The 72,089-nt window shown below is 31.3% G+C and overlaps 7 protein-coding genes across 10 annotated transcripts; 5 read left to right on the forward strand and 2 right to left on the reverse strand.

Moving 5' to 3' along the window:
- Window positions 1–5,644: 5,644 nt before the first annotated feature.
- Window positions 5,645–10,266, forward strand: LOC114378630 (chaperone protein dnaJ C76, chloroplastic-like). The gene is made up of 9 exons (XM_028337277.1): window positions 5,645–5,878; window positions 6,127–6,255; window positions 6,355–6,484; window positions 6,944–7,064; window positions 7,704–7,785; window positions 8,297–8,350; window positions 8,707–8,745; window positions 9,495–9,594; window positions 9,884–10,266. The coding sequence occupies exons 1-9, from the start codon at window positions 5,645–5,647 to the stop codon at window positions 10,012–10,014; spliced, it is 1,020 nt and encodes a 339-aa protein (XP_028193078.1). The 3' UTR covers window positions 10,015–10,266.
- Window positions 10,267–11,756: 1,490 nt separating this feature from the next.
- LOC114379248 lies at window positions 11,757–12,960 on the reverse strand. Its single transcript, XM_028337874.1, has one exon. It carries the CDS (start codon window positions 12,818–12,820, stop codon window positions 12,074–12,076), a length of 747 nt encoding a protein of 248 aa, XP_028193675.1. The 5' UTR covers window positions 12,821–12,960; the 3' UTR covers window positions 11,757–12,073.
- A 9,084-nt stretch (window positions 12,961–22,044) lies between these two features.
- On the forward strand, window positions 22,045–24,820 carry LOC114379712 (probable WRKY transcription factor 69). Its single transcript, XM_028338398.1, has 3 exons — window positions 22,045–22,440; window positions 22,534–22,677; window positions 24,086–24,820. The coding sequence occupies exons 1-3, from the start codon at window positions 22,295–22,297 to the stop codon at window positions 24,585–24,587; spliced, it is 792 nt and encodes a 263-aa protein (XP_028194199.1). The 5' UTR covers window positions 22,045–22,294; the 3' UTR covers window positions 24,588–24,820.
- Window positions 24,821–26,168: 1,348 nt separating this feature from the next.
- LOC114379713 (ras-related protein Rab11D-like) lies at window positions 26,169–30,858 on the reverse strand. The gene is made up of 2 exons (XM_028338399.1): window positions 30,236–30,858; window positions 26,169–27,008 (listed from the first exon to the last, which is right to left on the reverse strand). The coding sequence occupies exons 1-2, from the start codon at window positions 30,454–30,456 to the stop codon at window positions 26,573–26,575; spliced, it is 657 nt and encodes a 218-aa protein (XP_028194200.1). The 5' UTR covers window positions 30,457–30,858; the 3' UTR covers window positions 26,169–26,572.
- Window positions 30,859–41,460: 10,602 nt separating this feature from the next.
- On the forward strand, window positions 41,461–49,612 carry LOC114379710 (TMV resistance protein N-like). 4 transcript variants are annotated; one of them, XR_003659569.1, is made up of 8 exons: window positions 41,461–42,159; window positions 43,280–44,378; window positions 44,748–45,023; window positions 45,376–46,260; window positions 46,831–47,510; window positions 47,999–48,063; window positions 48,142–48,271; window positions 48,515–49,612. XR_003659569.1 is itself a non-coding variant. In XM_028338397.1 (7 exons), the coding sequence occupies exons 1-6, from the start codon at window positions 41,585–41,587 to the stop codon at window positions 48,054–48,056; spliced, it is 3,573 nt and encodes a 1,190-aa protein (XP_028194198.1). In that variant the 5' UTR covers window positions 41,461–41,584; the 3' UTR covers window positions 48,057–48,063; window positions 48,142–49,612. The 4 variants fall into 4 exon arrangements, 1 of the variants encoding a protein (XP_028194198.1); XR_003659570.1 differs by having other exon boundaries at window positions 48,887–49,612; XR_003659571.1 differs by having other exon boundaries at window positions 49,011–49,612.
- A 4,133-nt stretch (window positions 49,613–53,745) lies between these two features.
- LOC114379147 (UDP-glycosyltransferase 79B30-like) lies at window positions 53,746–55,496 on the forward strand. The gene has a single exon (XM_028337744.1). The coding sequence runs from the start codon at window positions 53,881–53,883 to the stop codon at window positions 55,315–55,317; it is 1,437 nt and encodes a 478-aa protein (XP_028193545.1). The 5' UTR covers window positions 53,746–53,880; the 3' UTR covers window positions 55,318–55,496.
- A 2,805-nt stretch (window positions 55,497–58,301) lies between these two features.
- Window positions 58,302–60,090, forward strand: LOC114378420 (UDP-glycosyltransferase 79B30-like). Its single transcript, XM_028337009.1, has one exon. The coding sequence runs from the start codon at window positions 58,488–58,490 to the stop codon at window positions 59,865–59,867; it is 1,380 nt and encodes a 459-aa protein (XP_028192810.1). The 5' UTR covers window positions 58,302–58,487; the 3' UTR covers window positions 59,868–60,090.
- The last annotated feature ends 11,999 nt before the right edge of the window (window positions 60,091–72,089 follow it).

Here is a 72,089-nt window from a genome sequence, read left to right on the forward strand (position 1 = left end):
GACTAATTAAACAAACTGGACAATACATTGTTAAACACAATTGGACACTCCACTAGACAGAAGACATATTCGAGCATAGGGGACTATATTGGACAATATAGATAGTGTCGTCTAGTCACCTCTTTCTTCCAACAATCTCCATATTGGTTCAATAACAATTATGAATCAGATATACAAAGCAATTTCCAGCAATCTACATTGAGTAGATCCAGACAATGCATAAATTTGCTTCTAGGAACAGGCTTGTGAACATATCAACTGAGTTTTCTCTTATATCAACTTTCTGGACTTCAACCCTCTTCTCAATACGAATGAAGTGATATTGGACATCAATATGCTTAGTCCTTTCATGATAGAATTGATCCTTGGCTAAGTAGATAACACTCAGTTTATCACAAAAATGATAGCTTTATCCTATGGAAATCCAAGATTATTGATAAGACCCTTTAACCAGATTCCTTCCTTTACTGCTTTTGCTAGAGCCATATATTCTACCTCTATTGTTAACAAAGCAACTGTAGGCTGAAGTGTAGCTTTCAAACTAACAAGGAAATTTCCAATTATGAAAACATAACTTATCACATATTGCCTTGCATCCAAATCTCCAGTGTAGTCATAATCTGAATAACTAACAAGTGCACAAAATGTGTCACCTTAGTAGATGATTTCGATATCAATTGTACCCTTAAGGTACCTAAATATTTGTTTAATTGCTTGCCAATGTTCCTTCCCAAGTTTACCCATATACCTACTCACTACACTGACAGATTGTGATTGATGTGGCCTTGTGCATACCATGACATACATTATGTCAAAGGAGTACATATTGGTTTCATTGTTGTCGTCCTAAAGTGATTCAATACTTTTTGAATATATTGCTTCTAACATAAGAAAAACTCATTCTGAGCATGATTCCTCTTGATTTCCATTCCCAAAATCTTTCCATTTGCTCTTATATCTTTCATCTTAAATTCATTACTAAGTAGTGACTTTAGTATCTAAATTTCAAACTTGTCTCGGGATGCTATGAGCATGTTGTCCACATAGAGAAGTAGATAAATGTTTGCATGATCCTTCACCTTACTATGATAAACACATGAATCATATGGACTTCTGTTGTACCTATGAGAGACGATGAACTGATCGAACCTCTTGTACCACTATCTTGGAGATTGCTTCAGTCCTTAGAGAAACATTTTCAACCTATAGACAAAATCTTCCTTTCTTTGCACCTCAAAACCTTCTGGTTGTTTCATCAGAATTTCTTCCTCCAACTTTCCATGTAGAAAAGTTGTTTTCACATTAACTTGCTTTAGCTCCATGTCCATAGTTGCAACAAGAGCTTGTAAAACATGAATGTACGCGTGTCTGAATACTGAAGAGAAAATCTCATAGTTCACACCTTTCTTCTGACTGTAGCCTTTAGCTTCAAGACGTATTTTATTCTTGATGAATTTAGTGCTTGAAAACGCATATTTCTTCTTGAAGATCCATTTGCATCTAACAACTCTTCTGCCTTTAGGTAACTCAACCAAATCCCAAGTCTGATTTTTTTGAAGGGATTCCATTTCTTTATTCATAACCATCGTTCACTTATCAGCTTCAGAACAAGTAATTGCTTCATGATAGGTAGTTGGTTCGAATAAGTCAACTTCTTCTGCTACCTGGAGTGCATACAAGACAATATCATCAAAGCCATATATTTCAAGTGCTTTGATTTATCTTTGAGATTTCCTAAAAGCATTAGTCTTAGGCTTCCGTGTAAGGTTCTGACTCATTTGGTTAGACTCATCCACTTGTTTAGATTGATGTTGTTGGGGTTGCATTTGATGATTTTGTTCAGTATCATCAGGTGCTTCATAGTGCTCCTGATAACTAAAATATCTAATTGTAGGATTCTTAAACTCTACCTGCTTAGTGATATCAATTGTCTTGTTTGAATTTTCCACAAACTTAGAATGTAGTATAGAGAGCTCATCAAAAGTGACATTTATACTCAGAATGAGCTTTCCTTTTGACAAAGATCAGATTTTAAATCCTTTAACTCCATTTCCAAAGCCTATAAAGACACCATTCTTAACTCTGGGCACTAGCTTACCTTCATTTACGTGATAGTTTGCTGAACATCCAAACACTTTCAACATTGAGTAATTAGCTGGTTTGTTAGACCATATCTCAATAGGGGTCTTGAAATCTATGGTAATGGACTGGGATTGATTAACCAAGTAGCATGCTATGCTGATTACCTTAGTCCAAAAACTTCTATTCAACCTTGAATTTGATAACATGCATCTGGCCCTTTCCAATAAGGTTCTATTCATTCTTTCAACTACTCCACTTTGCTAAGGAGTATGTCAAACTATATGTTATCTAGCAATGCCTTCTTCCTTAAAGAATTCATTGAATTCTTCAAAATAGAATTTCAAGTCATCGTCAGTCCTCAAACATTTAGCTTTCTTTCATATTTGATTTTGCATAAGTGGCATCCAATGCTTAAAACATTTAAAGGCTTCAAATTTCTGCTTCATCGTGAATACCCATGCCATCCTTTAGTAATCATCAATGATAGAGAGGAATTACCTTGCTCCTCCCAGGGATGAAACTCTCAAAGGCCCCTGACAATTAGAATGGATGTAGTCCAATATGGCCTTTGTGGTGTGCACTGCCTTTGAGAATTTTGTCTTGTGTTGCTTTGAGTGCTCACAAAACTGAAGAGGTTCCACCTTATGGTTTCTATGTAGCCCTTGCTTACTCAGAATTTCTTGTCCCTTTTTCATTCATGTGACTAAAGCACATGTGCCACAGAGAAATATCATTGGACGTAGGACTTCCAACTTGTGAAACAATTGAGATTGAGCCTGTCAGAGTGGAACCTTGTAGGATATATAGATTTCCTTGCTCGGTTCCCTGTATTACAAAAGACTTGCTTTTCCCTTTGATTTGCATCACTTCATCTTCAACACAGCAGGTAAAACCTTTGGAATTTATGGCTTCCAAAGAGATTAAATTTTTCTTAAAATTTGGAACATGGCAAACATTGTTTAAGGTTCTAACAATTTCATCATGCATTATGATTTGTATAGAACCTGTCCAAACTGTCTTGCAAAGGGCATTATTCCCTATCAAAATATTATCACCAAATTTCTTTTCATAGTTCATGAACCAGTTTCTGTGTGGACACATATGATAAGAACAACCTAAATCTAATACCCATTAATTGTTCATAATGATGTTGTTGTTGATCAACAACTGAGAGTACCAAATCATCTTCTAATGAGAAATCACTTTGAACAATGGCTACAACAAATTCTTTCTTGAATTTCTTGGGGCAATCTTTTTTCCAACGGCAAGATTCCTTGCAGTAATTATAGATATCCTTAGGATCAACTTTGCCCTTATTGAATCCTTTGCCTTTCTTCTTTTTTTGGCTTTTATAGTATTGGTTACTTCTAATCCGAAGGTATAGGCTTCATCACCTTTTTCAAAAGCTTTGTGTCGAAGCTTTCTTGAATAGAGATTGGACTTGACTTCCTCATGTGTAATGCAATAATTTCCAACAGTTAGAGAATTCACAAAATTCTTATATGAGAAGGGGGGAAGACTAACATAATCATTGCAAGATCTACATCTTCAAATTTAACATTAATGTCATGGAGCTCCAATAAGATAGAGTTTAACTCACTCATGATATTTTAGAGTTGTACCTTTCTTCATACAGAGGTCAAACAAATTTCGTTTCAGCAACAATTTGTTGCATATTGATTTTGTCATGAAGAGTTTCTCCAACTTGAGCCATAATGCAACAATTTTCTCTTCAAAAACTTCATATAGAACTTCACTAGACAATGACAAAAGAATTAATGAATGCACATTTTCTTCTTGTTGCTCAAGAATGGACTTATCAATCTTCGTCAGTTCGTTAGAGAAAGGTTAGAGAAAGGTGCTCAAATCCCTTGATCTTTCAACAAGGCACGCATCTCGATGCGTTAGAGGTTGAAGTTGTTCTTCATTGTGAATTTTTGAATCTTGCAATCCATGTAAACAATCATGCATCGTGATGTATGAATACTCTAAAAAAAATTCTGAAACTTAAATTAAATTATTATTCTAAATTTTGTCCTAAAACTTTTGAATAATATATAATAAATATAAATTAAAATAACAACATCAAATTTTAGAACATAATAACATGTCATGTATTGGGCACGGTTATTACACTAGTTTATAGTATCACATTGGTTCAAGGATTATATTTCCCCATATTAAAATAAGGATAAATATTTATTTTGATCTCTAGAAGTATGAAATAATAACAAATTGATTACTAAAAGATGAAAAAAAAAAATTAGTCTCAAATGTTTAAAAAGTGTGACAGATTAGTCCTATGAATAATTTAATAACAAATTGATTCTTAAACTTTACAACTTAATGTCAAATTAGTCTTAAAAAATATAACTTATTGTTAAATTGATATTTGAATATTATAATTTAATGATAAAATTGTTTCACAAATTTAACATAAAAGATAAATTTGTCACATTTTTAGTATATTCGATGACTAAATTTGAATTTTTATCTTTTAAAAATAATTTATCACTACCTCTTACTTTCAGGAACCAAAATGGATATTTTATCCATAAAATAATTATTTTCTTTCTTCCAAACAAGCTTAAGTTTAAATTAAGTATATCTTTTGTTTTCTTGCCTTAAATTCCAATAATCCAGTCAAATATCGTTTGTATGGTATCTTTTGTTTGAAGCAACAAAACATGTGCGTTAAAAATATAGGGACTTAGTATATCTATTCTCCTTTTCTAAGTAAATAGGGAAGTCTATATTTCGAAAAACAAATTGAAAAGGTAAATGGATAAGCAAAGAAGGAGAGTAAATATAACAACTGTCAAAATATATGGTGATCGAATTTAACATTTAATCGGGCTTCATTTGATCCAATTTGATACAGATTCATTTATAGTAAATATACAACTTTACGAATTTCATATTCATAATTATAATTTTTTTAAAAATATTTCATTTTATTCATTTGTTTTAGGTAACAATTAATTAATTAATATTTATTTATCAACTTAAACTATAATTAACCTATTACAAATTAAATTTGTAATTGATCGACCTGCAACGGATTATCCAAATGGACTGGCTTATCCAATCGGTTCAAATTAAAAGGCTCATTGCCTCTTTGTTTTTGTTTTTTTTTTTTTGGAACCATTGCCCAATTCCTCTTAGAATCATCTTAAGTTTGTTTTGTTCAGATTCTAAGGATGTCTTGTGGCTGTAAGAGTGACATGTCAGCAATTTTTTCTTTTCTCGATTCTCACTTCTCAGTCAAAATTTCTTCCTCCTTACAATTTTCCAATAAACTGTATAAATAACATTATATTATTTTTCTATTCAAATTTAGCATCCTTTTAGGTGCAGCATTTTGCATTCAATAGTCCTTGTTTAATTTTTACTTTATAATAATAATAATAATAATAATTATTATTATTATTATTATTATTATTATTATTATTATTGTAGCAATATTTATGGCCGAGATTGTGTCCAGTATTTTACAACTTTAGCAACCGAAGTTCACACTGTTTGGAACCATCTTTTTTACTGGAATTGAATTTTTAGAATTATGGCTCAGTTATTGTCTCCAGTGTGCATGGAGGCTCTGAAAATCCACAATCCATCACTGAATCTTTGTTCAAGAAGCTCATGGCGGATGCTGGTGAAGGGTGCAAGTCCTTGCACCTTTGTGACACACAGTGGTTGGAAGAGAAGAGGGTGTGGCAGGGTCAGAGTTACTGCTGAAGATTCAGTTTCTCCCTCTGAGACTATTGCAGATGATTATTATGAAGTTCTTGGACTGGTGATGCATCAAACTTTCACTTCCTTCCCTTTCCTTTTAAGAAGTCTCTGTGAGAAGAAAAAAAACTAAAAGTCTTGAGCTTATTGTAATCATTAGCCATGATCTGAATTTTTTTTTTCATAAAGGGAAGTATAGTTTTTTTTACCCTTTAGTAAAGTTGGATGAGTTTTGCTAAATCTTATGTATGATAATGAGATATATTATATAGTGTGCATAATAATTAATATTTAGTTGGTCTGATTTACTAGCTTCCAGATGCCACACCAGAGCAGATCAAGAAGGCATACTACAATTGCATGAAATCTTGCCACCCGGACTTGAGTGGAAACGATCCTGAGACCACAAATTTCTGCATTTTCATCAATGAAGTCTACACGGTTGGTTCCATTTTGAATTTCTTAAATTTTAAGCTTTGGGGAAAATGTTGTTGAAGTTTTGTCCTGTGCTTTTATTGGGAATTGACTATTGCAGTGCAGGTGCTCAGCGATCCCGTCCAACGCAGGATTTATGATGAAATTCATGGCTATTCTTTAACTTCAATTAATCCTTTCCTGGATGATTCAAGCCCAAGGGATCATGCCTTTGTCGATGAATTCAGCTGCATAGGTAATTGCTCACTCATTCATTGTTACCTTAATTATTTTTATGAGCACATGATGTCTCCATCTCTTCTAAGAAAGAAGAATTATGGTTCTCACCAGTACTTCTTTCATAGAGAAACAATTTTTCAACAAGAAATTCTATTTGTACTCATGTTTTCTACAATTAGGAGTAGGAAGAGAAGAGATAAAATTAGTGATGTGAAAAAATTTGAGGATAGAATAATCCTTTTTTCAATCTTCCAGGATTCAGTCAAATCATGGAATATAGACAAACACTGACATCTAAATTTCTGTGGGTTAAGCACTTATAAGGAAATTGTTTGATTGACACCTATTAATACTTGCTTTACTCTTTTGTGTCTTAAGTGATGCTTCATTGTGGACACCAATTATACATCTAGAAAGTTTTGCATTTAGAAATTACAAAGCATGTTATATAACTATGCTGCAAATCCTTCTGCAGGCTGCAAAAATTGTGCCAATGTAGCTCCTGGTGTGTTTGCAATTGAGGAAGACTTTGGAAGAGCCAGAGCATACAACCAATCTGGGAACCCTGAATTAGTTCAACAGGCAATTGACAGTTGGCATGTCTATGTTTATCACTCTACTTTTTTTTAAGCAGCGTTTATCACTCTACTTACCTTTATTTAACTGTTATATCTACCACCATAGTTAATCTGATTATAATAGAAGTAAAATAAAACTTTCTTCATCTCTGACCATTACCGGGCTTTGCTTCTGAGAATATATTTAAGTTTTGTATCAATTTAAGATGTATTTCTGATGGTGATCTTGGCTTTCATACTATTTAGGGTGAAAAGAACATTTCTAAATGATTATAAGAAATTATAAATTGTTGGATGGTGATTAACATAATTGGACATGCCATAAAACTGCCATTATTGTTTTAAAACAATAAATTCCGTACGATTCCCCCCTTTTATTATATAAATTAAGACTTTAAGATTAAAATTTTCTCCCTAATGTGCTACATTGTATCGTATAACTATACTAACAACAAAACTCCATTGAACTTTAATAAATCAAGCTTCTATGGTATATAGTTTTCATTTTTAATTTCTAATTGCTGTAGATACTTGAGGTTTAGAACCTTTGGTATCACAATGATATCGCCTCTGAAGATACAAGACTAATGAAGATTACTAGACTAATGAAGATTACTAGAACTAATTTAACATTTTTTGTTTTGTTTTGAATTTTAGCCCTGTTAGCTGCATTCATTGGACATCTTCTGCACAATTATCATTACTTGACGATGAGATGCGCCGTGTAGAAAGAGTCAATGTAAGGCCCTAGTTTAGTTATAGCATATAAATCTTCCAGATATTTTTTTCTGCACAATATCTACCTTCCTAAGATAATTTCATCACTTGTTCAAAACAAGAAAAATCATCACTTTTTTATTGGTACATGCTTTTGAAGTTTTCAAATGAGTTTTTAAACAGTTTTCTTGATAGTTTAGTTTATAATCGAGCATGGCCTCAATGTTCTTCCATATTTATAGCCTCTGGGGTTCTACTTTTCCTTTACTTCAGTACATGAAGCTTTACTTTCCTAGTTAAGTTTTTTTAAAATGGAAAATAGATACGCAACTTTCATTTGGAGTCAATAAACCAATTAGTGATTTGGAGGGGGAAATTGCTGCCATAGGTGTTCCCCCTAACAATAGTAATTTGTTTTGTTACATACTCTAAATGCTATGACATTATCCCCAAATTGACTCTGGACACAAATGCTTCTGATCCTTTTGAGTGTTTTGTACTATTTATATATCTACTGATTCTTGTACGAGCAGGTTGCCCTAATGCTATCAGGAATGGGAACAGCATCAATTGATGTTTTCAGAATGGTAAGAATAATGAAATAAATACAAGATTATTTAACTGTTTACAGGTTTTGTTCTAATTTTTATTTATTTTTATCTAAATTTGATGGATATTTGTGGATTGATGGGGATTTCTTGGGTTGCAAATTGCAATAATCAACGTATGACCTGATTGAAAGACCATGAATTGGATATTTGTTCTGACTTTCAAAACAATGATTAAAAGGTCAACATAAGATGGATTGAGAAAGTATTTTCTTTTCAGAATATTTTAACCCGTAATAACATTTCATGTTTAACCTTGTAATCATAGATTTGATGATTCTTAAGTTTCAAGCAGATTAAGTGCCTCTAACATGATCTGCATGTATTATTGACAGGCAAGTTCCAGATGGGAAAAAAGGCAGTCAAAAGTCTTGGTTAGAACTCTTATTATATTCAATGCCTTCATTTTTTGCTTAATGTGTGAAGTGTCACTTATTTATATGCAATTAATCTCGTGATTGTGTTTATTTTTCTCTCTTCATTTTATTATTTTATTGTGTTGGCTCTGGATCATATTATATTTTTTTTTTAAAAAAAAAAATCATGGTAATTGAGAGAGAGTGGATGAGTTCTTAAGCAATTTGAATTTATAAAGTTCAAAGACAGGGTGCACAAGTTTCCTTTTCTTAAATATTTGACAGTTCTGATTTCACTGGTCTTTATTGTGCTGATATGATTCACTTTCTAATAGGTCACTGACTAATTACTCCAAGCTTAAATGCTAGTGATCAATGAGTGGTTCAGAAAATGTTTATCTAAATAGACTTTTGTTAATGTTGAATATCAATAAAGAATAATTAAGCATTCGAAATTTCCAATGATGCAATCCATAGTGGTACACACAAGTAGAGCGGTTTACTTCTGACTTGTTATTGTTTAAGATAAATAGGATGACTATGCAGATTAAGATGATGCAATAATTGCAAAACAGTTCAGAACTTGTACAAAATTCGTGATATTATATGTTGGCCCAATCTCTTAAATCTTAATCACAGACTAAGGAACAACAAAATCTTAAATTTTCTCATGTGAAATTCCAGTCATGCTTCAGTGTTCTAAAACATTTGATGCACATGATTAATTTGGTTTCAAGCACAATCAAATATTCACGAGCTTCTTGCAGGCAAAAGCAAAATTGAGAATGATGAGGGAAGAAGGTGCTGATAAGAAAAATTCATACTGGGACAATCTTTGGGGCAAACAGAAAGACTACCAAAGTTCAGGTAAGGGGGATGTGAAAGTACTAAAATATAAACTTCAAATTATTATTGGAAATTATAAAACTTTGTTTCCAAAAGTCTCAGTTTAAGTATTTTTAAGTGTTGTTCTCTTCTTTTAAGTACTTCTTGGTTATATGGGATTTATATTTGTAATTTCTGAAAGTTGAAGTATCTATTGAGAAACATTGTCCCTAGCAGCCATGTTGACCATATGCTGTGACAATTACTGTAGTGCAAGAATTACATTGATTATCCTAATTAATTAGTCTTTCAAATGGTAATTATGTTGCAGATGAGGAAGTTGAAGAAAGAGCAAAAAGAGCTGCTTCAGCAGCACGAAGATGGAGAGAATACTCAAGGAGGGGTGTTGATAAGCCTCCAACATTTAAACTTCCAGAGGCTAGCCTTGGCAAGGACAAGTGAACAAACAGAAATTCATTCACCTTCTATTGCATTTAGTCCCATGTAATTAATTCATTTATAGCCTCTTAAGTTAAACCATGATTGTATATGCAGCAACTCCTATTAAGGTAAATTTTTAGAAAATAGATTAATCATAGTAATACTTTGGAAAATATAAGAAAGATTGTTTATAATTATGGTTGCAGTGTGCTCGATCTATATCGACGCTTAATTCTTGCGGAAATTTCAAAGAACGAATACTTTGTTGATAAATTTAAGCACATCATTTTTTTTTTAAATAATAGCTTGGTCTTGAATCCTGGTAGCAGAATATTCTCTCACGTGTATCTTCTTTACACAAATAATTTCAAACGATTTTTCTCTTAAATTCTCTTTGTAAATTCAATAATGCAACCCATTAGACAAACATGGAATGCAAGATGTACTAGCAAAACATCAAAAATATGTGAGATCATGTATGATAAATCTTTTCTACAGCATATGAACAAGCTATTGAACTGTTTAAGATTACTTTTGACTTGGTCTTAACGGAAAAGGAAGAACCACCTGAATTTGTGCATGAAAAATCAATCATAATGCTCTATCATCAGAGCACCCAATATTCTAGCCCATAGCAATGCTTGAGAAAATATACTTAGTTCTCACAAAAAGACATTTATACTTGACTTGTATGTATACTTTCAAGAATAATTTAAAACCAACTTGGTTCATTGTTCTAACTTCAACTTTAATTGGAGATACTCTATCAGAATAAGTTGGCCGTAGCAGTTACGGTATTCATCCTTTAGGACAAGTCTTCGGTCAAAGTTTCATACCACATTCAATATTTTTCATTAATATTTCTTACTTAATTGTATATGTACCAAAAATATCGTACTAGTTGATGAAATACAATTATAAGCAAATCTGCTTTCGTTGTCTAAACGACAAATACAGACACTGATCAAGATTTTCAAATTAAATATCATTAATATAAATTGTCTATCACTTCACTTCCATTGTTCCACTGTTAATCGGTGATTTTCTCAATAACACTGCATAAGAAAAATTAAATTAATAACTTAAGGATGAAAAATTAATCATTAAAAGTATAAATAAAGAGGCAATAAATTGTAATCATAAATTTTTCATCAATAATTATCCTGGTAAATTGTATCATATCATACTCTACATTTCAGAAGAATTGAATCCAAAGACGAAATGGAAAAGTGTGAATTAAAAAGCTTATCTATTTTATAATTTTAGAAATTTTGCAAAAAATAGAAAAAAGTCAATTTGATCTGAAAATTGAGAAACATAATCATTAAAAAATTTGAATTCAATCTCTAACTTCTTTAAAGAATGCTTTTTCAGTATTGTCTGATGCAATCATCAGACCCCATTTGCCAGTGGAGTTGCATGAGTGGATGGAAAGTGGAGATGACTTCCTTTTTGTTTATCTTATTTAAAGTGCGATGACAATGGATCTTAAAATTTGCTAATAGAACATTATACTAAAAGTGGCTGCATCCACTCAAGTGTAAATAATTACTAGTGGTCCTGCTTATCTTCTTGTTTCCATCACTAAGGCCCAGCCATTCTTGTTTTTCACTAAACAATACTATTATTTATGCAATTTGGGTCGGTATGAACCTGTGTCAACCACATCATTAAAAACCTAATGTTCAACCCATTGAGTTGTTCAATTATCTAGAAAAGAGAAAACAAATAATTGAAGGAACATTAAGAGTGTCTCAATGCAGTTGGAAAAAAAAATCAAAATTCTTTTAAGGAAAATTTCTGATCCAAACAAGATGGCAAAATGGACCAAACCAAAAAATATCAAGGCATATCCCTCTGTCCAGATGTACCTTCTCTTCATATCACATGCTTCATTTCCAAACAAATTGATAAAAGTGCACATGGGGAAAATAGAGGAAAAAAGGGTACAAAAAATAACTTGGGAAATGTACATCTATGATTGTAGATAGAGTCAAACACATATACAACTAAGGACTTTCAAAGCAAAGGAACAAGATTGCACTCAGAAAATCCACCAGAAAAGGAAGCTCATTCGTTGTTATCTTACAATGGATGCAACTGTATGAGCCCAGAACCTAAGATTGTCCTTCATGTCTATCTCATTGCCTACAACTGGTACCCTCCAATTCAACAATGGATTCACAACCTTCCTTTGGTCTAAAACACCCCAAGCTTCAGACAAATAAGGCCTGCAAACCACAGTTTCATCAATGTTTTGTTCTGAGTTCCCTCTTGATGCATCCTCTTTTCCTAGCCTTTGCAACCCTGGTATCAAAGAAACCAACCTTGAGTCCTTGTCTTCCTCAGAAAACACAAAACCCAAATCCATAAACCCTTTTAGCTCCTTAAACTCAAGGTCTGACAGACTCCTTGTTGCTTTTCCTTTTCTGAATCTTCTTCTTCTTCTATGAGCATGACTCAGCTTTTTCTTAGTGGCTACTTCTTCCTCTTCATTTTCATGGTTTCCATTACCTTTTGCCAGTGGAAAATCTTCCACTTCCTTCCCAGAAAGAATTGGCCTCAGCCTCTGTGGTGTGAGGACAGAATTTGGTGATGGAAAATCAGAGAAAACACCTACACTTGAGCTCAAGTTTTGGTCACTAAGAGACCTCACTTGAAGTGTTGGAGCTCTCAGGAGCTTTGAATCTAAAGGAAACACTTCCTTCACATGGGACTCTGAAGCTGAATCCACTGCTGAATGAAAAGGTGGAGAGGTTTTGTTGGTGAAAATTGTTGTCTCAAACCAGTTGGCATCCAACAATCTCAAAACTTGTTCTGCATCCATTGCTTTGCCTAAAAATGAATGATGATGGCCTGCATAAAATATAAATGTTTGGGGGACATGAAGAAGAGGATCCAATAATCAACAATTAATGCTGAGCGGCATTGCTTGATTGCCCCTTACTCTAGGCATTTATAGCTCCCATTTTATTGCAATGTGCACTGCTGGATCTGTCCCCTTTCTCAAAGATTTTATTGGTTTAAAAACTATTTTCTAAAGTAATTTTATGTTATTTAAAAGAGTTTAATGATAATGAATTCTCGATGTAACAAGTTTTTATTGTTCATCAATTAGAAATTATTATTGATATGAATATGAATTTTAAGATAATTATTGTAAAATAATTATAAATTTATTATAAGTGATTTATAATTTTAGGGATGAGAGATCACATGTGTCTTTAACTTATTGGATTAGAAATTAATTTCTCTTACTTGTGTGAGTATTGTTGGCTAGTGTATCTTGCATATTGTAGGAATGAAACACATATTCTTTTGTTAAATAGATTCTTTCTACCAATGTAGATGTAGGAAGACGTTACACCACTCTATTAATCTTTTGTGTTATACACGATTTATGATTAAATAATATAAAACTATTTTACACTTAAATAAAAAAAATTTTGAATAAGTCATTTTCTCATTTAATAATTAATTTAAAAACTAAAAACAAAATTTTATAGATAGCAATATTTGTTAAAAAAACAATTTGTTTTCTGATAATAAAATATTTTCACAGCCAAAAATCATAAAATTATCATCTTTGAAGAAGTAAAGTAACAATTAAGAGGCACTAGATAACAATAATTAACAAGTTCTAATGTTAACTTATAGTTTTTTTATAATTTTTACACATTTTGGTTTAAAGAAATTAAAAATTAAAAATATATTTTAATTGAATATTTAATTACATAAAAACTAATATTGATTTGAATTATTAATACTGATTTGAATTTTAACAATAATAACATACCACTCACGTCATGCAAATAAATCATTTTAGCAATTTTATCATTTGAGTTTTTATTCATTTTATTTTTAGTAAAAATTAAAATAATTTGTTAGCATTTTAAATTTATATAAAATACTAAAATAATTTATTTTTAAATGAAATATTCAAAAATAAATTAACCTAATTTATATTTAATTAGTAAATGTAAATTTAATAATCTAACTATTATGTACTAATTTAAATGCAATATATAATAATTAAATCGAAATTAGTTTTAATAATTTTTATAATATATAAAGCTATTTCAAAAATTAAATTATCTTTTAACATTGTTAAACATTTTGTTTATTAATTTTAAAACATTGATATTTTTTAGTCCAATAATGACAAACTATTTTAAAATTTAGAACTTAAAATAAATAAATAAAAATGGAATGATGAATTTTTAAAGATAAATTAATCTAAATGCCCCCGAATTATTTGATAAAATTTAATTAGTCCCAAAACTATTTTTAATTAAATCCTTTAACTTGTATTTGTTATTTAATTAGGTCTCTTCCATAAACTATTTGATAATTTTTAATTAAGATCCAGAACTATTTTTCTTTTAATTATGTCCCTTAACTTGTACTTATTTTTTAATTGGATCCCTCTCTTAGACTTAATTAAAAATAAATACAAGATAACCTCAAGCCTTGAAGAGGTCAACCTTGTAGAGGTGGCATGAGTGATTGTCCTTGGGAAAGTCGTTCCAAAGTGTATGAAGGTACAAAATTCTCCATTTTCAGGCCAAACATGCAAATGAGATTAAAATTTGAGTCATTATTGAGATGAAGTTATCCAAAATCTTCGAAGTGGTCGTCGACCTTGTAGGCCTACAATTCAAGACATATCTTTCTTAGTAAAAATTTAAATCTTACATCGTGACTTTTTATATCTTATTGCACTAGACAATCCTCATTCCTCAAGTGTGAATATGAACTAGAAGTGAAAAGCTTTCTTCAATAATTAAGAATACTCATCCACGAAGTTCACGTGTTGCCGATGCATTTTACAAAGAGACAAACGATTCAACAGTCATTGCAATAAATGAGATAACACATAACCAATTACTCTGTTATTTTTATATCACGTGCATAACGTCACTTTTGATTTTTTAGGGCAAGTTTCCTAATTTTCATTTTACGTTAACATTAGTTTATTTAAAAACAAAATGAAATATCATATAACTTTTAATAATTTCTCATCTTCTACAAACGTTTAATAACTCGCTAAAAAATGTCATTTCTTTCTTCAAACCCCCTCATCCAAAAATTAAGTTATATCATATAACTTAATTTTGGTCAAGCATGTGACAAAATGAGTTAGTTCAATTGATTTAAAATCTCCGAATTAGAATATGTGTTTTATATGTGCATGATTTTACATTCTTCATTTAACTAGTAATTTTGTTTAGTGATTATCATTTTTTATAAAACATTTTAATTATGTGATGTAGAGCGAATAGTTTAGTAGTCTCTAGTATACTTATAGGATTGACGTAATAGTTTAAGATTATATTGTGTTTATATGTGAAGAACGATTTATTTAGTAGAATAATTTTTTTGATTTTTTTTTCTGTGTAAAATTTTATTGGATCAACAACAGTCATATACTGCAAATAAAATTAGTTTATGATATAGTAGATTAAAAAACACCTATAATCTCTAATTCGGAAAAAAAAAACATCTTCAAGATATCATAAAATCTTTAAAAACAATCTTCCGAATTAGCCTTTATTCCTTTACACACTACTTTTAATAAATGTACTACTATCGCTTCTATATTCTAATATAAGTTATTTATGTCACCATCCAATAAGAATAAATATGTTCACTGTATTAAAAAAAAGGGTGGGGGATAAATGTTGCATTTCCATAAGCTTTCATCAATTAAATTAAATAATTGAATATAAATAATTAATGTGTTGAAATAGAATCTCTTTTTCCTAATGAATGGGTTAAGAAAAAAAATTGAAGAATCAATTTTTAGATTTTTAAAAAAGAAGTTGTTTAATATGATGGTTGTTAAAGAAGAAGCTGCCAGCCCACATATCATACTTAATAGAAATGGGCCTGACCTGACAACTAAACAAGCAGCGCCCCAAGCTATGGGCGAAGGACAAGTTTAAGAAAAATAATTAAAAAAAAAAAAACAATAAGGAATAAAAGGGTGATGCATTTAGGACAAAAAAAAACTAACGACGGATTTCATTACATATTGACAATTTGTTTTCTAAAAGTATCGTAAGTTATATTCGATGTATGCTAGAATAATTTGTTTATGAATATTATTTTCTGTGAAATTCAAATTAAATGATAATTATGAATTTAATTATGATTCGTGCAGAATTATTTGATTTTAAGTAAGCTTCGTTTTAGTGTGCTTAAGCTCAGCCTTAGCCGCCCAAAAGCTAGCGTTTGTGTTCTCTCTGTTGCGACAACACATAAATTTGTCATGAATCCTAACGATGCATTTTTTTTAACACTTTTATTTTTAGATAAAATTTATTAGATGTCACAATTTTTTTTTTTAAATTTCACACATAATTTTATAGTTTTTAATAAATTTTAATTAAGTGTGCTTAGAAGAAATATATTATAAAATGTGTTGCTAAGCTGCTAGCACCCCTTGTTTGTCATTGTCTCCAACTCTTGCGGTCATCCATCATTGAATTAAGTTTGATTATAATACTACTATTTGCCTCCATAAATTGTCTAAATATAAAAAAAAAAACCCTTAAAAGTAAAATCTTTTGACCAAGTAATAACTTATAACTGAATGAGATAATACAAAAAGAATTTAGATTGATAATTATTTAAAATACCTCACCAATAAGTTTATCATTTATATTGTAAATTAAAGATTGTTGTGTTACTTTTAATCATAGAATTAAGAAAAGTACAGCTTAACGGAAAAGAAAGGGCACTACGTGCAAAGACTTTATAATGCATGTATCTTTGTCCTCTCTTTACTTTACTTCATATATATATATATATATATATATATATATATATATATATATATATATATATATATATATATATATATGTATATATATAACAGCCAATGAAAACGTTCTATTAACAAAGAGGAGTACCAGCTATATATGCTGTTGAGATTATAGACACTGTTAGCTAAGGTCTCAAAGAAACGGTACAATATTTCAATACATGTATTTTAATGTGTGCTCATGATTTTCGATAGAGATTTGTTATTATTTTTGACGGAAATAATTTTCCAGTATTATGATCGGTGAAAAAAAATGGTACAATATAAATAATATATAAACAAATTATAATGAATAGCCAATTTCCTCCACACAGATATGACAAAATATTCATATGGAATATCAAGAAAACACAGATTAAATTATGAGATCATTCTACATGTTAATGGAGGTAATTAAAGTTTGCCTAAGGAATTGTTTGTTCAGACATATCTTAAGCCATGATTCTCACAAGGCCAAATATGGAGGTGAAGTTTGCCTAAGGAATTGTTGCACGTGAAAGTTAGCTAACCCGGCCACAACTGCAGAAAATAATTTATCTAATAAAAATTTCTATTTTGTTAGATGCCTAATAATGTGATACGTAAGCCTCTCTCTCTCTCTCACTCTTATCAGATCTGAAATGAGTCATACATAGTTTTAATTGCAACACTTTCTTTTCATCTTAATCTTCTTTTCCTCTCATAATTTGGTTTTAATCAGGGTTTAGAAAGTGTGTCAAGTGACGACATATGAAAAATTAATCGTTAATTAGTGTCATTTAATCAAAATGAATGACTATAAAATTAAAGTGTTTAGTGAGAATTATTAACTCCCACTCATTTACGAGAATAATAAATTTTAACTATATATCAAGATTACTTTCATTTAAATGTAATATTAGTCATTTATATATGATTATATAGTTAGATATATATTTTGTTCTTACATATAATGACAAGTGATTGACTGATTGTGTGAGTGATAGGATGCATTTATATTTTGAGAGAATAAATCTTATCAAATTCTTATTAATATACTCCCTTCTAATTCAAATATAAGAAAAATTAACTCACTTTTGTGCTCATTAAAATTTTTTATTTAATATTATTTAATTCTATTAAACATATTATTAATTAAAAAATAATTTTTCTTTCCTCTAAACTCTAAAGAGTCCTATATAAAAAATTAATCGTGATAAAGTGTATTGAATGGAAGTTGTTAATGAGTTTTGAATTGTTTGGGATAGTTTTTTTTTTTTTTAAAACCGCATAATGATTTGGATATTTTTTTATCTCAAAATAAGTGTCATATTTGAGAAATTTTTTTGTCCAAGTTAAGTGTCATATTTGACCTTTTAATTTTTTAATGTAATATTAATTATTTTTTTCATTAATATTTCTAATAAATATCATTTTAGTTTTTTAATCTAATATTAATATTATTATTTTTATTTAATAATATTAGTTTTGTAAAATTATTATTGTCTTAATTTTATTTATTTATTATGTTTTCTTAATTTATGTAAAATAACCTATAATATCACTTATTTTGACACGAAAGAGATAGTTAGCATCAGGTCCTAAGTTTAAATGCTGGCACAGTCATTGTACACCAACAATGAATCTTGAAATGGTGCAATAAATAAATACTTTTTTATTTTTCTTGTTTTCCTTCATTCATCGAAAATTCCTTTGATCATATCATACAAAATTACAAATTACATTTCAGCTGATATTGACAATTATATGGTCATCAATAAAAGGAAATTCCAAAATGAATACCCTGAATTAAACTAAATAAAATAGACTTGTTAAAATTAAATCTGGCGTAGTTGTATTATATTTCTAATAACTATTGTACGACTAATTAAATCTGACATTTCTGAGTGAATATAGAACATATATTTTTCATGTGAAAAAAACAAACAAACAAAAGGCTAGCTCTTAATTTTAAATCTCATAAATTATTGATCTTTTTTCAAAAAACAAAAATTGTTTGATGTCATCCTTATCCAGATGTGATACAATGCAAAGGAATGTAATATTAATTAATAAAATGCTTTAATTAATTCATCTCAAACTTCTCGGGACTTTCCATTGTCTTGCGATCTTAATTTTGCCCAAAGTCCCAACAGAATTAGGTGGTTTTCAAACCATTGAATTCAAGATGAATTATTTTTCTATTTAATTTCCCAACCACCCCGTCCAAGGAAGAAAACAAGTACTTTCTTGCTTATTTTAATCCCTATTTGAATCCAAATTACAAGGAAACTAAAACTAATAGGAGTATATGTCTTCAAGTCAGACCTAACATTTTAATAATCGTTCATTATCACAATGCTATTATTATTATTTGAGTAGATATCCCAATATGATGTATAACTATTAATAATGAAAATCATCTTATTTTGTATTTTTTTAGATAATTTTATTCTTTATAAATTTATTTATTTTTTAACAATCACCCCATTACGTTTTAGTCAATTACTTTTTTCTTATTATTTTAACTTTTATTTTTTTTTATTTTTTAAAAATATATAAAGAAATACGAAGTATCTCTTTTTCCCTACTTATTATTAAGTATATAGTACCTAAGAAAAATAATGGTGTGATAAAAAAACAACCAGCTGGCATAGTTAATAGTTATAGGATATGATTGCAAAAGTTTAATTATATATAAGCCAATTAGACCAAAGGATAATGAAATCCAAGCGAAAGAATCGAAGCAATAATTCATTTACAAATTAAAATGTCTTCATTCATGTATACGTAATAACTAATAAAAAAAACTATTAAGACCTTATTTATTGTTGCTTTATAATAACTGTTTTTAAAACTAAAAAATGCCTTTTTTAAACGGAGGTATATAAACGAGCAAACCGACATTTTCCCCTAGCTGACAAAACATCAATTACAGTTTTGTTTTACTTTTTATTCAGGTTTAATTTTTGTCATTTGTCCCTTTGTTAGGATGACCTGACTACAAAACAGGAGTTAATTAAGCACACAGTTTACTTAAACAAAGGAATTATAAAACCTGAGATATGAGGGCGTCAACCAGAAAAAAATTATTATTTTCGTAGGGCTGAGTGAAATTGATTTTTGTTGCTTTAAACTCTAGACATTTAACTTTGGACTAACTAGACCATCATTAGAGAAAAATTTTGAGTATTTTTTTATAGAGTTTAATTGATATACAATGTTATAAGTATTTAATAGAAATTCACTTCATTATAAAAAAATAGAATAATATGATAATAAAGTTATTTCAACTCAAAATTAGTTTTAGATTCCTAATTAATTCTTCAATGTAAAATCAAATAGCTAATCATTTACTTAAAATCATGTTAATTGATATTTCAATGTTATTCTACACAATTGATTATAAATCCCAACACGTATTCTATTTGCTAGCTCTTTAGTAGGTGCTGCTCTTTGATGTACCATGCACAAGGAGATCCCACGGCAGCAAGGGTGACACCCTCTAATTTACCATCTTATTCCCGGTTCCCCCTCCATTGTTCATTTGAACGAATTCAATTATGCTTGACAAAAAAAAAAACTTGTAATTAATTAATAAGAATTTTGTTTTAGAAAGAAAGTAAAGGAGTGAAAGTAAGTTCTAACATGTTTAACTATAATCAATATATATATGACAAAAATATGAATTGACAAAAACCAACATTATCAACATTGTATGATTTACGCACATATATATAATATTATATATATATATATATATATATATATATATATATATATATATATATATATATATATATATAATATTTAAAACAAAGTTGCTAAACTTTACAATTTTTACACACATTCTATGTTTCACATATATAATCAACATAACAAAAATCTAAATTGACAAAAACCAACATCATCAACATTTTATGATATTATATATATATATATATATATATTCACTTTCTAAAAATAAAGATGTTAAACTTTGCAACTTTTATATGATTTCACCCTCACATATATAATATTCGGTGGAATAATTTTACAATACAATCTGTAAAACAAAAAAATCTTAAGATAAGAAGATAAACTATATCTCTAAAAAAAATTAAAACTTCTAGTTAAGTCATATGAAATTGAGCCTCACAAAACAATACTATGAATCTCACAATATTTGTAATATGATTTTACTTGTGTATTTTGTTTATAATAAGAGTAACGTCGCAAAAGTGTTTTTTTAGAGTAGGTGCTAGCTCACTGTTTTGGTCCATGTTTAAGTTGCATTGGAGAGGTATTTAAGTTATGTCAAAAAGGTATCTAAGTTAATAAAATTTTTAATTGACATGATAGAGAAATGTCCAACACGTGTGCCGTGTTTGAAAAGTATCTAAACATAGCGTTAGTGTTTGTGTTTTACTATTATAATCACGATAAACCTCTAGAGATTGATTGGAAGATCTTCTATGGTTGGCTCATTAATTTGAGTATGTTTTAGCCTATCTATTTGGGTGTTGGGGGAGTTTATCTCTTATAGCGGGGGCACATACCTTCGTGTGATCATGTCCCATTCTTTGGTTCCTAACAATCAAAGTATATTCAGAATTGTCAGCAGTACTAACTATGATTCAAGAGCTTTGCAACAACTCGATCGGCTCAAAAAACCGGTTCAAGAGGTCTAGGTATCAGAGTTCGGCTCAACTTGGGGGAATATATATATATATATATATATATATATATATATATATATATATATATATATATATATATATATATATAAACAAAAAAGAAGAAGGTGGGGAGCATTAATTATATCAATAAAAGAATGAAGGCCAGTCCAATTTTTTTATTTATTAAAGAGTCTCATAAACAAGCTAAATCTTTTTATTGTTTTCACACATCACTGAAAAATCTCAGAAATTTCACATGTTAATTAGTTTTAATAGCACAAGACCAAAAATACTTTGCATTCCACGAAGTACAACATCATAAATCCCAGAAACTCTAAAAACACTCGCACGTATTTTGGTATTATCGAACCACTTGATCTCTAAACTTTGATGCCGTGCCACCAGACACAACCTACACAATATGAAAATATGTCAATATTGTAGCATTACACATCTACTAACCCTAGCTAATACAATACATTATACATATATTATTATATATACATAGACTAATAGGGTCATGACAGAGCAACCAATGAATGAATCCAAAACTTTGTTTATCATGAACCTAACTCCATCAAATAAAATCCCTCCCATATAGTAATGTTTTTATTAATTGGGTATTTGCTCGGACGTCCACAATAAACTACTGCTGCCAATCTGTCACCATGGCGGCTCATATTAAACACTAACCCCAACCCCTTCTCCTCTCTCACTCTCACCATTTTTCTCTCCTCAACCCATTGCCCACTCATCTATTCACTATTTCTATCATATTATAGTTATATAATTAAACATAGCAATAGCAAATTATATATACATCATCCACCATCCAGATTTAATTTCACTCCAACCCATCATGCATCACCGCAGATTCAGCAAATTAATACATGTGGCTGACCCAGATGAGCCCGAGTCAGGGCCCGAGCCTGCCTCAGAAGCTGGGCCTGCTTCTCCTTCTTCCGGTGAAGACACTAAAACTGAAGCACCGTCACCCAAGAAAAGGTTTTTAATTTTAACTTTATTTTTATGTGAATTGGGAAGTTAATTAAACGTCGAAGGGTTCATGTAAATACATGTTCATGAAACCATACGTAGGAGGGAGATGAAGAAGAGGGTGGTGACGATACCGATCGGTGACGTGGATGGATCTAAGAGCAAAGGAGAGAATTATCCACCGTCTGATTCATGGGCCTGGAGGAAGTACGGCCAAAAGCCCATCAAAGGCTCCCCTTACCCAAGGTACTACTACTATAATATATACACATTCATTTACCTTAATTATTTTCCCTAACCATGATTTTTTGGCTTAATAATTAATTAGCACATGTTAGTTATCTTAAGTTTGAGTGGGTGTGAATTGGAACGAAGAATGCTAAATATCATTTGGAATAAGAATCAAATTTAGAAAGTTAATTGAATAAAAGTTCTGTTCTAGAAATGGAAGTGCAAGGGGGAATATTTTTCGTCGGCGCCGCCCTCGCCGCCGGCGTAGAAAAAACCGGTTAGAGGCGGCTGTGCTAAAATGCGCATCGGGGTTGTGGTGATAGTTAGGGTGCTATGACACCTCACGCGGGCCTGAATCGCGTTGCCTTCACGCTACAATAATTACGGAATATAAAAATCTCTGGAGCCGGAAGCCGTCATTATCTATGTTTAATCTTTTTGTTTCTGAAAGAGAACCATTTTTTTTTCTTTTCAGTTTATCCCATCTCATTTTTATAATTGTTTTTTATTATTTGCTTCAGCTTCACATAGATAAACCAGTTTAGCTTATGGATTATATACCGTGACCACTCACCAGAATAAAAGCATGTGAGATTGTGCATGTATGTTTTTCATGCAGCATTGTGTGCACCAATACAGAAAACTGTGTCTATAATTGTGTCAACTTTGTTATCAAATAAGTTAGGATAACTTGGCAACTGAACAAAAATAGTACATTTGCCAACAAATAATCAAATTTTTTATGCAACAACAACAAGTAATCAATTTTGAATCATCTGATGTCAACTTTGTATATACATACTACATATCTGTCATTACTCATCATACTTGCTGCATATAAATGTATAGGAAAATGAGGTGTACTGTGTGAAGAAGAAGAAAAAGATTACAACCATTTGCACCAGATATTATTATTGCTTTGAATTTTATAAAATCAATTTTGTGTAATTGAAAATCATTTTAATCTCATTTTTTTAGATATTTAATATTTTGAAAAATAGTTTAATTTGCAACAAAAAAAAAATGTAATGAAAGGTTAGCACGTAGTAGTAATATTGAGCATGCAAAGGGGGATTCCGTACTCGAGTTTCACATTTCAAGTAATGATTAATAATTAGGCATGGGACAATATGATTAACTGAGAAAAATGAAAAATAAATAAATAAAAGTTGAACGTAACCCTCCATTAAGAAATAGAGATTGAGAAACACGCGCTTATGATTCGGCAAAATCCATGAAATGAAAGTGCCATTTTCCATTGGTTTGGATTATCATGCCAATCCACATCACTCTTCTCTCTCTCTCTCTCTCTCAACATTTTCCATTACTAATTTTCTTTTCAGACAGTGCAATATAGTAATTTTCAATTAATTAGCAATTAAGTAATTGATAAATAATAATTAATTTGAATCTGGAAATGCAGGGGATACTACCGATGCAGCAGTTCAAAGGGGTGTCCCGCAAGGAAGCAAGTTGAGCGAAGCCGTGTGGACCCCACAAAGCTCATAGTCACCTACGCTTATGAACACAACCACTCCCTTCCTTTTCCAAAATCAAATTCTTCCGCCGCTTCCGCCGCCGTAAGCGACGGCGCAGCCGTCTCGCCGATAGAGTCCGCCGCCAGGTTCCCGCCGGAGGAGGAGATGACGGTGTTCGCGACAGACTCCGACCTCGAACTCGCCGGCGACGCGGCGGTTCTGCTCAGCCACCACCACCACCACTTCGGCTGGTTCGATGACGTAGCGTCCACCGGCGTCCTAGAGAGCCCGATCTGCGGCGAGGTGGATGACGTGGCGGTGCCGATGAGAGAAGAGGACGAGTCGCTCTTCGCCGATCTCGGCGAGTTGCCGGAGTGCTCGGCAGTTTTCCGGCGGAGGAATATTCCGGCGACCAGCGCGATCCGGTGCGGCGGCATCACAGGATAACGCGGGTGGACCCTTTTTCTGTAGTCCCGCGTTGTTGCGTAGTGGTTATATTATATTAGCCGCCTGAAAATCGTGGGCTATTAAAAAAAGTTGGAAAAGTAAAGAAATAATTAATTAAATAAATTAATTTACAATTCATGGATTTCTTTTTCTTTTTCTTGCGTTGTACATTTGAATAAACAATTGATTACAGCAAGCTACCTTCTTTTGCAGAATTGATCAGCCATTGTTTTTTTCTTGTTTTGTAGATTAGAATTTAGAATCCACCACCGCATCCACATGCATCTCATTATAGTGAAAATCCACCATCATTGTTACGAGATTCTCTCCAGAAGAATGAATAAGGATCTTATCCATAATACAGCTAAATTCTCACTCTAGAAATGAGTTGAATAAATTTTTCAAGGTTTAGTATATATTTTTAATTCATAAAAATATGATGTATTTTAGTATTAGTTTTTATAGAAATGTCATTGCTAATGTTTAATAATTGCTAAAATTATGTAGTTTTAACCTTTGTTAAAGGGCTAAATCACGTTACTTTTATTAAATGTTGAAACTAAAATTTGATATGATGTTTATGAAGAGTAAAAAGAATCTATCGTATTTCTAGGATTAAAAACATTTAAGTTAAATTTAAATCGTAGGATAAAAAGTACAAATAAAAAATCTGTACAGTTTTAAATTCAACTTTATAGGAAAATTCCTATTTGTTATTTTGTTGTCATCTACAGGGGTGAAGCTACATTTGTATTCAGGAGCGTCCTCCCCCTTCTCACCTCATTTTTTAAGAATTCTTTATTTTATACGTAATAAAATTTGTGATCATATGACGATTATATTAAAAAAAAAAATTATCTCCTTCTTGTATGATCATGCATTTCGTGCAGGTAATGATAATTCCAGTACGTGAAATTAGAACTTTAAATTAAAATTGTTGTTAAGTAGACCTTATACGTGAAAAGTTTTATAATTATCATTTTGGCTATTCCGTAGAATGTTTGAAAGAATGCGAGTTAAACATTTATTCTGTATAGTGCCTTTTTAAGGAATATGCTAATGCAGAGAATCCAAATCCATCTGCTAATGGTCATATGGAATTCCCTAGCCTTCTTAGCCAACTCGTGTAGCCTAAATTCCTAGCATTTTCCTCCATTCCAAGTAATGTTTTATACGCAACTCGTGAACCTATCCTTTCATGGTCCATAACGAATACCAATACCAACCAAGGTTCGATGTCTCCATCGTATAAACAAGACAACATGAATATCACTCATTTCCACTATACTAAATTTAATTTTAAATGATAAGTGCTAGATGAATTCAAATTTACAAGAGGTTATCCTTATTTTATTATTTTATTTTAAAAGTATGTATTAACATCAAGTAATTCATAAGAAAATTTTAGTTCAGCTTTGATAACAAGTTGTTCATAAGAAAATTTTAAAAGTATTTTAGATGAATTGGTTAAGTTAAATTTTACAGGAACAAATAAAGTTTGTAATGAATTAAATAAAAGCCTAAAGTTCAAGTAGTAGAAACAAATAATTTTCTCATCTCCGTAAAAACTTCAGAAGACAATTGAAATTTTAACCAATATACTTATTAACTTTAGAAACAAATAATAACTAACTACCCTGATAACGAAGATCCATATGGTCTAGGGCATTTCAACAAAACTAAATTCTAAACAGACGTTCGAACTGTGAATAGCTGCACCATAATTAGAGCATAGCAAATATCGAAATCCTTCAAATAAAGCTTAACCTATATGAACTTTGATGTAGACCTATTTGTTTCAAACACGTCTTTGGAATGACCGTTTCACGGAAGCATAATCCTGCGTATGGATGATGTTTGTAAATTGTAAACATTGTTCAAAACAATATGCAAGACTAGCCTTATTCTACATGGTATCACGATTCCAGTGTAGGCATTTACAAGATGAAACAGGCTATAAAAACCAACTGCCATAGATGAAGCATCTAGTTTGAGCAGCACCCAATTTTCTTCAAAACGGAGGAATCGTCTTTCACATTTATTGTCTGTCCTTTAGATGGGACAGCAGAAGAACTGGCATTCTTGCCGGCCTCAACAGTTCTCTTGCTCACTATTCGGTATATCTGAGAAAGAACCTCTGTAAATGCATTTTCAACATTGGTTGCTTCTAATGCAGAAGTTTCCATGAAGTAGAGAGATTCCTTCTCCGCAAAAGATTTTCCATCTTCTGTTGGGACAGCAACAAGGTGTCGAAGATCCGACTTATTTCCAATAAGCATGACCACAATGTTGGGGTCTGTGTGATCTCTCAACTCTTTCAACCATCTTGCAGCATTCTCAAATGTAGCACGGCGTGTGACATCATAGACAAGTAAGGCACCAACAGCTCCTCGGTAGTAAGCACTAGTAATGGCACGGTACCTAATACAGAAACACACAATTCAAGTGAGTTGATGTAATAGCTGGCACAGCAATAGAGAAACTTCTCCGCTGGTAAGATTAAATGCTCCCTACTACTACATTGCAACAGAAATTTAGGTCTAGTTCAGCTTCTCATAGACATCTCATCAGAAAATTTCATTGTGCTCTTAATGACCAGCTTTAGAGAAAAGAGAGGATGTTTATCTAAAAAGGCAAAACTCAAGTGTAGTATCTTTAGTACTAGTGCTACTGTTTTTCACAATAAAAAATGGAGTTATACTATATTAATCTGCTCATTAAAGGTTGGAATGAATGCTCAGCATGGGCTATCCAGGAAAAACTCCAAGTTTAATTGAAGAATAACACTTAAATATTATCCATTTCAAAATTAGAACCTAACCTCCGCAGAAAATAGTTTGCTTGGAAATATGTTATCTTTAAAGAATATTGTTACGTAGATTTGACAGAATATCATCAGATCCACATGGAACACTAACTGATTTTAGTCCATTCCATTATTTTAAGTGACAAATAACAGATTTTAGGGGAGCAGGAATTCATATTAATTAGGAAATAGGAACCTCCTGTTTGATTAATGGGAGTAAATGCAACTAGATTCAACAGCTACATACTTGCCTCTATTCTCCATATACTACCTATAAAGGGGGAAGTAAATAGATTAATTAAGCAATCATTGAATAAGCTCTTATCAAACGAGAACTTATTCATAAGCTTGAGTAAGCTAAAAGAATTAAAAAATATATTAAAATAAGTTTTAAAAAAACTTATAGAAAGGTCATAAGCCATTTCTAATATTCTATAAGCGCAAATATGTTGTTCCAAATGTCTTAGTGTATTATAATTATATATAGATGTTTTTAGGATAACTTACAACACATGTGAAACATGTAATCAACTCCACCGTATTATCCTAGCCACATAAAAAGTTGATCACCACCTAGGTATTAAAGATAAGTCCACCAGGGGCACATAATCAGTATGGATGAGGCTTGCAAGATACAAATGTACATTCAGAGCCAAATTGGACTGCTGTCCAAATAAGGGAATTTAAGTAAAAATGACATATATATTCCTTGGCCAAAAGTTCAGATTCTTAATGCTTGCATGTATATGTTCCCAAAAACAATGAATTATGAGAAAAATTCAAAAGGCAAAGGAAGCTATAAGATAATAGTATCTACATGTTATCCTATTTTATTAATATATTATATAACCTTCTATGTTGTTAAGAGACTAACCTTCAAAATAATATGAAATTAGAAGCTCCTTAAGGCTCAATCTCAGCAATGCAAAGAGTAATACCTCGTAGAAGTGAAAGTGTACATTGTGCAACTTGTTATTTACTCACAATGTTTAGACGTTAAAATCATTTTTAAGCAAAAAACAAAAACTTATATGAACTTAAAAATAGACTTGTGTACTCTAGTTATCAACATCAGAGTGAGCTTCTTAAAAAATTATGATGACCGGAGCAGAACAAATTTTATTTCAATATTTTAAAATCAAACCAATCATTAAAGCTAAGAGGAGGATATACTAGCAAGTTTTCACGTAAGATATTGAATGGAGCATCCAAGCTTACAAGTTACAACATATGTGAAAGCTAAGATGGGAGAAAACCATTGTTTCATATGTAGGCATTCATTTGAGTCAAAAAATAGTTTTAGTTAAATGGTAGAAAGTTAAAAAAAAAAAAAAAAAAGAGTTAAAGCATAAACCGGTGTTCACCACTTCACCTAGTTCGACTGGCTTGTCCAGTTCTTATGGTTATTTGCTCAACCGGTTTTGTGGGCTAAATCAACTAGAACACCTAACCAGTTCACCAACTCTTGGGCTGAATCATTTGGTCTGGTCTGTTTGTTTATAAGAAAAACTTGAAGCAGTGTTCTTTAAAAGACAATTGTTAAGTAGTTGTGCCAGAAACCATGTCAGAAACCCTTTTCCCTCCCTATCACCACCCCTTCATTTAACCAGGTCCCACCCTCATCATATGTGCACCACCAAGTCTGGAACCCTAGCCTAACCATCCTCACCTAAGACTCAGCTCTCTCTAGCAAGATTTCTGACCAGTTTCTGTTGACACATCTTTTGTCAGCCACTTTCCAGCATGCTCATCACTGTTGTGGCCAGCCCATTACCATTTTGGCCTTGCTGTTTTAGAAATGTGTGTTTAGTTATCAAATTCTGATGTTTGATCATTAATTATGAATGTCTTTAATTTTAGATTTTTACTTTTATTTTTCAGCATGTGTATGAGCAGCATGATTCATGCTATGTGTATCTTAAAACTTCAAAATAGCAGTCATCCCACTATCCTGCAATATCATTTTGGGGTCAGTCACTCCACACTGCTACTTGGGATTAAGAATTAAACTATATACATCTATACTCAGACACACTCTCTCAAGTATACACAAAAATTTGAAGTTTACAGATCCATATAGGGGTACCAGAGCAACAACCTTTAAACATTATATAATGTAGTATAGCAGTTTAAATGGTCAATTGCAAAATAACCTGTTACCACAACCAATCTCATGTTCTTTTTATGGAATGAAGCATTATCAGATACTTCAAACTTACAATAATTTCACAAATAACTTAGTATTAAAAAAGGAAAACAATAAAAAAAAAAACACAACTCCGAAGAACTTATCATACTTCACAGTACCAAAGCAATAAGAGCTTTAAGAAACAACCAGAACTTTCACAGCAAATTAGCAATAAGATGAAATGACATTTCAAGGAAATAAATTCCCCAGCCAAGTATTTCCTCAAACCCTCAATTCGATCAATGTTAGGACGTGCTTTTGCATGATTTTTACACCAGTCAGTCACCAATGATTCACGAAGTCTATGCCTTTTGATCATACTCTCACAAAAAACATACCTCCAGTTTCAACTCTATATAAAAATTCGAAGTACAAATAATTACATATCAACAAACGCCGTACCAGAGCAACAAAACTCCAATCCTTCAACATAACACCATACGATGCAATGAATCAAGCCATTAAAAAAGTTAATTCAACCAAACCCACGCTCTCGTTGTCAAGCGAAGCAGTATCCAAAATCACAAAATCATAAAAAGTTCCCAATAATTCACAACAGTAACAAAAGTTCCAATCACAATCAGAATCACAGATCGAAGTTTCAAGAGAGAACAATTAAGTAAAAAGTCACGAAGAGGGAAAAAAAAAAAGAACCTTTCCTGGCCAGCGGTGTCCCAAATCTGAGCCTTGATGACCTTAGCATCGATGTTCAAGCTCTTGGTGGCGAACTCAACCCCTATGGTGGACTTGGACTCCAAATTGAACTCGTTCCTGGTGAAGCGCGAAAGCAGGTTGGACTTCCCCACACCAGAATCGCCGATCAGAACCAGCTTGAAGAGGTAATCGTACTCGTCATCGCCCTTGTACCCTGCCATAGATGATCGATGATACCTAAAACTCCTCTAAGTGACTCACTATAAACTGATCGCTGTAAATGCTACGTTACAGAACAGAGAGAAAGGGAAAAGGAGGGAGGGAATTTGGGGTTCGCGAAATTGGAATTTTAAATAAAAAAAGAAAAAGAAAAGGGATTGAAATTGAAACTTAGGTGAGCGTGGTTGTGGGAATTAAATTAAATGGATGGAGATAATAACAAGCCTCTGGATTGTGGGGATCGTGTAGTGCGCCGTCGTTAATCAAACAAACTAAGTAACCAACTACCAAACCCTTCTCCTTCTCCTTCTCTTCTCTTCTCTTCCTTTCCTTTCTCCTTCTGTTCCTGCACCAGTTGCTTCCCTCTGTTTTACTTTTAAGCGCTCTTTCCTTCGCACCACCCACTGAAAATATAAAATAACATAAACACTTTTAAACTATAGTAACAAACAATAAATTAAAATATAAATTATAAAATTAAAAAAATCATTTTTAAGAAACTAAAAATATAAATTATAAAGATTAAAAAATATATTCTTTAACTTAAGAATGTAACGGAACCAAATGAGTAATATAGATTATTATTGTTATTATTATAAAACATACGCTATACATCCATAGTATGATATTATAAAATAATTTTATTCTCTATTATACAAATTATTTAGAGTTTAATGGTTATCTATTCATAGTATACAATAATTTTATATTATCATCAAATTATAAATTGTAATTAATATGATTTTTAAAATAATTATCTTAAAAGTCAATAGTTATAATTGAATGACCGCATAACCTATTATGTCAATTATTTATATGATAAATTTCTTAATTTTAATAATAATTATCTAAAATATCATGCCAACAATCATTTTTAGTAGATTAATAATGTAAAATTAAATAATCTTGTTAGTTTAATTTGCTTCAATGAGTAGTTTTGGAAGAAAATATTAATTTAAAATAATTTAATACTTTTAACTAAATTTTATAATTTTGGTGGATTATTAAGGATCGGAATCGGAGGAAGTATTAATTTTTAAAGTGCAATTTTATTGAGTATTATCGATGTTTTGAAATTTATAAAATGTATTTATGTTTATATAGTATATTTTTTGCGTAGATAATTTGGCACAAATTGCTAGCTGTTTGTCAGTAATTTTGTGGTAATCTCGTGCCTGTGCTGCATGAAATTGAGCTACCAAGCATACATGTGTTTTTTACTGTTGCAACCACATACTTTTAATAAGTCATAAAAATGTTAAGACAAACCACTTTTATGGTTTTTCTTTAAATGAAATACAGGTTGGTGATTGGATACGTTAATTTTGTCAGTGTAGTCTTTCGTTTTTTGAAATTGATTTTGTCAGTGTAGTTACCACAACGGAAAGTTTGTAATTCGGAGCAAATGCATAAGTTTAAAGTTTTTTCTTTATTATTAAACTATTCGATATATCATAATATAGGGCTTTTTTGTGGGGGTAAAACAGCCATAGCCCTTAGGCCTTAGGGGATGTGCATCGTATGAATTCAGTCATGACTGGGAAGCGTTTTCCAATTATTCAATAATTTTATGACGTTGCATGTATAATTTTATGTTGAGTCTTTGTTTTTAGTAATTTAATTGTAATAATTCATCACATGTTGGTGAATTTCATGAGTTGGCTCGCGTGTAGAGGCGTACCCATGCAGCGTAGAGTTCACTTATGATAACTGGTACAACTTCACATGGAATGAAATTGATTTTGGACATTTCTTCTGTTCTCTTACTTTAACAAAGATAAATTAATCTAGAGGTACATACCATTTAGTCATTTACAACAACGTTTTATAAGGATTTCTTGGCCAACCGTCAAGCTCTGCATAGAGGGCTTTGAAGAGTGTCAACGAATTGTCATCTAACAATAGTTGATCATTTTACAGTTTGTGCATTTTTTTTTTGTTTAACTATATTTTCAGTTCTTACATTTTAGTGTTTTTTCTAGTTCTTATAATTTTTTTTTATTTTTAATTCTTACCAATTATGTTTGTTTATTTTTAAGTCCTTAAAGCATTTTAGATAACATTTGAAAAAAATAAAAAAAAAACGTTATCTAAGACGTCACGAGAATGAAAATAAAAAAAATATAATTTGTAACAACTAAAAATAAAAAAAATAATTTTACAAGGATTAAAAGCAAAAAAACACTAAATTACAAAAACTAAAAAAATATTTAAGCCTTTTTTTCAATCAAAAGTCATTTTTGAACATCACATTATAGGAGGTGGAAGATAAAGAAAATAAATGATATTTATACTTGCACAACTTCACTCATATCACAAGATCATGTTAGGTTATACTCATCAATAATTGCTCATAAGATTATTCACTTAGTGAAAACAAATTCTGGTATCCAAATCAAAACCTTGATTGCAGACATGCCACAACACTTTGATTATACTGTGACATACAAAGCATCCAATTCAATAGAGGATGATGATGATGACTCTTCTAAGATGATTCTTAATCGTGTATTTTGGGCTTTTAAGCCATGCATTGTAGGCTTTCAATATTGCAAGCTGGTTGTATAAGTAGATGACACATTTTTAACTGAAAAATATTGTAGTACTTTATTGACTGTCATTGGATGGTAGTCGAAACATTTTTCCACTTGCTTTTGCAATTGTTGAGAGCGAGAGCAAATAAGCTTGGATGTGGTTCTTGCATTATTTGAGGAGATATGTTACACTTCAACCAAATTTGTGTATTATATCAGACTGGGGAATCGGTTTGCTAGCAACTTTGCAATCAAAACGAGTTGGGTGGACTGAGCCGGATGAAACTTTTTGTGTATTGTGTTCGCCACATTGCATCAAATTTTAACAAAGACTTTAAAAATGTTGACTTAAAAAAACAAGTCATCAATATGGGTAAGCTTCTAAACACTTCATGCATCAAATAATTTATTTATTACGTGTTCAACATATTTATTACTCATTGCTTCGTAATGCAATCAGAGTTTCCACGAGCACTAAATTGGTTGGACCAAATTTGCAAGAGTAAATGGACTTCGACTCATGATGAAGGAAAACGGTATGGACATATGACTACTAATTTTGTTGAATGTATGAATTCTGTTTTGAAAGGAGGCCAAACATTACCTATTACTGTCTTAGTCAAGGAAACATTTAATAAAATATATGACTCATTTGTTACTAATGAAATGAAAATCATGAATATGATAAAGGCATGACATAGGTACTCTAAAGAGGTATATGTCATGATGCAAGAAAATCGACACATTGTCACCTCACATTGTGTTAGCATGTACGTTCGAAAAATAGGGGAGTTTGAGGTTTAAGAAATTTCAAATATGCGACTTGGGCAAAACGAGTAATGATATGCACTACCAAATTGAACGAATGGTGATATGATTGTGGAGAATTTCAGACACTTCGAATTCCTTGCTTGCATGCAATTGCAGTATGTGCTTCTTGCAATTTAAATTGTGATGACTTTGTTGATCATATATACAAGTTGAAAAATATTTATAAAGTTTATCAACATCAGTTTCATTTCTTTAGAAGCGAAGATAAATGACCTCAATATTTGGGTCCATATTTTATGCCTGATTCTTTGAAGCGACGAGATACGGCGGGAAGATCAATCACTATTCGTATACATAATGAGATAAACGAACCAATTCCAAATAGACATAAGAAATGTTTATTGTATAGAACTAAAGGACATAATCATAGTAATTGTTCATACAAGCAAGTTGATGACTAATATTGTTTCTACTTTTTAATTTTATGCTTCCGTTTAATTTGTATTGTTCATTTTATATTAATGTATTATGTTTTTATTTTAATAACTACTTTTATTACTAAATTATTTTCTGTTGTTAATATTAAAATAATTTATAAAATAAAATTAATTAATACTACTATATGAATTATTAATTTACTTAATAATAATTATAAAAATTAATTAATTTTTTTAAAATTAATATTATTTGATAAATTATAAGTTAATATTAGTAACAACACATTTTAATATTTTTGTTAAACAAATATATAATACATTTTAATATTTTTATTGAAATTTTAGTCTTTTGCATTATTTTCTTAATTTACAAAACAAATAATAATCCTTAACATTAGTAAAAAATATAAAAAATATTAAATAAAACTAACAAAAATATACATTAATTCATTAAATAATTAAAATAAAAAATTATTTACGATTTAGAAAAGACTTAAAAAAAATGAAAGTCGTAAAATAATTTACAACTTCAATAAAAAGAAAATATTTTTCTTTACGACTTTAAGGTCATGAAAAAAAAAGTTCTTGTGACTTTAAGTCATGTTGAAAAAAAATAAAAAATAAAGTCATAAAATATTACGACTTCAATATAAAAAATAAAAAATAAAATTATAATAAATGTTATGATTCAAAAGTGGTAATATTTATTATAACTTATCTCATTTGAGATATTAGTTTAAATTTTACTCTCAAATGGTACATTTTAAAAGAAATTGCCCTGGTTGGTAGTTTGCCCCCATTATTTCGTAGAAGGATCCAAAGTAGCTTTCAACTCAACGCTTTATATTTTAAGTATACATGTTTTTTTTAATTATTACATTTTACTTATAATATGAGGATTCAGGTTAGAGACGTTGGCTTAATTTACTTCAATATTATGCAGAGAAGCTGCAAACAGGTTCAAGCAAACAAACATGGATGCATCGTCTTTGCACATATCAATGTTTCCATGGTTTGCAATGGGACACCTCTCCAACAAACTAGCAAAGAGAGGACACAAAATCTCCTTCTTCATCCCTAAAAGAACACAACACAAGTTAGAGCAATTCAACCTCTTCCCACATCTCATCACCTTCTTCCTAATCAATGTTCTTCACGTTGAAGGCCTTCGATTTTAAAGTTATGGTCGATAATGATCATCCTTCCATAGTCATTAGAAATAGAGATTGAAAAAATAAAAATTTCGAGAAAAATGAAGATTGAAAAAAATATAGAGTTTAGAAGATACAGTAAAATAAAAAAACATGAATTCATAAAGAAAAATAATGAATACATATACGATGATCTTTTGAACCAGTAGTCAATTTCGATGTACAAGGTGTTTGAAGAGTTAAGTAATAATGATTCAATCTACCGCAAATTGACAATCAAAAGTCTTATTTATAACCTTCTAATACTAAGGGTCGAATTCCATGATTTCGACATATGTATAACAATATTTCTAAGTACACAAATCTAATGTTATTTGATGTCTTCATATAATTTTTTTATAACCGCTTCAACTGATCTTTCGAAATTCGAAATGACCTTGTTTCCGAGCGTTTTTAAACTCTATGTGTGTTTGGATAAAGTCTTCAAAAAAGTCAATTTCTATCAAAATATATTCCTTCGACACGCATTCAATTTCTCAAATCTTATTTTATATATTAATCACTTTCGAATGCATTCTTCTTTTTTAAAACAAGTTCATCTAAATCATATATAAGTTTCATAAGTTAAGCAAATTTTACATACCAAAAATAACACTTTGATTTCTTTCCAATTCATTTAGAATTACATTGTGTTTTTATTACAATTTAATATTGTCATGTTATAACTTAATAAATTTAAAAGATATATAATACTAGCTAGATAACTCAACATTTCATTCATAGATAAATTTAAACATCAACTTTATTCAGTAGTGTTGATTACATCAAACATCAAATCCGACCTACACTTAGATTCCAAACCTAATACATAAAAAAAATACAAAACATGAACAACAAACTAATTGGCCGCGTTTGAATCTACTTCATTCTTTTCTTCTTCTTCCTGCTCATCAAAATAGAGTTGAGATTCTCTAACAATCATCCCATCCACTACATTACAATTCACATCAAAAACTTTTATAATCAAAATCTGGAAGCAGCACGACAACTTGGCGTTAAGCCTTTTTGAAACCTTCTCAGTGATTAACAACAATCAACTTCTTAACTTCCTCTAACTTAGTAACTAGATCAGAATTAACCTTTTCTTTATTTTGTAACTCGCCATCCAAAATTGCAACAACCTTTTTCAAGTTGGCGAGTTCCTCATCAGTAGATGTCAATTTATCTTCAGCAATTATCTTTGCTTCCTTTGTATTCTTACTCAAGTTTGGCAACAACACCCATAACTTCTTCCTCTAATGCGATAACTCAAGTACTCAAAGACTCATTTTCCTAAGACTTAGCAGATAGTGAGAAACATGTTCATCTATATCTATTTGTAACATAGAGGTTAATTCTCTGCTTTTAGTCAAAGCCACTTTAAGTTGTTCAGTTTTACTAACCTAAACTTTCATGGTCTTCAACTGGCAAACATTGCTTTGATCCTTTCATCAACACTAGCAACTGTTTCATTCCAATGTGCGCCACAACAAGAGATCAACCAAGGAAAATCTCAGTTGCATCCAAACTCTCCACCGGTCCAACATAATTCATCATATCCCGGTCATTTTGACTCAAGAAAACAAAGGATTGAACGAATTGTGGACCAGTCAACTCAGCATTCCAAAGTGAAATAATATTCTGAGCAACCAAGACATGATCTAATCGGTGCAATTTACCTTGATGGTAGTGAAGAATGGCTTTATTGGTGTGATCGTTGTGTTGAGTAACCAAAGTAGGACCACTTTGATTACTTCCTTGAACAACAAAAATCACCTTCTTTCAGATCTCTTGCTCTTTTTCTTTCTCTAACTTGAGTCGCTTTTCTTTTTTCTTTTTCCTTGCTCTTCGTCTTTCTCTAACTCGATCTCTTTTCTTTTCTCCATCTCAGGCTGCATAGTTGGAACAACCAAATCAATGATTTAATCTTGTCAAACAAGTTTACCACCACCACCAACATCATATCCAACAAAATCACTTCCACCAAGAGGTTTGGATACTCCTCCCAATTCAGTTTTTGAGGAATCCTTAACTCTCTTCCTCTTCTTCTTCTGCTTGCTGAGCTGCAACACAAGGTCTGCTTGGTCATCAATAACCAAGTCCCTCAAACTCTTATAATCATAGCCACTTATGACTTTTGCATTTACATAAAGAAAATGGTTTAGAACTCATTAAATGTTTAAAAAAAAGAAACACCACCATAGAAATACAACAAATACTCACGACTCAAAATCCGATGAGGATGATTTGAATTAGGAATGACCAAAATAAATTTACAGGACATTTCATAAGGTCATTCTCCTATAATCGTAATATCCTTAATTCCCTGGGGTGATAATACTTGACAAGGATGAGATTTAAATTTAGATGGAAAACATGGTCAATAGAAATGAAATTTGAGAGTTTCTCCATCCTCTTATTCCCTTTGTTGTATTACATTCTTAGCATGTAACTAAATTATCATTTTTTTTTTCTATAAGTAAATTATAATTATACAAGTAAATTACATTCTTTTTTTAAAATGTAATGTTATAAGTAAATTAATGAATTGAAAAGTAAGGATAATATTAAAAATGATATAAATCATTGTTCAGAATATACTTAAAATTAAAAACAAATGTAAATCATGTATAATTATCTTATTTATATAAAATAATAAATATATATTTCAAATTTTCAATAATGTCATCCATGGTATAGTTGGAGAAATGGGGATGAAAGTAGGAACCTCTATAAGGAACAATCTCGGAAGCTTCTTGGTTAGTAAAGTGAGAACACAGTTGTTCCTCTTCAGTTGAAAAAGATCTCTCGGAGTATTAAACTCATCGAATATCAAAATTAAGGAATGGTTGAGATTTCATCCGGTCTGGACAGGATATTTTTCCGGAAGCTGCACCCGCTGTTGACTTGTTCCGCTGGTCTCTTGCTTTTTACTTTCAATTTCATTATTTCTGTGTCATTCTCCCTCACTTCCAAATCACTCACACACCCATACCCATCTCATCTTGGGTTAATTACGGAAATCAACAGATTTTTTAAAAAAATTATCATCATAGGTATTTTAAAAAACAAATACAAGAATGAGTAAATTGTCCTTTAATATATGATTTCACAATAAAGATATCTTATATCAAAACATGATTTTACTTTTTATTTGTTTAAAATATTTTTTCTCTAAGAACTAAAATTATATGTTAAAATATGATTTTAGTTTTTTTTCTAATAAAATCATATGGTAGGGTATAATTTCTATTTTTTTTCTTTCTAAAAAATTGAAATCGTGTTGTACTGCACGATTTCAATTATATTATTTTAAATGGATTTTATTTTTATGTTAAAATTTATGATTTTTTTTAAAAAGAAAACAATATATTAAAAATAAGGTAGTATATGAACAAAATTTATAAGTTAAACAATATATAATAATAATAATTATGCTTCAAAGATTAAAAATAACAAAATATTTAACATAATTTATTGTCTATATGAATAATAGTGATGATAAAGATGATGAAGATGAAGATAATGATAAATGATGATGACAATTTTAGAGTCCATAATGAAGATGATGATATTACAAGAAGGAAAACCAATTTAACAACAAAATAAAGACTACTATGTTATCCATGAAAACCAACATGTGGAACATCATCCTATAATTTTTTTTAATATATGTAATATGTATCTGCTTTTTTTATCTTTATGAAAAATTTCAAGTATTTTATATTAGCCTGCAAAAAATTATTAAAAAATTAAAAACAAGTGTTACCTATTTAACACAATTTCTATTAAAAAAATCGTGTTCAAATACAGTATTTTTTAATTAATTAAAAAAATTGTGTTTAAATACATGATTTTTAAAATAATTAAAAAATATTAAAATTATATGTGTTTATATGATTTCAACTTTTAATAATAATAAAATTTGAAAAACTGAAATCATATGTACGTGCATATACGATCTAATTGTAATAATTTTATGATAAACATACGTTGAAGTGTGATTTTTTCGTAATAAAATTGTATTTTAAAACATGATTTATTTATTTTTATACTTTTTAAAATTTATCCATTATGATGATTTTTTTAAAACTTTTTCCCATTATGGTGCAAGAGGCTCTCATCTTCAACTAATATCGCACCAAGAACGCTGACATCTCCGTCACCACATCCTGAGATAATGCTTCTACTATAGATTTATTGAAAGGGAATACGTAGCAATTATTTTGTGTGGAGTATGGAAAATACCTGTGTGGAGATACAAAAGAAAAAATATATTTTTATAACAAATAAAATTATTTTGGATGTAAGGGTAAATGATATTTTAATTAATAATCTAACTCCTTTTTTCTTTCTTTCAAACCAAACAATCCACCAAATTTATTTCTACTTTTATTTTTTATTTCTTTTTAACTAAACAGCCTTAAATATAACCTTATTTCTTATTTGTCTCTCTCCCCACTTACCCTCTTTCACTCCCTCCATTTTCTTCCTCTATCAAATAAAATTATTGAGCTCGTATCCTTAATTTTGTCCTCACTCCAAATCTAAAATGCAAAATGGGAAGTCTATGAATAGGCATGTTCTGTAGTCCATCTCGTTCCCAATTTCTCCAATAAAAAATTATACTACATGATTTCACTTTCAGTGTGCTTCGTGAGAAAGTTCATATTCTGCATTACTGAATTACTGATGAATTTTCCAAGGAAGTAGGTGCTGAGCGTGGTGCCGACATATTTGACTATCTTTCAGAATAAGTCTATGCGTATTTATTAAACGAAGAATTCTCCCACTGTTACACATACATAATATCTGACGTAATTTAGGATGATAAAACAAATCGAATCGGCCTGTTTTGGCCCGTCCCACCATTTGCCTGCTAAATTAGGATGGGACAATCCGTTAAGACTTGACGGGTTACACATATAAGTTCACCTCATTTGAAGGTGTGCTAGTAGATTGACTTATTCTTTAAAAAAAAATTTAAAAAGTAATTGATGATACAAAATATTTAAAATAACAAATTACTCTTTAAATTTTAAATCACATAAAAGTATTAATAGTCTTTAATGATAACTAATTATAATAAGTCTACTAAATAACTAAATCACAACACACAATCATGACTCGAGCAAATTACACTTATTTTTCTAAAGTTAGGGTTTATTGAATTTACACCCCTTCCTAAACTTGCATTTATTTTGTCTCCCCTAAATAGTAATTATTACCAATGGTGTTATTTTTTAGTGAAATTAATACCCTAAGATTAAGAACTCCTATCATTCTTGTGCAAGTCTACTTCCAAACCAATTAAGTTCATGTCAGGTTTTACCTACTAAAACACTGTTGACTCGTTCCTCATCTTCCTGGTCAACTTCGTTGCCTTCTCCAACCGCAGCAAATTCACCTTCCCCACCTCCTCCAATGCCGTCTACGACCTCTTCGAGTATCGTAGCAACCTCATCAATGACCCGTGCTCTTGTTGCGTGTCGCACGTGGTCACCCCATCTTGACAACCTTTGCTTCACCTTTTGTGACTACGCATTGCAGCTCAACAGTTGTTTTGCTAAGTACAACGATGTCACCTTCATCGGGTCAAGGACATGACAATGATGCCAATAGATTCTCATTTATTTCTTCTTTTTTTTCGTTATCTTTATCAATGTTAATGAGTCAGGGGGTTACAGTTGAATGGATGGTAGAAATAGCAAGAGAATCTTATATATTATAAAAAAGAGTGGAATTGAGTATAAAAAAATGCTAATCTCACGAGATGTGAGTATAATTTATTCTAAATTTAAAGCTAGTTTTAAAATCTTAAACAATATAATATTTTTTATTTATTTATTTTAATAATCTCATATATTAATATAATTTTTATTTATAAAAACAAACAATATTGCGGGCTGATAGACTGACCCGCTCCATCTTTGATCCAATTGATTGGAGGGTTAGAGAGAGTGTGGAGCACGTAAGACTGGTGGACCAAAATGTTGATGCGGTCCCACCAAATTGATAAAAGGCTAGTTGGCTGGCCCGCCTCAGTGGGTCCATTTTGTCATCGCGTACTTAATATTCGTGAAGGGATTATGTGATTGCATCCCCAATGTATTGTATGAATCATTGAGTTGTATGCGGTGATACAGTGTACTTATATGAGTTGTGTTTGTCTACATGTACCAATAGTGTAATTCATCGATGATGAAAAACGTATCATGGTTTTGGACCCGGTTGGGCCGTGGATCATCCTCCAATTTCAGCACAGTAAGTATAGCATCCAGTTCTTCCAATGACTCCGTCGACAGTAGCATCCAAAACCAAAACTACAGATACGATGTATTTATCAGTTTCAGAGGTCCTGACACCCGCAACACTTTCGTTGATCATCTTTATGCCCATCTCCTCCGAAAGGGTATTTTCGTCTTTAAGGATGACAAAAAGCTCCATAAAGGAGAATCCATATCAGCACAGCTTCTACAAGCAATTCAAGATTCACGCCTTTCAATCATTGTCTTTTCCAAACAATACGCTTCCTCCACATGGTGTTTAGACGAAATGGCCGCTATAGCTGATTGCAAACAACAATCAAACCAAACTGTGTTCCCTGTTTTCTATGATGTAGATCCATCTCATGTAAGACATCAGAACGGGGCATACGAGGTTGCCTTTGTTTCACACAGATCGAGATTCAGAGAAGATCCAGACAAGGTTGATCGATGGGCGAGAGCTATGACGGATCTGGCCAATTCAGCTGGTTGGGATGTCATGAACAAGTATGTATTAAACTATATATATATATATATATATATATATATATATATATATATTATCCCCTTTGTTGTTAGCTTACATTCTTAGCATCTAACTAAACTATAAATTTTTTTATATATAATTAAATTATAATTATACAAGTAAATTGCATTTTTTAATGTAATGTTATAAGTAAATTAATGAATTGAAAAGTAGGGATAATTTTAAAAATGATATAAATCATTGTTGATAGTATATTAAAAATTAAAAACAAATGTAAAACATATATAATTAGAATAAATTACACTGGTACTCTTGAGATTAATATTTATTACACTTACATTTTTTTATGTCACTGTTATTAATGGTATTAATTGTTTGTGAAATATCCTAATAATCTTTATGACTTTGGTGCAAGCATCCTTCTGGTCCAAGTTCAAGTCCGATTTTGTCTACAAAAATACTATCAATTCGCTTATCATCTTTCTCATCAACTTTGTCGCCTTCACCAATCACAACAACTTCACCATCCTTAAAAATAAACAAAAAGTCTTGTGTATGATAAAAAAAAGAGTAAAATTGAGTGTAATAAATGTTAACTTTAAAGGAGAAGAATGTAATTTGCTCTTATCTTATTTATATAAAATAATATATATATTACTTAATTGAATTAACACCTATAAATAATTTAAATATTTTATTATCTTAATTATTGTGATCTATCTTATCAATAAGTTATGTTAATACTAAACTAACTAGAATTAATAGTAAGGATTAAAAAAGAACACTATATAAGAAAATTTCTAGATCTAAAAGTAACAAAATTTTGTAAAGACTATAATAAAATAGAATCATATTTGCAAGACTTAAAAGATATTTAAGTCATTAGTGTAATTATTTCAAAAAAAAGAGTCATGGGTGTAATTTATATTTCAATTATTTTTACATAAATGTTTGGTTATCTTATATGCCGCATCATATATGTTTATTAATTAACAAAATAATTAATGTACAAAAGTGGTTAGTTTTATTACATATATTGAAGGTACAAATAAATTAAATTCATTAACTTTTATCAATAAATATATGAAGATATTAACGTTATTTTATTTAGCTAGCTTACTCTTTTTTTTTCTCTTCCAGGCCCGAGTTTAGAGAGATTGAAAATATTGTTCAAGAGGTGATAAAAACATTGGGTCATAAATTCTCTGGGTTTGTTGATGACCTCATTGGGATACAATCACGTGTACAAGAATTAGAAGGTAGTTTAAAATTAAGTTCAAATAATGATAATGTTCGAGTTTTAGGAATTTGCGGGATGGGTGGAATAGGAAAGACAACTCAGGCTGTTGTCTTGTATGATAGAATATCTTACAAGTTTGACGCTTGTTGTTTCGTTGAGAATGTAAACAAAATTTACAGGGATGGAGGTGCAACTGCTATACAAAAGCAAATAGTTCGTCAAACTTTAGACGAGAAAAATCTAGAAATATATAGTCCTTTTGAAATATCAGGAATAGTAAGAAATAGGCTACACAACATAAAAGTCCTCATATTTCTTGACAATGTTGACCAAATAGAGCAATTGCAGGAATTGGCCATAAACCCTAATTTTCTTTTTGAAGGGAGTAGAATGATTATTATCACTAGGGATGAGCATATTCTAAAAGTGTATGGAGCACATGTAATACACAAGGTTTCATTAATGAATAATAATGATGCTCGCAAGCTGTTTTATTCAAAAGCTTTCAAAAGTGAAGACCAAAGTAGTAGTTGTGTAGAGTTGATTCCTGAGGTACTCAAATATGTCCAGTGTCTTCCATTAGCAATTAAAGTAATAGGTTCTTTCTTGTGTACTCGAAATGCTACCCAATGGAAAGATGCTTTGGATAGATTTCAGAATAGTCCAGATAATGGAATCATGGATGTACTTCAAATAAGTATTGATGGACTACAATATGAAGAAAAAGAAATATTTTTACACATTGCTTGTTTCTTTAAAGAAGAGATGGAGGATTATGCTAAGCGAATTCTGAACTGTTGTGGATTACACACTCACATTGGAATCCCAAGACTCATTGAGAAATCACTCATAACACTTAGAGATCAAGAAATTCATATGCATGATATGTTGCAAGAATTGGGAAAGAAAATTGTTCGCAATCAATTTCCTGAACAACCAGGATCATGGAGTAGAATATGGCTTTATGAAGATTTCTTTCGTGTCATGACAACCCAAACGGTAAACAATTATATCTCCTAAACTAGTGCATGTTAAATATTGCTTTTAATTTCAACAATCTGCAACATATTTAGGAAAAAGTGAAGGAGGCATATTGATAGCCTTGATTACTTCATTTACACTAATTGTATATATAAAGAGTGTGAGGAATCAAATTACTCTTAAAATAATTTTAAAAAATTTATTTTTGTTCTTTATTTACTTTTAATCTTATTATTTTAATGAGTAATTCATTTTTAATCATTAGATTAAAAGAAAATGAAATATTAAAATAGAGAATAATTCTTTTAAAATTATTATATATATATATATATATATATATTATTTAAATGCTTATTGATTTACATATGTTTATTCTTCGTTTGCCAGGGAACAAATAATGTCACAGCCGTAGTTCTAAATAAAAAAGATCAAGATATGTCCGAATGTAGCGTTGCAGAACTATCAAAAATGAAGAACCTTAGGTTGCTTATATTATACAATAAAAGTTTTTCAGGAAGCCTTGATTTTCTCTCCTCCCAGCTGCGATATCTTTTGTGGCATGATTATCCTTTTACTTCTTTGCCATCATGTTTTGCGGCCTTTGGTCTTGTGGAATTGAATATGCCTAGTAGTAGCATCAATTGTTTATGGGAAGGCCGCAAGGTACTTTAATGTCTTTTATTAATATTTTTATTTGTTTAAAATGGAAAGAAATATTAACTCAATAAGTTTTCAAAAGAAGTGTCACTGCATGTTGTCACTTTTCTTTTTAATTCTACAGTGGCCAGGCGTCATAATTTTAACAATTCAAAATTTAAATATATTTAATTAAATGTTGTAACATGTTTAAAAAATTGAAAAGATTTTTTTTAAAAAAAGTAAATGGATAGTTTTTTTTTCTTCAATTCAAAATAAATTGTGCTCTCCATTTTGAAGGACGTAGTACATATTATACAGAAGTGAAATAATGCAATTTAAGTTTTAAAAGGAGATGCTAATTGTTAATTTTCTACAGAATTTTACATGTCTGAAAAGGATGGATTTGAGCAACTCCAAATTTCTTGTAGAGACTCCAGATTTTTCTGGGGCCCCATACCTTGAGCGGTTGGATCTTTCAGGATGCACAGATTTAACATTTGTCCATCCATCAATGGGACGTCTTGAAAACCTTGTTTTCTTGAGTTTCAGAAATTGTAACAATCTAATAAGCATCAAAATTGGCCGTGGTTTTAATCTAATATCTTTGAGAGTTCTACATTTCTCTGGTTGCACTAAACTTGAAAACACCCCAGATTTTACAAGGACAACAAATCTTGAGTACCTTGACTTTGATGGATGTACAAGTTTATCCTCGGTACATGAATCTATTGGAGCTCTTGCAAAACTTACATTCTTGAGTTTTAGAGACTGCAAAAATCTTGTTAGTATACCTAACAACATGAATACCATGACATCTCTTCAAACCCTAGATTTATGGGGATGCTTGGAACTTATGGATTTGCCCTTAGGACGAGCTTTCAGTCCTTCATCCCATTTGAAATCTTTGGTTTTTCTGGATATGGGCTTTTGCAATCTAGTTAAAGTACCTGATGCTATTGGAGAGTTAAGGTGTTTAGAAAGACTGAATCTTCAAGGAAACAATTTTGTTTCAATACCTTATGATTCCTTCTGTGGGCTACATTGTCTAGCGTATTTAAACTTGTCTCATTGCCATAAGCTTGAAGCTTTGCCCGACCTTCCATCAGAAAGGGCTTCATTAGGGGGATGGTATTTTAAAACGGTATCTGGATCTCGTGACCATAGGTCAGGGTTATATGTTTTTGATTGTCCCAAGCTGGCTCATATGTTGGTGTCGCCAAGCAGAGACTTAGAACTTGCATGGTTAGTGAGACTGATTAAGGTTCGCACTCTAAGCACCTTCCATTTCTCTATTTTTGGATGAAATATTGACCTGTTGTTTCATTAGGACTTAGGAGCACTTTCTTTAGAGATTAAAACATACTATTTAAGAAATTAAAAGAAAAAAATTAGGTTAAATTACTCATTTAATTCTTATAGTTTCATGATTCTTATTTTTTAGTCTCTATAATTTGAAAGTAATCCTTTTAATCTCTATAATTTACATTTAAATTCTTATTTTTTAGTTCCTATAATTTTTAAAATGTAAACTATAGGAACTAAAAAGAACTCTTTTAAATTACATGAACTAAAAGAAAATTAAAATATAAATTATAAAGACTAAAAAGATCACTTTTAAATTATAAAGACTAAAAAGATAAAAATCATAAACTATAAGAATGTAATTTAACAAAAAATTATTATAAAATCATAAGAGCTAAGAATGTAAAAAAAAAATCATGAGAAACAGAATTTTGCATATCTTAATAATTAGTGTGTTAAGGACACTAGTTAATATTTGATTTGATTACAATAAAATTTTGTTGTTGTGATTTTCGTTTTGGTACTGCAGGAACCTTGTAATTTTCGGTGTGGCTTTGACATTGTTGTTCCTTTGGGTTTGGAAGTTATTCTTCCTCGGTGGTTATTAAACCAAGGGTTTAAAGGGGATTCAGTTATACGGATAATGCAGTTTAATGTGGATGACAACTGGATTGGTTTTGTCTTTTGTGTTACATTTGAGCGGAACATTATTCGTCCTGCGGTTTCTAGTAGTTCTCCACATTGTTCATTTTCTTCGTCACATCCGTTTCGTCTTTCTTTTGAAAGTGAATACACAGAAGAATACTTTGACATGCCACTTAATTTGGAGTTGAACAAGATTTATGGATCAAAACATCTTTGGGTCATTTATATCTCTCGAGAACACTGCCATTTTGTGAAAACAGGGGCTCATATCACATTTAAAGCCCACTCAAGTGTTAAGATCAATGCATGGGGCATGAAGAGTATATTCAGGCAAGATATAGATGACCTTGAAAGGATGCAACAAGGAGAATCTCTTCCACTCCATCCTAATGATGTAGTACACCATGTTGACTTTGATAGTGTAGAAAAAAGTAACAACAACTCTGGGCCTAAATTCCAGCTTCCTTACAATTGGTTGGTTACAAAGGAAGATGAAGTTGAGAATATGAACACAAAGGCAAAAGAAACTAATCTCTCTAATGCGGGGTTGTCAGACGACACAAGGTAAAAATCTTTTCTAAAACAGTAGTAGCTCATAATCTTTTTCATACCTACTAACAAGGTTAATAGTGATTCTACCTAAAATTGTGAAAATTTTGTAAACTTGACTCGTAAAATCGAATCATAAACTCGTAAGAGTTTACTCAAATAAATAAAAAATATATTTATATTTCTTTATATAAAATCATAAATAAATATTTCAATCATAAAATAAATGAAAATAATAAACTTTAACATTAATTCAATAAACTAATATAGTTCATAATTCACACTCAATCTAACATAAATTCATACGATACAAAACATAAATTTTTAAAATAAAAACACTTAAAAAAAATTCAAATGTGTATCAATCCTCTAATAATTCAAATCTCCTAATTAAAATTACAGTTCATGTTTTTTATTCTATTCTCTAATTAAAATTGCAGTTTTATCTTAGTAAATTGCAGTCCATGTTTCTGATATAATTTTCCTTCCTGATTATGCTGAAGATCTTTATTTAAGATCCCAAGCCTAGAAGATGTGCTCCGCAGGCGGCCTCGGCCTTAGAGCACAGGTATGTGTCTTAAATTTAATCATTCTCTTAAGAATAACAATTTTTTCCCTGATTTTAATCTCTCCATTTCCACTTTAGGTACTTCTCATCTGCGCCTCTACCCACAAATCTCGTTAAGCTTTCAAGACCTGCTCCTAAGAAGTGTACTGCAGGCATTAGGTACTTTTCTTTTTGGATTAAAACCTCCAAATAGACCTACAATTACCAGGTAAACACATGTTGACCCTCCTATCATTTCAAAGTGGCTTAATAGTTTGTAATTTTGACTCTTTCAACTTTAAAAAGTAGATAGCAGCACTACACTTTGGCTTGCATATTGAACCATTAACCTTTAAAAAATATTAGAGGTTGAAATAAGATAATCAAGGTTCTATACTGTGTGCTTTTATCTGTGTTAAATTCATGAATCATGACTAACTTTGTGAACTGGGTATGAAATTGGATCCTACAGGTTGAGTATAAAATTACGCTAAATTTAAATGGTGGAGCTATGCAAAAGCAACAATGATCTTAGGTAGTGCACCTTCAGTGCTAAACTGCTTATGTGGCAATTTACACCTAACTTTTGGCACCATGATGATTCAGTGTGACTAGGATTTTGGAGACCCAAATTGCTTAGTTTAATTATGGTGTTTAATATGCTTATTTTCTATGGAATTCATCAAGTCTCATGAGAAGCCTTGCAGGGGAAGGGAAATATAGCATATAACTTCATCTTTTTTTATAGAGTTGAATAATGCTTGCCAAATTTTTGTTGTCTTTTAATTTCTACCTGTAAATATTATTTAATTAATTTCTTCTCTTTGTTCTGCAATGCTGACAGATCACATTTAAAAAAAAAAATAGATCTAGAGTTCTAGCAGCCAGAACGAATATTCTATCATTTCTATGATGGTTCCATTAGTAAGAGAGGGGTCTAATACATTTGATAAAATTCTGCGAATCAGCTTCGCTTGTATGACTATAAAGGAAACATCACGACGCGAGTTAGGTCATGAAAGGAGAGGAGAAATTACCTTGGCGTCACGGAGAAAAACTTGGAGTGTGAGTGAGGACCAGCGATGACGACGGAGGATGGAGGACCAACAACTATGAGGACCGCAAGTGAGGGCCAGCGATGACGATGCGAGTGAGGGCTTTCAAAGCAGAACTCGAACAAGGTGAGTAGCTCAACTTCAGCACAACACAGAGTCGCGAGTAAGTGAGTAGTTCAGCTTCAGCACGACGCCGTTTTGAATTTTCGTAAATTCACAGACTCGTAGCAGACTCGCGAGTCTACCTAAACTTGTCTGAGTCTGTGCTAAATCGGACAAGTCTACTCCGATTTTAATTCTACTTTCGATTTAACTCGTCGAACCTTAGTGGAATCATAAAATCGTACGATTTAAAGCGCGAGTTTAACAACCATGCCTAGTAGTACATTTAGTGCTCGTGGTGAACTAAATCAACTTAAAACTAATTTGAGACTTGACCAGCAAATTAGTTTGATAAACTTGATTAATTTAAAGAATTGAAAATTAGATTTGTTGATTAAATTATTTGAACTTAAGTTGAATTCAATTCATTTAAGGTTCTTTAACAGTTTTTTTCATGATATATGTTGGTTTGGTGGCAAATGATTGATAGGGATTTGGTATATCAATATACATGAGATGGCATTCCTTGTTGTGATGCTTTCTTTTATCCCGCCTTTTGCCTTGAAAAAATTCATTTAAATTATGAACTAGTTGGATATTTGTCTTTTGTGTACACACCTATACAATTTATAAATATTTATATAAAATACATGTTGTTAATGATATTTATTGAGATCAACCTAATTTCAATTATTTATCTAACCGTAAAGTAATTAAACTTTAAGATGAAACTTTTTAAAACTAAAATAACAATTTATTAACAGTATTATGATTTTCTAAATTTATCTTTCAAATTATTGAGATATAAAATTACTTGTTAAAGTCACTACAAGAAAAACGTATATTAGCAAGAAAAATTTCCCATGCTGATCCCTCGCAAAATCATTTAGCAAGAGAAGATCGAAGAATTAGTGAGGGAAAGTTGCCTAACTAAATCCATGGTAGATGACTATTGAGGAAAGTAGTTCCTTGCTATTATGTCGCAAGTTTCGTAGCATATCTCTCAATAATTACATGAAGGAAGTTAAAAAATTTCTTTGCTAACAGGCATCTACAATTTGCCCTTATTCCCTCGCCAATCCCTAGTTAATATTTCCTCACCAATCCCCCAGCTAATATTCTCTTGCTATTTCGATGCAATTTCCTCTCAAATATATCTCTAGCAAATTGATCTCTATTCCCTTATTATTGATCCCTAGCTATTAGGTTGCAATTCTCTTGCAAACCTTCGTTTGCTAATCGCTTGCTATTCCCTCACTATCATGTGCATATATTTCCTCGTCATTCCTTTGCAATTCCCTCGCTATGAGTGCTTATAATGTCTCACCATTTTCTTGCTAATCTATAGCAACTCCTTCACAAAATTTCTGTTGCTGTTCCTTAGCGAATCCTCGTTATGGTGCCTTGCTCATCCCTCACTATTCTGTCACAATGATTTTTTTTATACGAGTTATATATTAAAAATTGTAATTTTCATTTCAAATGCATAAATATATTTTGCATCATCAAAATATCTTGCATCAAATAAATATAACTTAAAAAACTCTTACCAAACAATTGATTAAAACACTTCTACTTTCAACATAATAAAAATACTCAAAGTCAATAACATAATAAAAAATACTCAGTCTACAACACAATTAAAATAAAACATGGTTTAGTGAAACTAGAGTGCAGTAATATCATCTTCATTCTTGATTCTTCTCAGATATTTGCTCAAAAAGAAAAATTATGAGAGAAAAATTATAAATTTCTATATAATTTAACCTCCAAAATGTATTCATAACTAGCAATTATCAAATGACACTTTGAATGATGAAAAAAATATTACTTAAAGCGTCATAAAGACGAAAAACAAAAAAAAATTGTAATAACTAAAAATAAAATAATTTTTTTTACAAGGACTAAAAACAAAGAAGCACTAAATTGTAAAACCTAAAAAAGATATTTAAGCCTTTTTTTTTTCAATCAAAAGGCATTTTTGAACATCACATTATAGGAGAAAAAATTCTAATTGGGTTGACACCTCCGCTTCTAATGATCTTCTACTGCACATGCCAATAAATATTATTAATAGACATAGGATATACAAAGTACTTGGGGGGGACCAAACCTAGCAAAATACACACGAGGTGGGAGATAAAGAAAACAAATGATATTCACATTTGTATAACTTCACTTATATCATAAGATCATGTTAGGTTAGACTTATCTGTAATTGCTCATAATATTATTCACTTAGTAAAAAAAAATGTTTGTATCTAAATCAAAACCTTGATTGTAGATATTCTACAACACTTTGATTATATTGTCTGTGACATACAAAAAGACATGGACAACTAAACAAAAAGCACTCAAAATTGCATTTGAAAGTCAGGATGAATCATACAGTTATTTGTCTATATGGATCTACTCAACATTTTCTACCAGGTAGACTTGTTAAATACAAAACATCCAATTCAATGGAGGATGGTGAGGATGACTCTTCTAAGGTGATTCTTAGTCATGTATTTTGGGCTTTTAAGCAATGCATTAAAGGTTTTTAATATTGCAAACCGGTTGTGTAAGTAGATGACACATTTTTAACTGAAAAATATTGTGGTAGTTTGTTGACGGTCATTGGACAAGATGGTTGTCGAAACATTTTTCTACTTGCTTTTGCAATTGTTGAGAGCGAGAACAAAGAAGCTTAGATGTGGTTCTTGCATTATTTGAGGAGATATGTTACACCTCAACTAAATTTGTGTATTATATCAATAGGAAAACTAATTTGCTAATAGCTATGCTATCAGAACGAGTTGGGTGGACTGAGCCGGATGTAACTTCTATGTATTGCATTCGCCACATTGCATTAAATTTTAACAAAGACTCTAAAAATGCTGACTTAAAAAAAATCAATATGTGTAAGCTTTTAAGCACTTCATGCATCAAAATAATTTATTTATTACGCATTCAACATATTTATTATTGATTTCTTTGTCTTTTGTCATATGATATGAGATGAGAAAACTGTGATTTGAGACAAAGTTACTTGCACTTCGAATGGTGGTATGATTGTGGAGAATTTCAGGCACTTTGAACTCCTTGCTCGCATGCAATTGTATCATGTGCTTCTTGCAATTTAAATTATAATGACTTTATTGACTCTATATATAAGTTGAAAAATATTTTCAAAGTTTATTAGCATCAGCTTCATTCCCTTATAAGCGAAGATATTTAGGTCTTAATATTTGGATCTATATTTTATGTCTAATCCTTTGAAGCAACAAGACACAACAGGAAAACCAACCATTAGTCGTATGCATAATGAGATAGATAGACCAATTCCAAATAGCCATAAAAAATGCTAATTATGTATAATTGAAGGACATAATTATAATAATGATTTGTACAAGCAAGTTGGCACCTAATATTATTGTGAGTGTTGAGCAAGAAAGAGTCGCGAACAAGAACGTGAGTTAAAGTGAGCATCTTCAAAAAAACAATTTCAAATTCTATATTTTTTTAAAGAATTTGAAATCCTACTTTTTTAGTCAATCAAAATGATTCATAAAAATATCAAAATTTAAATCTTCTTTTAAATATTCTATCCAAACAAGTTATTTTATCATAAATCATTTTAAATTCCTTGAAAAAATGAATTTTCCTGTTAAATTGATCCATCCAAACACACTGTTATAGCTAGCTAGGGACATTTCTTTTCTTGAGACAAAACAAGGAGAGACTGATGGTCCACGGTACCAAGGTATCCAAAATCATGATGCATATCAGATGGAATCACACTGCATTGTAGTGGTAAAAAAACATATAGAAAACAAAGTATTATTTTGTATTAATTTTTAATTTTTATTATATTATAATTATAAACTTTAATTAATTATAATCTGACTACAGGACCCAATTGACCCAAATTCAGAAGATTAAAAAAATAATTTCCTTAAAAAGGATGACAGATTAAAATGAATTTTACTGTTAACTAGATAAGATATCAAAAATATACTTTAGCCATTAATATAAAATGCCTCTTGTTTTTAATTTTTTTAAAAAAATTAACCTTAATTATGGATCATTTCTATTAAAAAATAAAAATAAGTAAAGTCTCACTTTACCTTATATACGGAGTATTTTGGAAATCTTACTAGCTAATGAGAGAAATTAAAAAATATTGTCACCAAAATATTTGTCAAAAATAATAAGATCGAGTATATATATTTTAATATTAAGAATAATTTTAGAAAAATATAAAATTTAAGATAAATTTAATATTAAGGATTAAGTTAATTAAATATATCAGTTCTTGTTGAATTAATTAATTAATTAGATATGATGAAAATATAGTTGGAGAAATTCGTTAATATATATTACTATGTTATATTGACAAGGAGTACTTGTTACCTCTCTCTTCTAATTCTCTTGTAAATTATAACCACTTTCTCTAACAAAATGGAAAGAGATAACAAGAGTGATTATGTTTGAAAAACAATTAAATATTAATCAATTACTTTTTTTATTCACCGTATATCAAATTAATCATTTATTTATTATCTCTTCTTTTATCTTAGATAACTCAAGAAAAAAACATTGTTCACATAAGAACGGGAAGTGGGGACGGAAAGTTGACAAATGGCGTAGCTACACGAGCTATATATGGACAACGGTGCCTCGTACCCGATAGCATAACATGCTCTTATTCTTCGTTCAGAGACAAACAACAACAAAAACTGAAGCAGCCATGGATTCCGCAAGTGCAGCTCCTTTGCACGTAGCAATATTTCCATGGTTTGCCATGGGCCACCTAACCCCAATTCTTCACCTCTCCAACAAGCTTGCACAGAGAGGCCACAGAATCTCCTTCATAGTCCCCAAAAGAACACAAACCAAACTACAACACCTCAATCTTCACCCTCACCTCATCACCTTTGTCCCCATCACTGTTCCTCGAGTTGATGGTCTTCCTCAAGATGCTGAAACCACTTCAGACATACCCTTCTCTTTGTTCCCACTTCTCGCCACGGCTTTGGACCGCACCGAGAAAGACATCGAACTTCTCCTAAGGGAACTGAAACCACAATTTGTTTTCTTCGATTTCCAACATTGGCTGCCCAACCTGACTCGAAGCCTAGGCATCAAGAGTGTCGCGTATTTCATAGTTAATCCGTTATCAATAGCGTATCTCGGAAACGGACCAAGACAGAGCCAAGGAAGAGAATTAACTGAAGTTGATTTTATGGAACCCCCTCAGGGGTTCCCTGATGATGCATGCATAAAGTTTCAGCCACATGAACTTCGGTTCCTCGTTTCCACAAGGAAACTCGAGTTTGGAAGCGGCGTTTTTCTGTACGATCGGCTGCACACCAGTACATGCTTGGCAGATGCAATTGGATTCAAAGGTTGCAGAGAAATTGAAGGGCCATATGCGGAGTATCTTGAAACTGTGTATGGGAAGCCCGTTTTACTTTCAGGGCCTCTTTTACCTGAGCCACCAAACACTACTTTGGAGGAAAAATGGGTTGCATGGCTTGGGAGATTCAAACCTGGTTCTGTTATTTTCTGTGCATATGGAAGCGAAAGCCCGTTACCGCAAAATCAGTTTCAAGAGTTGTTGCTTGGTCTTGAACTTACAGGTTTTCCGTTTCTTGCAGCACTTAAGCCTCCTAATGGGTTTGTTTCTATCGAAGAAGCTTTGCCAGAAGGGTTCAGTGAAAGGGTTAAAGGAAGAGGGGTTGCATGTGGAGGTTGGGTGCAGCAACAATTGATCTTAGAACACCCTTCTGTTGGGTGTTTCATAACACACTGTGGAGCTGCTTCTGTGACAGAGGCACTTGTGAATAAGTGTCAGTTGGTGTTCTTACCTAGGTTGGGTGCTGATCATGTCATAAATGCAAGAATGTTTAGTAAAAAGTTGAAGGTTGGGGTGGAAGTAGAGAAAGGTGATGAAGATGGGTTGTTCACAAAAGAAAGTGTATGCAAAGCTGTGAAAACTGTGATGGAAGATGGGAATGAGGTTGGAAGAAAAGTGAGAGAAAATCATGCCAAACTGAGGAACTTCTTACTAAGCGACAGTTTAGAGTCGACGTGTGTTGATGGTTTCTGTCAACAACTTCAAGATTTGTTATAATTTCTGAGCTTTAAAGTTTGAATGATCCACGAGTTTCTCAGTTGTTTACAAATAAATATATGTTCAACGAATGTTGTGCATTGAGGAATAGAAATCAGTTTTATTTAATAGCAGTGAGTAATGCGTTAAATGAACCTTTCAACTAGTTAATCCAAATTAATATATTTTTTACCTTTCAACTAGTGTATCCATGGCTGCTCCTGCATGAGTTTTTTGCTGATTGTCTTTGAATGAAGTATAAAAGCTTAGGCTACCATATATCAAGAGATGCCTTGTTGTAGATACAAATAATTTGTACAAAAAGTTAGTGTTTAATTTTTTTTTTTTAATTTTATTTTTTACTTTGTATATCTTTTAAAAATTTCTTTGACAGGAACCAGAAGTAAAGATGGAAAAAAAAGGAAGAGACTAAATTAGTGTATATATATATATATATATATTCAAGGATTATATAAAAATAGAAATAGAAATCTTGAAAATTTTAAGATTAAAAAGATTGGAAATTCAAAAAAATGAAAAATGTTAGTTGGAACATGTTAATATATAAAAGGAGACATAAAAATGATAATGAATAATACCACAAAAAATAATAATGATCATCATCATATTTAATTTAGGAGTGTCGTCTTATCATATATAAGAAAAGACGCGAAGAAAAAGTTATATATAAATAAATAAAAGAAACATGAAGAAGTGAACACTAGCAAACCTGAGTGAGGAACAAGTTTTGATTAATTAATTAACGGGAATCATTATCTTGGTTTATGCTCTCATACTTTCTCAATCGCAAAAATGTTTTTTTAACACGAACACAAATCTAGATCTGATTCTCAATCTGATAATGGCAAATTAAATATTTCGTCACGCACTTCACGCCTAAGTCATTAAAAATAGTAATATTACAGTAAACAAAATAAAATCCCAATAAAAATTATAGTAGACCGAATCAGAACAAAGACTCTACCTAATACATAAAAAATAATACTACCAGTCCTTATTATAAAAATAAAATACTATCACTTATTTCTTATACTAGAATCCGAAGTGATATTAATATTAGAAAAAGTCACATTTTAACTCTTTAACTATAGATTAATTTTTATTATATAGTTTTCACTCAAAAGAAATTAAAACAGTTAATATATACAAATATTATTATATTAAATAAAATAATATATCATACTAATTAAAAAAATAGTTAATAAAATTGATATATTTACAAGTCTATTAAAACTATTAATATGATTAGTACTATTACTTTAAATCTCTAATATCTATATTATCATTGATTTTTTGTTAACTAAAAGTTATATTTATAATTTTTTATTAATAAATATTAATTTATTAGAATATTAATTGTTTTAACTAAGAGGATCAAACTTGTAACTTATAGTTATATTTACAATTCACAGCAAAAAGATGGCAACCCTATAAAGGTGAGTTAACTCCAAAATTATGTCCTTAGTTTGTATTAATTGTATGCTAGAATTTACTTGCGTGAAAGGTGAAATCGTTAGTAATCATTGGTGAGTAGACATGGCAACTAAATTTCTATGGGTATCCGTTTCAATCCGTCTCGACTTTTACGGGTAATATTTGGGTTGATCGGATATAAGTTCGGATTCGAATTTTTCCCGATAACCAAAAGTCGAGTACGGGTACGGGTATGAGATTACTAGATCCGTCCCAACCCCGAACTCGCCCATCATTTAAAATCTTTAGAATTTTTACATAATTTAATCAAAAGGCATGGAATTTTTATTACTAGTTAATTTTATTTTAAATTTTTTACATAATTTAATATTATTTTCTTAACGATTTTTGTAGACACATACGCTATAATAAATTTACTGATATATAATTAGTTAAAAATAAATGTTTAAGAATCAATTTATTTTTTGTAAAATCAAATTTTTAATAGTTTTTTTTTACAAAAAAAAATAATTTTTTTTTTAATTTGAATCGGATATGGGACGGGGTCGGGGATACCCGATACCCAACGGGAACGTGTATCCGTTGGATATCGAGTAAGGATATGAGGATATGTTGGGGAGTCGGGGGTAAGAGATTCGAGAGACAATATCTATACACGTCCCACCCCATTACTATGTCTATTGTTCAGTCATACATCTTTTTTAATTTGCGTTGTTGATGTGCGGCCAAGTAAAGGTTTTATATCTTATTTCTCTTTTATTTACCTATGACATCTTTTATTTTTCTCTTCTTTTTCTTTTATCTTGCTATTACACTTTATTTTTGTTTAAAAGAATATTTTTATCGTTAATTTTTTAAAATATTAAAATTTATTTAAAGAATTGATTGATTTCTTTTCACTTATATTTTTTTAAGTGTGAACGAATAATGATCGAATTCTTAATCACATCTTTAAAATATAAAATTATCTATCAATCATGACTTATGATAATAATATTATCACACTCTATTTTAGGACATCCAAAATGGAATATATATTTAGAGAAATAATATATAAATATTTTAAGTGATATATAATACATGGACATTTTTAAACACTTAACAAATTAAATATTTTTTTCCTTCTTTCTATCTCTTTCTTCATGCCAAATCATAATATCTATAAAAGTACTTATACTTAAACAATCATATATTTTAAACATCTAATTAACATGTTTATTTATTTTCTCTTTAAATCATATTATCTATCTTAGTTACCGTTCTCCCTCATCTCTTTCTTTGTCACTTAAGGTGTCACATAACATATTCTACCTATAGTATCTATACTTTTCTCATTTTTATATTTTCTGACTAGGTGCCAATTAGCATCTCGGGTTTCCATGTGTAATTTTTCATTTCAGTATGTTAATAGCTACTCTTTTCATCTATGCAAAAAAAAAAAAACTACTTTTGTTCATTACAAAAGTTTGCCTTCGAAGGGTGAGGATACTAGTAAGTAATGAGGTGGCGCATTCCATGACTTTTTTTTCACTGTCTTGATGCCAGACCGCTTCAGCTAAAACAGTCTATATGGGTGATTTTTTTGGTACATTTTTCAGCCTCGGTATAATACAGTACTTCATTGGAAATTCATTTCAATTTAATTACTTTTAGTTTAATATACAAATAATTGGCTGAATGGTTTTTGTGTCACTCAATTGGTTCAGTAGTTGAACCTGCAACAAGTCCTGGCAGCTATGGATGCACACGCACCATCTATGCACATAGCAATGTTTCCATGGTTTGCCATGGGCCACTTCATCCCATTTCTTCACCTCTCCAACAAGTTAGCAAAGAGAGGCCACAAAATCTCCTTCTTCACCCCCAGAAGAACACAAACCAAACTACAACATCTCAACCTTCACCCACACCACATCACCTTTGTCCCCATCAATGTTCCTCACGTTGATGGTCTTCCTCACGATGCTGAAACCACTTCAGACGTGCCCTCCTCTTTGTTCCCACTTATTGCCACCGCTATGGATAGCACAGAGAAGCACATCGAACTTCTCCTAAGGGAACTGAAGCCACAAATTGTCTTCTTCGATTTCCAACATTGGTTACCAAACATAACACGAAGCTTGGGCATAAAGTGCATACAATACTGGATACTTAATCCATCAACTATAGCATACCTCTGGAACGGACCAAGGCAGATCCAAGGAGGAGAGTTAACCGAAGTTGATCTTATGAAGCCACCTAAGGGGTTCCCTGATTCATCCATCAAGCTTCATGCACATGAACTTCGATTCCTTGCTGCCACAAGAAAACTCGAGTTTGGAAGTGGTGTTTTCTTGTACGATCGCCTGGGCCTAGGTTCAAGCTTGGCAGATGCTATTGGATTCAAAGGTTGCAGAGAAATCGATGGTACATATGCTGACTATCTTGAAATCGTGTATAGAAAACCTGTTCTATTTTCAGGGCCTATTTTACCCGAGCCACCAAACTCTACTTTGGAGGAAAAATGGGTTTCATGGCTTGAAGGATTCAACCCTGGTTCTGTTGTTTTCTGTGCATATGGAAGCGAAGGCTCGTTACCGGAAAATCAGTTTCAAGAGTTGTTGCTTGGTCTGGAGCAAGCAGGTTTTCCATTTCTTGCAGCACTTAAGCCACCTAATGGGTTTGAATCTATTGAAGAAGCTATGCCAAAAGGGTTCGGAGAAAGGGTTCAAGGAAGAGGGATTGTAGATGAAGGTTGGGTGCCACAACAATTGATCTTAGGACACCGTTCTGTTGGGTGTTTCATAACACACTGTGGAGCTGCTTCTGTGACAGAGGCACTTGTGAATAAGTGTCAGTTGGTGTTCTTACCTAGGTTGGGTGCTGATCATATTATAAATGCAAGAATGTTTAGTAGAAAGTTGAAGGTTGGCGTGGAAGTAGAGAAAGGGGAAGAAGATGGGTTGTTCACAAAAGAAAGTGTATGCAAAGCTGTGAAGACTGTGATGGAAGATGAGACTGAGGTTGGAAGAGAAGTGAGAGAAAATCATGCCAAACTGAGGAACTTCTTACTAAGAGACAATTTAGAGTCGACGTGTGTTGATGGTTTCTGTCAACAACTTCAAGATTTGTTATAATTTCTGAGCTTTAAAGTTCAAATGATGGACGAGTTTCCCAGTTGTTTACAAATAAATTTGTTCAACGAATGTTGTGCATTTGATGAATAGGAGCACTTATTATTTTCTAAACTAATTCTGAGTTTCAATGGCTGCGAATCTAATTAAGTTGTTCAATTATCAAATGTGTGTACTCATTAATGAATGATTCAAATTAAATACACGTACTCCACGCTTTCTTCTCTTTCTCGAACTTTATAGCCATTTAATTTCTCCATTATTGTAAATAGCAAAGTAGGTATCATAACAGGTTCCTAGGCCAAGATCTGAGATCTTCAAAGAACTTCCATTAGAGCACAAGGTCAGATCTCCACGGTGGAGGTTACGATCTTGCGGAAGAACTCCCAAGATCTCAACTTTTGCAATAAAAAGTCATATTTTACTAGTTAAGAAGGAAAGATTAACAGAACAGGGATTCAGAAGACGAAGGGTGGCAGCAGTCGTCGACGATGTAGTGGCAAAAACAAAAGGATCTGAGAAGGACTGCGGAGAAGAGAAAGAAGAAGACGATGAGAAGAAAGAGATAAAGTGAGGAGAAAAGAAAGAGATAAGTGAGGAACATAGTATAATTTCTCCTAATAGTCTGATATTTTCTACTTATGATTATACTTAAAATTAAATCATGGTAGGTATAACCCTTTTATATGTTAGGTTGCCCATTAAAACCTTCATAGTTGGCTAGTATTGGATTCTTTCTTTAGATTAAAATATTTTATAAATTAGGATTTTTGTACATACTAAAAATTTATATAACTAATTACTTAATTAATAGAAACTAAATCAATTATGAGACAAAAAAATAATTTAAAATCTTCAATTAAGATTTATTTATTAAAGAAAAAAAAATAAAAGAAATCTTAAATCTCGTGTGACTTTGCAAAATCCATACAAAATAACTCAAGATTTCAAAATATATGTATTAAAGATGTTCTCAGCCAATAAAATGCTTGTCAATTCTATGTATAATGGCGTGAGACCATACAGGTGAATATATGACAAAATTACAGAGTATGTAGTGGCTCGTCCTGACATAATTTTTATTTATCGTGAATATTAATGCGAGTAGTTCTTTCCCTTCTTCGCTTCTATTTGAGTAAATTTATGGAAAAATTATACTTTTGGTCTCCTAGATTATTTCCAATTTTAGATTTGGTTTTTTTATAATTTAATTCACAAATTTATCACTCAATTTTATAAATCTTACATAAAAGTCTGATTTGGACGTTGACCGACGTTAATTGTCACGTGTCAATGACACGTGTAACTGTCACGTGTCTGAGTGGTTCCATGTAAAAACTTTATTTTTTGTAGGTAAAATTATATTTTTGGTCCCCCAATTTTATTTCAATTTCGATTTTGGTCCCCTTATAATTTAATTCGCACATTTGGTCCCCTAGTTTTATAAATTCTTTTATAAATTCAGTCAAATTTCGAGAAATTATATTTCAAATTTCAAACAAAAATATTATTATCACACATAGGTCACTTAAACAGTCGTATACACATAATACCGCATGGGGGATTCATGCGCCACTTTCCCAAGTTGAACAACTCCAAAAGTTAGGATTCATGCGTCATTTTTCCAAGTTGAACATAGGGAGTTATTGCAGAAACTGTTAATGTAAGAGATCTGAAAATTTCAGACCCAAGTTGGGATTCATGCACCACTTTCCCAAGTTGAACAACTCCGGAAGTGGAAAAGAGACAAATAGTGATTTTTCTCTGGGTTCCAAGTGAGTGAAAAACTTGTGATGAAAAAAAAGTGCGAGATTTATCAAGACCTACCATGTCTCTAGCACCAGTGGCTAAACCATTCAAAAGACCAATTTTGCAAGAACAATTTATAAAGGGATTTATAAAACTGGAGGACTAAATGTGTGAATTAAACTATAGGGGACCAAAATTGAAATTTGGGTAAAACTGAGGGACCAAAAGTATAATTTTACCTACAAAAAATGAAGTCTTTACAGGGAACCACTCAGACGTTGACACGTGAGTCGTGACAGTCACACGTGGCAGTTAACCTCTGAGGTTAACGGTCACACGTCCAAATCGGGCTTCCAAGATTAATTTTGCAGGAATTTATAAAACTGGGAAACCAAATTTATGAATTAAATTATAGGAAGACTAAATCCATAATTGAAGATAAAGTGAGGAACCAATTTTGTAATTTTGCCTAAATTTAATATAGAGATGTTATTATAATTTAGTATTTTAATATTTAATATTATAAAAAAATAAAACACACTTTTCTCTCTACTCTCTCTTCTATGTTATCTGATCTCTCATCTCTCATCTTTTACATATTCTATTTCTCTTCTCCCTTCAACACCCTTGTCACCATCTTTTATATGTATTTCTCAGACTAGCAAAAAATAAAAGAAACACTCTTAATCGATTGAGTGAGAAAGCAAAATGTATGGAAAAAAAATATACTAACAATGAAATTCCTTTATCACGATTAAGAAGTTTTTAAATGGACTAAAATGGTCAAACTAGTTAATATTGCTTTTAACACTAAAAAATATAAGTGGTCATTTTCTCTCTTAAATTTGAATAAACCAAAAAAGATGTTAAAGAAAGAGTTCATTGTTTCTTTAATCTCGTAAAGTATTATTCATTCGAAATTTCCAGCGTATGGCCACTTTCAAAGTTCAGAACATTGAACATTATATTCGTCGTCATACCACATGTTTATGTGCCTTCATCATATCCAATTCTCAATATGCAACCTAAAGTCGTCGTTCTTGAAAGTTCCAAAGCCTAATATAACCTCTTACTAGTTACTATCGCATGTGGAATGAGGATGGCGTGGAGATGCTGACGAAATTAAAGAGTTTTGGAGCAAAAGCTGCAGTCAAGTGAATTTGATATATATGTCCATGAAGTAAATAGAATATTAATTCATGGAATTTAATCGCAGCAAAGGAAATTGTTTTTTCAGTAATTGTGATTTTTGTTTTTTTTTCATGCAATTTACTTTCACGTTCAATCTAATTAAGAGTGTTTTTATTTTCAGTTTCAGAGATACACAAAATGTTGTGATGACAATGGTGTTTAAAGGGGAAGAAAAGTTGATTGACCACCTAAAGTAATCTATTATCTTAATTTAAAATATTATTCATTATTACCTTAATTATATTAATTAATATTTTCCATTTTATTAGCCATTTTAATATTAAACTAAATATAGTTAATGGCATGAATTAAAAGAACACTAAGAAAAATGCTAAGGATTTAAAAGTAATAATTTTTTTGTAAGGAATAAAATAAGATAGTGATAGTGAGGATTTGAAACATATTTAAGTATTTATATTATTAGTTAAAATTTATTAAAATTTACAAATAAAAAATTCATTAAATAAAAAGTAGAACCACACACTTTTATGTTCCTCATCAATAAATTTAAATTAGTATCAGAGTATATATTTCAAAATATTGTATTAAAGAATACTCTCTCGGGTCTCTATTATAAGAAAAAAAAATTATACTTTTTAAAAAATTAGTTAATTTCAAAACAAAAATAAACCTTTTTGATAAATTACTCTTCAATGAAACAGATATTTTAAAAATAATTTATCAAAAAGGTTTATTTTTGTTAACATAAAAGAAAAATCTTTTGTCCTATTAAATATATGATATTTTAAAAATAATTTCATTTAATAAAATAAAATAAATTAATTTTTACTTATATCTGATAGATTTTTTTCTTATAATATAAAAGAAATCGGAGGTAGTATATATTTTACCTGTAGTCATTTCTCTTCGCTAATATTGCTATAGTCATGAACCAAAAAATAAAGGATACAACTTTTTCATATTCAGGAACATAGATTCTCTGTCATCACAAAAACATGAAAGGCTATGCGCAACATGATACTCATGATTGGCATAACCAATACGAGAATAAGAAAAGAAAAAGCTAAACGCTCACACACTACATACATACCGTATATGCTTAGGCAACTAGTATAATCCACCTTGGATCCCAAGCATAGACATCATCAAGGAAAACAAACACACTTGAAACATTGCAGGAAAAGTCTGTTTTGTGTTTTACACTTTCACCATCCTCACCAATTATTTGCTCATCCTATTAAATTTCTCAAAAATAATTACCAACAATAATTCATTGAGGTACCAACACTTCTCACGGGAAAAGAAACTTTAAAAAGAGAAAAGTATACCAACTTCCACTATACCTAGCGGCGCATGTGCTTCAGCAGTGAAAGACCCAAAAAAACAAGCTAGAAACAACATAGTCTACACTACACACTCTACATTATTACATTTTGCCACATAAAACGTTAACCCGGAGCTGCAAGCCATTTAGGATCTGACTAGAAAATCTCGATCCTCCATCCAATTGTTGCGATGATTATGATACAGCACAATGTCCTTTATAGAGGTAACGGTATCTGTAATGACTTTGTGTATGATTTGGATTGATTCAGGAGGGATATATGGCTTATTTGTGGCACTTTCAACTACATGGAATGCAACAGTTAGAAGACTTCCAGTGCCTCTATCTTCATCTCCTTGCAACCTTCCGGGAAGTATACTAAACCCTGATGGCAGAATCATCACTTTGTCAGGGTTTGATCCCTTTACAATAGCTGTGAGAGCTGACTCGTCTAGTGGAGCATATACCACATAGGAACCTGTTGAGTCTGTGTAACTCTCTTGCAGATAAAAGATCTCAAGCTTGCCCTTTGAGGTCTAAGAATAGGGCAAATAAAAGGGTGGTTTAGGTTTAAATTAGATTGAGTTTTTGAAGAAATTGAAATGAAAGGTAAAAACTGATAAACTAATTAAATATGCTTACATTTGCACGCATTAAGGAAACACAATTCCCTGGATTTTCTCCTTTAAGCAATGACGCGATTTCTCTAATAACAAGTGTACGTGAAAGCATATCCCACTGTAATTAGTCAACAAAATCAACAAGCATAAACACGTAAGCACATATGGCATTACATCGAGCTTTATTATTGATGCCATCATAATTAAATTAGTCATGTTGAAGAGGAAACAGAATTGGCATTCAAATTCACCACCATGGTAAATGCCTTTAGTGTAATCATTTTTCAAATTAAAGAAAACTTATACATTAATTTTTTCAACCGTAGGTAGTATATCAGTTATATATACGTTGAAGTGCCTTGTCTTTTCAATTAATTTTTAAGTTTTCTTTATTTTATAAATATTTGTTTATGTACTTGCTCTTCGTACATATAAATATTTGTTTGCTTAAGGAAAAAAAAAGTTATCAAGCATACCTTGGTTCTGGAATTCTCATGACGTAGGAAGTTGAACAATCGATTTGGGGAGACTTCTAGCCAAAGAGAAGTAGTGAAAACCACGGATGTACCAGGAGGCATTGCAGTATCTTTTATATTATTCTTGACCATGACTTTCACATCTGTATCACCAAGAAATGTAGTTATTTTCATCCATGGATTGCCTGCGGTAGCACTGACATTTGCACAAAAGGTTTTGATCATTCTATCCGCCAGTTTCAAGAAATTTGTCCTCCCAGTTTGGGGTATAAGAACTGTTCATATCAAAAGAAACTAACAAATTTAATGGAAGCAATTAAACATCCTATATATATATATATATTAATGTCACTTAAAATAGAAGATATGAAAACAAATAAGAACAGGCTTGAAAGAACATGAATTGAATTAATTTGGAGAAAAAACACTTTATGAAAAATTCTCCTTGGACAATATTATGTATTAATCAATCAATCAAAAAAGATTACAAGAGTTGCTATATATTCAAGCAAAGATATGGTTAGAAAGATAACTAACTAACTAAGAAGGTAGTCAACAACTAACTAATGTTATTAACTAATAGACTAAAAAGAAATACAAATGACAGAGAAATCATCTAATCTTAATACCCCCTCTCAAGGTGGACAATGTATATCAACAAGGCTCAGCTTGCACATATTTTGCTTGAAAGGAGTAGGATACAAGGCCTTAGTAAACATATCAGCAAGTTGACATCCAAAAGGAACATGAGACAAAAGAATCAGGCCTTCATGAATCTTGATTCGAATCAAATGACAATTCACTTCAATGTACTTTGTTGAATCAAATGACAATTCACTTCAATGTACTTTGTTCCCTCACGAAAAGAGAGATTCTTTGCAAGCTGAATTGCAAATTCATTATCAGAAAAAGTGCAAAAAGGAACAGGAAGAAAGATGAAGATCATCACAAAGATACATTATCCATTGTAATTCACAAGCAAGAGAAGCAAGAGCTCTATACTCAGCTTTAGTAGAGCTCCTGGAAACTGTTGATTGCTTCTTAGCCTTCCAAGAGATCAAGGAATTACTAAGAAAAACACAATAGCCATTGACTGACTTGCAACTAACTGGACATGTAGCCCAATCAGAATAAGAGAAAACTTAGATCTTTAGGCCATTATCAATAGGATAAAAAAGACCTAAGCCTGGAGCATCTTCAAATATCTTAGAATTCTTAAGGTAGCCTGTAAGTGAGGAGTTCTAGGCTTGTAAATGAATTGACTGACTTGTTGCACGACAAAAGCAATGTTTGGTCGGGTATTGGTTAAGTAAAGAAGTCTTCCAATAAGCCTCCTGAAAGAAGTGACACCCTCTAGAAGATCTCCTTCATCAGAGTTCAATCTAATAGAAGTATTAGTAGGAGAATTGGCTAGTTTGCAACCAGTAAGACCAAATTCAGAAAGTATTTCTAAGCAATACTTTCTCTGATTCAAAATCAAGCCAGTCTTAGATCGTGCAACCTCAAAGCCCAAGAAAAACTTTAAATCACCCAAATCTTTGATGTGAAACTGATCATGAAGCTGCTGTTTGACTGCATTGATTTCAACTAGACTATTTCCAGTAAGAACAACATCATCAACATAAACTAATAATGTTGTGAAGGAAGAAGGAGTTTGCTTGACAAACAAGGAATAATCTAAAGTGCTTTAAACATAGCCAAGTTGAAGAAGGGCAAAAGTTAACTTTTGATTTCATTGCCTACTAGCTTGTTTGAGGCCATGCAATGATTTCTGTAGCTTACATACAAGACTAGGATCAGAAATGGGCATACCAGGGGAAGGCTTCATGTAAACCCCCTCATGAAGGTCTCCATGTAAAACGACATTATCCACATCAAGCTGATGAAGAAACCAATTATTTGCAACAACAACAAATAAGAGGAATCGTACAGTGGTCAATTTGGCAACTGGGAAAAAGTTTTAAAGAAATCAACCCCTTTTGTTTGAGTGAAACCATGAGCTACCAACCTAGCTTTATATCTTTCCAAGGTACCATCTGCTTTGTACTTAACTTTGAAAATCCATCTACAACCCACAACAGGTTTGCCTGAAGGAAGTTGAACCAAAGACCAAGTGTTGTTAGCCGGAAGAGCCTGCAATTCTACCATTATAACTTCTTTCTAGTAGTCAAGTGTGTTGACCTCTTTGAAGGAATGATGCTCAGAATGAGCAGATATAGACATGCAAAAAGAAGTATGATTAGCAGAACATTTAGAATAAGAAAGAACAGATTGCAAAAGATAAGGAGTTGTAGAATGAGTAGAAGTAGAATGAGAAGAAATATTGCCACAGTGGTAATCAGACAAATAACTATGAGGTTTCTTGAGTCTAGTAGAAAATCTTACTGGACCTACAGTGATTGGAAGTGTATCATTGTGAGAAACAAATTCAATAGAAGAAATGGACAAATGGTCTATTACATGATTCTGATAAGATAAATGTTGATGAAAATCTTGAGTTTGAGTAGAAATATCAACATCAATAAGAGAATCAAAAATAGACAAATCAGTAGAAACACCATTGAAAGTTCCATGATCAGTGTTGTCAATAGCAAAAGGAAAAACTTTCTTATAGAAAATCACATTTCTTGAAACAAGAAAGGAATGAGAATGAAGATTAAAGAAATGATAACTTTTTGTACCAACCTTGTAACCAATGAAAATGCACTTGGAAGCCCTTTTATCAAACTTAGTTCTGCCTGAATCCAAAGTGTGAGCAAAAGCCAAGCAACCTAAAGTTATGAGGTTTGAGAAATCAGGTTTAGAACCAAAAACAAGTTCAAAAGGAGTTTTATTATGAAGTAAAAAAAAAGGATGGTAAGCAATTGATAATATAGACAACATGTCTAATAGCATAAGACAAAAAATTAATAAGGAGTTTAGATTGAAATAACAAAGCACGACCAACATTTAAAAGATGTTGTGTTTTCTCTCAATAATACCATTTTGCTGAGGAGTCTTAGGGCAAGAGTCTCATGAAAGATGACATGGGAGTTGAGAAAATCTGTTAAAAAAAATTCCCTACCATTTTTTTATCTTAATTTCTTCAATTTAACTGCAAATTGATTTTGAATGAAAAGTATAAAATTTGGAAGAACAGTTTTAACCTCAGCTTTAGTCTTTAATAAATAGATCCAAGTGAATCTACTAAAGTCATCAACAACAATTAAAAAATATCTATGACCTTCAAAGGAAGGAACATAATAGGGATCCCAAATATCAACATGAATTAAGTCAAAAAAATTTGAACTAACCGTAGTACTAAGTGAAAAGGGCAACTTCTTTTGTTTAGCATAATGGCAAGTATCACAAGGCTTAATAGAATCAAATGAAATTTCATTGTATTGAGAACATAGCTGTTTCAAAACTTTATTTGAGGTATAGCATAGCCTAGAATGCCATAACATGGAACTATCAGTAGCATTTACAACAGATTTTGTAGTAGAATTTTTGTCCAAAGCAATACAAGAATCTCTAAAAAAAGAAAAAGACTTCAAATCACCGAAAACCTACAGATGAAAAAGACCATGGTGTTGCTTAGCTACTCCAATCATTTGGAAGTTGGAGTTCTACACAATGAGACAAAAGGATTTACAAAAAAGAACTAAGCAATCAATGGTATGAAGCAATTTAGAAATGGAAAGTAAATGAACAGAAAAATTGGGAATATACAGAACATTCTTCAAAAGCAAATCACCTAAGTGAATATCACCAGCAAAGAAAGCAGTAACATAACTATTGTTAGGAAGTCTAACATGAATAGGTTTGATTTTCTTAAGAAAGTAAAATGAAGATTTATTAGGACATATGTGATTTGTGGCGCCAGTGTCAAGAATCTAGAGAGAAGGGTCAATACCTGACTGATTAACCACAAAATGTTGAATATGATTAACAGAAGTAGAAGAATCCTTGGTCTATTGAAGAAGAACTATGATGGCATTGTAGTGGTCTTTGGACAAACGAAATTAATCTCGGGTTGAACTATCCTCTAAAGCAACAGTTTGTGAAATTATATCAGAATCTACTTCATGTTTCAACAATATGGTTGGTTTTTCCACAATGAGTACAAAGCTTATTGCCTTTAGGTCCTTTACCAGAATTACTAGAAACCTTGTGATTATTGGAAAAACTTTTATTGGAGAAGGTGACATTGGTATTGCCATTGACTGAGGAAAAAGCAACAGTATCCGTAGGTGATTGTGAAGTAAAATCACCAACAAACTCTCTTTCATGTTGAAGTACAAGAGAAAAAGTTTTAACCAAGGAAGGCATAAGTTCCATAAGCATGACTTGAGATCTGATAGGTGCATAGACATCATTGAGGCCATGCAAAAAACTAATCACACAATCATCTTCACGTTCTTTCTTGAGTTTGGAAATGAGCCCACAGGAATAAAGACTAGAACATATACACAACAAGAAACATCTATTCAATTCTAATTCTTTCCACATAATCTTTAGATGAGTATAGTACTCAGAAATGCTTGAATTACCTTGCTTGCAATTCTGGATTTGATCTTGAAGATCAGCAATGCGAAACTTATCAGAATGCGAAAATCGATCTTTGAGATCTTTCCAGATTTCAAAAGTTGAATCCATCCACATCACCGATTGTTTGATAGCAGGACTCATGGAACAAGTGCGCCATAACATCACCATGCGATTGCAACGCCGCCAAGCTTCATGCAAAGGGTGGAGGACAAGAAAGTGTGCCAAAAAGAAAATGCTCTTTGTTCTTGGATTCAAGCGCCACAACCGTATCATGTTCCCATTGATAAAAATTGTTTTCTGTCAGTAGTGGCGAAACAAGAACAATGACAGGATTTTCTCCGGGATGGAGAAAATATGGATTGGCAGGATTAGCAAGGTGATAAGAGGTTGAATGCTGATTGTTAACAGCCATGATCGATCAAGAAAAGCAAGATAAATAAAAAACGAAACTGAATTTCAGATGAACAAATGCGGAAGGATGATGAACAAATGCGGAAGGATGATGAACAAAGAAGGCTTCGTGAGTAGGGATGATACCATGAAAGAACATGAACTGAATTTGAAAAAAAAAATAGTTCTGGAAAATTCTCCTTGGGTAATATGGTGTATTAATCAATCAATCTAAAAAGATTACAAGAGTTGCTATATATACAAGCAAAGTTATATAATTAGGAAGATAACTAACAAACTAAGAAGGTAAGTCAATAACTAACTAACAGAATTAGTTATTAACTAAAAGACTAAAAAGAAATATAAATGACAAAGAAATCATCTAATCCTAATAATCCTAATAAGGCTTCTAATCATTATATTGATTTTACATATACAAAAGAAAACACAAAAGAAGAGATTAAAAAAAACAAAGATGCAAAGTCATATAATGAAATACCTTAAAAAGATTAAAGTAGAGAGTGCAGAAGACATATGTACCTCCTTCATCTGCAACAAATGTTGTTGCTTTTAGAGTTTGTAACCATTCACCATATCGATTTAAGGAATTAAGCCAACGGCTTGCACCAAAAGCTAGAGTGGAGGTGACTAGAGGCTTGAAATAATTGTCCAAATGACTATGGTCTGCTTCTACATGCTCAACCCATGCAACCTAAAGATGAAAAACAAATTATAACTAACTAGCTGCACTGTTTATGGCTTACCAAAATGAACTTATTAATCAAGAACAATATGCAATCAATTAAATACTATAAGAAAACAACCTTGGAATGTCCATTAGGCATTCCACTAATTAAACATCCCGATGGTCTTTTTAAGAAATTACTCGTTGGGGAAGGAATAAACTTCTCCAATGATATATCGACGACTCCCCATACGTTATGAGACAACTGCTTGCTGAACCTTCCAAAATAACACTCCCTAGTCGGTACAGTAGTAGTAGGTAAATGAATTTCAGCGCTCATCTGTAAAAAGGAAAGAATATATCCATTGATCAAATGAGAACAACATTCACATTAATGAACAACATTCTTTATTAATCTAGAAAAGCGTGTGGCTGAAGTTGGTGTAAGATTGACGTTTTCAGATGCATATAAAATGTAGAACATAAAAATTCTCTAGCTGTTCAAATATATATGAATGAGAAGAACATAAGGATTAGCATATATAACTGAAACCAATCAAAGCAGGCAAGACTTATAATATATACATGACATATTTTGCATAGATACCATAGTACCATTACCAAGACCTAGCACAGCACCTATATGAACAGACCGGAGTCATCCTATTAGATGTGTAATTCTAAGGAAAAAGGATAATTGTTCGTTCCATTTTGGGGGTGAATTTGAGGTGGAAGAAGAGAGAAATAAATAAGAAAAAAGGTGATAAAAGTAATAACTAATAAGTGATGACTGATGTAGTGGTGGGAAGGAAAAAAAAAAGAGTAGAGTAGACATGAGATGGAAATTAACTAGATCAGTATCATAATGCCTTTGCACCCCTTTTTGCTTTAAAAAATGGAAGAAACGAGAACGTGCTTGTAAGTACTCTAATTCTAATATGGAAGTATAAAACTTAGCTATAGCTGAATAAGTATGTGTTTCTTTTACATCTCTTTCACTGTGTACTTTTACAATCTCTTTATAAAATGTCACATCAATAGAAAAAGAAAAAAATTACAGATTAAAATATTTTAATTTCTTTTAATATGAATGTAAAAATTATTAATATGAAAATATCAAGATTGATATTTTATGTTTGTTGGCATGATCTCACAAGTATTTCTATTTATATCTAATTCTCTTTTTTTTCACTTACTATTTTTTTATTTTATCAAAAGCACTTCATTTATACTCTTCAAAGAGAAAGGAAGCTTAGAATCATTAAGTCATTTGCAAAACTTAAATAGTAATTAAATGAA

The sequence above is a fragment of the Glycine soja genome, chromosome 12, assembly GCF_004193775.1.
Source record: "Glycine soja cultivar W05 chromosome 12, ASM419377v2, whole genome shotgun sequence".
Lineage (NCBI taxonomy): Eukaryota > Viridiplantae > Streptophyta > Magnoliopsida > Fabales > Fabaceae > Glycine > Glycine soja.

Coding starts and splice junctions, on each gene's coding strand:
- LOC114378630 (XM_028337277.1), top strand. CDS start 5,645: ATGGCTCAGTTATTGTCTCCAGTGTGCATGGAGGCTCTGAAAATCCAC. Junction 6,256..6,354: donor TCATCAATGAAGTCTACACG/GTTGGTTCCATT, acceptor ATTGCAGTGCAG/GTGCTCAGCGATCCCGTCCA. Junction 8,351..8,706: donor CAATTGATGTTTTCAGAATG/GTAAGAATAATG, acceptor TATTATTGACAG/GCAAGTTCCAGATGGGAAAA.
- LOC114379248 (XM_028337874.1), bottom strand. CDS start 12,820: ATGGATGCAGAACAAGTTTTGAGATTGTTGGATGCCAACTGGTTTGAG.
- LOC114379712 (XM_028338398.1), top strand. CDS start 22,295: ATGCATCACCGCAGATTCAGCAAATTAATACATGTGGCTGACCCAGAT. Junction 22,441..22,533: donor GCACCGTCACCCAAGAAAAG/GTTTTTAATTTT, acceptor AACCATACGTAG/GAGGGAGATGAAGAAGAGGG. Junction 22,678..24,085: donor AAAGGCTCCCCTTACCCAAG/GTACTACTACTA, acceptor CTGGAAATGCAG/GGGATACTACCGATGCAGCA.
- LOC114379713 (XM_028338399.1), bottom strand. CDS start 30,456: ATGGCAGGGTACAAGGGCGATGACGAGTACGATTACCTCTTCAAGCTG. Junction 27,009..30,235: donor GACACCGCTGGCCAGGAAAG/GTTCTTTTTTTT, acceptor TTTCTGTATTAG/GTACCGTGCCATTACTAGTG.
- LOC114379710 (XM_028338397.1), top strand. CDS start 41,585: ATGATGAAAAACGTATCATGGTTTTGGACCCGGTTGGGCCGTGGATCA. Junction 44,379..44,747: donor GTGTCATGACAACCCAAACG/GTAAACAATTAT, acceptor TTCGTTTGCCAG/GGAACAAATAATGTCACAGC. Junction 45,024..45,375: donor GTTTATGGGAAGGCCGCAAG/GTACTTTAATGT, acceptor AATTTTCTACAG/AATTTTACATGTCTGAAAAG.
- LOC114379147 (XM_028337744.1), top strand. CDS start 53,881: ATGCTCTTATTCTTCGTTCAGAGACAAACAACAACAAAAACTGAAGCA.
- LOC114378420 (XM_028337009.1), top strand. CDS start 58,488: ATGGATGCACACGCACCATCTATGCACATAGCAATGTTTCCATGGTTT.